Here is a 72,089-nt window from a genome sequence, read left to right as displayed (position 1 = left end):
CAAAGCTCTTTCCTTTCTATATGGTGTATGAAATGAATAAATGTTATTTTTCATTTTTGTCTCTAGATGTCAGCAACATTCCAAGCAAACTATTGTGATTTCATTGAAAAACTAACATGCAAAGGTAATTTTTTCTCCATAGTACATATAGATTTAACAGGAATCAGAGGGGTCAATTGGATTGGGGTTATAACAATACAACTTTTAGAAAGAGACTAATCCTTTTACTCCACCATGGTGAAGAGATATTTTCCAAAGAGCTAAATGTAAGTGACCTTTGTACTCTTAAATAGATATATTGCAAAATTCATGAAGAAAACTATGAACATCCACTCTTAATTATAAAAGCACTATGCAATCTTGTCAGTCATGATCATTCAAGCATGTCAGAATATTCGGAGAGTTTTTTCATATAATTTCAAAGCTTTTAAAAGGGCATTCTTATATGCAAACATTCCTAAAAGCTTTATTTTTTTTTACTAAACATTGTTAGAATGTATTTATTTAATCAATTTATAACCAAATGCACCTTAGGCAAAGACCATCACATATAATAAGTCCTTACAGTTTGAGAGTAATTTTCAGAGGCGCACACAGGGGTAAAGTTTGCATGTCGAAAGTAGACACAGACTTTAGTCCAAATTTTCAAAGCAGACATGTATACATATGTCCATTTTGAAAATGAGTGAGTATGTACAGAATCTAGCCCAGCATATGCATACACATATATACTTGCTTGTATTGAAAACTGAAAGTGTGCCTATAAATGGTTTTCCTACCCCAACTCCACCCCCCCCCCCAGGACACTTCTCTTATGTGCATAACAGTGCATGCAAAATCACTTCTGCCTGTACTTTTAGGCACACAACCCCCCAGGCAATTTTCAAAAGACCATTGTATGCATGTAAATCATTTTGAAAATTCATGCCTTTAAATATAAAAATCATATATACTGTAATATTAAAAGCTGCAATTTGTATGAGGAAGACACAGGCTATAATATTAAGTAGTCTGTGTATCGGACACAAAAGGATTGAATTAGTACAAGTCTGAAACTTGTAGCCATAGCACCAGTTGTCAATGCTTCAAACCTGGCTATTATCCATTCACACATTTTCACATTTATTTATGAATACATATTTTATCTAAAGTGGAGAGTCTCACATTTACTTAACTCGACCTGAACTTGAAATGGATGAACAGTATTTAGGCTAATTCTTAAATCATTGCCTCAGAAAATGTAAATATATGAATAGAATAAGAGTTTGTAGATGACATATTTACCCAGGAAAGGTAGGGAGAAGGGGTTCTGGGGGGAAGAGCATATATATATTTTTTTTTAAGTAGCTGGGATGAAATCTTGGAGAATGGAGGTAAAAATCACAAAAAAAATATCCTCTTACTATAGAAAATTTCAAATCTTGTTTCATTCTTTTTAGGATTTGCAGGTAGGATATGAATGTTGACATCTGTTTTAAATATACATTAATACGAGCATTAGCTATAGCTAAAGCCCATGTACAAAACATATTGAGATATGCTACTTGCATGTGCAGTACCATTGCTGCTGGTTCTCCAAATGTAATATTAATGCATATGAAAATGTGACCCTTATCTGTATAAAAGACAGGTAGTATGCCAGTGGACCAATGTGTTGTAGACTGGGTGAGAAACTGATTGAGAAGCAGGGTACAGAGGGTAGTGGCTAATGGAGTCAATAAAGGAAAAGAGGTCAATACTGAGCAAATCAGGGAGCAGAAAAGTTACCTGGGTAAGTGTACCAATGTAACTTTTGCCTGATATTCAGGCCGATACAGTACAGTGCGCTCCGGTGGAGCGCACTGTACTGTATCGGCCTGTATGCGGGTTGTGCGCATACGCATTTGGACGTGTGTTTTCGACGCACTAGCTTTACCCCTTATTCAGTAAGGGGTAATAGCGCATCAAAAACGTGCGTCCAACCCCCCTGAAACTAATAGCGCCCGCAACATGCAAATGCATGGCTCTATTAGTCATTCCTGCGTGATACAGAAAGCAAAATGTGCAGCAAAGCCGCACATTTTCCTTTCAGAAATTAGCACCTACCCAAAGGTAGGCATTAATTTCTGCTGGCACCGAGAAAGTGCACAGATAAGCAGTAAAAACTGCTTTTCTGTGCACCCTCCAACTTAATATCATGGCAATATTAAGTGGGAGGTCCCAAAAGTTAAAAATAATTAAAAAAAAAAATTTAAAATCGGTCCGCGGCTTGCGGGTTGAAAACGGACGGCATGGAAGTCAGCGGGTTTGAGAACCGACGCCAGCAAAATTGAGCATCGGCTGTCAAACTCGCTGACAGCCGCCGCTCCGGTCAAAAAAGAGGCGCTAGGGATGCGCTAGTGTCCCTAACGCCTCTTTTTACCGCGGGTCCTAATTTGAATAATTCTTTTTTTTTTTAATCGCGCGCACAGGAGAGTGGCCTGTGCGCGTGCCAGGAGAGCGGGCGCTCGCCCGCTCTCCCACGGTTTTTACTGTAGCGGCCTGAATAAGAGGAACTAAGGAAATTGTTCCACTGAAGATTCCCAACTAAACTTACACAGATATATTTAGAAGAGTAATTTACTCTACTAGATTTAACTAGGTAAATTAATCCTGATAATGCTGAATTTCAGCACCAGCTGAATAACATCCATGCCCTTGGAATATGCCCCCTCCCCTCCCCCCAACCTGCCTATGTTTATGTAGCTAAAATTATAGCCAAGTAATGAATTACCTGGCTAAAATGTTGTGCCTCAGAGGGGTAGTAAATTTAAAACTTAGGATTGGTCTGGGTAACTCAAAAGTTAGCTAAACAAACCTTTTGAATAACAATCTCAAAGCTATCAGTTTCCCCAGGGCTCAGTAATGGGACCATTTCTTCCTATTATCTTTATTAATGATAAAGATATTGGATACAATTTCTCATGATACATCCAAGGCTATTAAGGGAATTAGAGAAGATCTGGCATCTTTGCTGACTGACCTTTGCAATGTGTCTGTAGGGTCAGAAGTAGTTCCAGAGGGCTGGAGAGTGGAGACAGGCGCATATGGTTCCTCCTTCACAAAAGGAGGCTGGGAGCTACAGCCCAATTAATCAGATCTCTGTGGTGAAGAAAGTCATGGAATCGCTGCTAGAATAGAAGATAATGCAATTTCTGAAATTCAATGGATTTAAAAATCCAAGGCAGCATTGTTTAACCAGAGTTAGGTCTTGTCAGATGAATCTATTCACTTCCTTTGACTGGGTGACCAGTCAAAGGAAGTGAATAGATTCACTTCCTTTGACTGGTCTCTTCCAAATTTTAAAACAAAGGGAGAAAGGGGCAGAGGCACAGATGAACATGTCACAATGGACCAGCTCCATTATATGCAAGTGCAGGAGAATGAGAAAGTCAGTGTGGTGAAGGCAGCCAACTTAGGTAGTTACCTTCACAGCCAAACGGGCCTGCCAGAGCTCCTTTACTCCTGCTACTCCCAAACTCCAGTGTTAAGGATACACTGTCTCCATCTTACTGAGCCTGGGGATAAGACATGCTGTAAGGAATCGAAGAAAGAGGCTCAGGAACAAGAAGATGAGGAAATGCTGTGTGAAGTGTGTGTGTTGGACAAAGTGAGGCCCAACAATCCATGCCCTGCCTGCTTCCAATTAATTACTATACTCCAGGGCTGATGCTGTAGCTAGGAAGAGGAAGCATAATTACACGTTCTCAAAACAAGTTTAAAAGCCCCCATTTGTGTCTCTTTTTGCTGCGAGATGCTGAAAGCAGAACCCAAGTACTGGTCTGGATCTGAACATTAGGCCCCCTTCATCAGAGGACAGTATTTTGGTGTACAGCAACTGCCATACAACAAAAAGGCAATCTATACTGAAGAGGGAGGCACCTGAGTTAATTAACTCTGGTGCATCTCAAGCGGAAACCATCATTTTAAAGATAGGTCAATGCTACGAGCTCTGGGCCCTGGGATTGGACCTGGTTCCAGGCCTTAGCATAGGCTAAGGCCCAGGCATCAGTATCTGCCCTCTGAACCAGGTCCTAGCATTGTGTCTGGACTTGGGCCTTGGTCTAGGCAGATGTCTAAGCATCAGGACTAGGCCTTCAGGCCAGGCACCAGAATAGGGCCTGGGTCTGTGCTGAAGCCCTAGTATCAGATACAGGCCTCCAGACTGGGCCCCAACTTCAGGCCTCGGTCTGGCACGTGGCCTACGCTGAGGTCCTGGTGTTGCAACCTGGCCTCTAGACTGTGCTCAGACATTGTGTCTGCACCTAGGTGAATACTTTGTGGAATTTTGTTCACTGCATCTCAAAAAAGCATACCTGGCTATCTTAAAGTTAGCCAGATAAGTATATACAAAACAATAAAAATAAACAAACCCAGAAGTGAAATATAACAAATACTAATACAACAAAAATTTCACTTGAAAATCTATGGAAACATATTCAATATTTTAAAAGTCAAATCATAACAAAAAATCGTCAGATATTTTTTAAATCATCAAAAATCTTCAGAGTCGCGATACAATAGAAATTCCCCCGATTTATCGTGAAAAATCGTAAATCGGGGGAGGGGGGAGAGCGTGAAAACCGGCACACCAAAACAACCCCTAAACCCACCCTGACCCTTTAAAACAAATCCCCCACCCTCCTGAACCCCCCCAAAATGTTTTAAATTACCTGGTGGTCCAGTGGGGGGGGGGTCCCGGCGCGATCTCCCGCTCTCGGGCCATCAGCGCCATTTTGGCTGCCACTAATATAAATGGCGCCGATGGCCCAATAAAAACAAAAAACCCACCCGACCCTTTAAAATGACCCCCTTGACCCCCCCTGGTGGTCCAGTGGGTGCGCGCTCCCGGCCCCTATGACATAGTGAGGGCAAAGGTAGCGCCGGCGCCATTTTGAATACTGGCAATACGGCCCGAGTGCAGGAGGTTACTCCCGGACCCCCGCTGGACTTTTGGCAAGTCTTGCGGGGGTCAGGAGGCCCCCCCGAGCTGGCCAAAAGTCCCTGGGGGTCCAGCGGGGGTCCGGGAGCAATCTCCTGCACTCAGGCTGTATTGCCAATATTCAAAATGGTGCTGGCGCTACATTTGACCTGTCACAGGGTAAGGGCAAAGGGCCATCGGCGCCATTTTTATTAATGCAGCTGATGGCCTGAGAGTGGGAGATCGTTCCCCGTACTCCCGCTGGACCACCAGGTAATTTTAAAACCTTTTTAGGGGATTCAGGAGGGTGTTTTGATTATTGGATCGGGAGCAGCCGATAATCAGAACTCAAATCGGGCTGGGCGATAAAAATGTTAAGATTTGGATCGGAACCGGAACCGATCAGATTCCGGTTCCGATTCACATCTCTAAAAGTGAGTACTGTAGTAAAACAGTTGTGCACTACTAAACGCAGTAAAAAAAATAAATTAATCCACAAAGTATCTGGCTGTATCTGTGGTGTTCAGGGTGCACGGGACACATTCAATCCTGGGGCTATGTCCCAGTTCTTGGGCACCAATTCTTTCAACCCCGGGGCATGGATTCTCTCAATGGAGGGAGGTTTAATTTCCTGGGCTGAATGGTAAAGTCCCAAAACTTCACAAGCTTGTAAGAAAACTGTGTCGCTCAAAAAAATGTCTTTTCTCCAGGCAGATACAGAAGCCACCCCACTTTATCTGGGCATAAGCAAGCAACGCATGCAGACTCTGTTTCCCTTGAGCAGGGAGGGTTCCCTCATGAAACTGGGATCAAGTCCAAAAACAGAATCAAGAAAAGTTTCTTTTTCCAAAAACTTAACCTCCTTTTTCTCTTCTTCTCTAGGCTGGGGGTGGGGTGGGGGGCTAGCAAGGGACCAATTCCAACAAACTTCTTCCAATTCTCTGCAAGTCCTTAGTGCTGGTATAAAAAGGGAAAACACATTGGTAAGACATCAGAGTATCCCTTACAAGTATATTTGTGTTTTAGGCCCAGGTAGAATATTTGCAGTGTTGCCTTTTCTTGCAGGGATGCTACTATTTGAGTTCTGGGAGTTAAGGCTGTATTGCTATGGCAGGCTCGCTTGACTTTTTGCAGAGTTTTGTATTACTTCACAAAGTGCCTGATTTTGTGTCACTGCAACTAAAGTAACAACATAAGGAGAAGCAGCGTGGGCTTGTCCCGCACTGCTGAATATAACAAGGAACAAGCAGAGGGAGCTGTGAGGTCAGAGGTGGGGGCGGGGGAGGTAATCCATGGCGACGGCAGCAGTTTGAATTACCGCCTCAGCATCGGTTACCTAGGGTTAACGTTTTTAGCCGCCTTTTTTGTGGTGCCTCAGTCAGCTACAAGCAGCGAGGCCAAGGGCAGAGCTTGCTTTTTTGCGCCGTTGCTGTTGCTGATTCAGGCCCAGAATTAATAGACTCAATGTTCTTTTCTGGGTTTAGGGACTGAACATAGCATGATGCAGCGGGGAAAGGAGAGAGTGGCGCATCAGACAGCGGAGGCGGTGATGGGCGGTGCTTACCCGGCATATAATGAGGCGTACTGAAGGAGGGACCCTGCTTTCCTGGGTAGGTCGGCTTTGCCCTTACCCGCGGGTCAGAGGGGATCTTTTGCCCATGCCCAGTCACTGGCTCCACCTCCAGCCCTCAGTCCGTCCTCCCCGCGGGTTTCCTTTTCAGCAACTCGGGCCCTGAGGGAGCATCCGACTCAGGCAGAGCGGCGTGGAGTTGGAGGATATGCGAGCGGGCATGTCACCGGACCGACCCATTGATTCCCCGTGCAGCATGACTAACCCTTGTCCCGTGGCGGAAATTTTATTAAATGCATCCAGGGGCAACTTTTTGGGTGAGGCTCTCCCGGGTCTGGGTTGGAGCATGTGAGGGGTGATTTTTTGGCATTCTTTTCCCCAGAGGTTTTTCCTTCAATCCCTGAACCAGGAGGTATGACTGAGGGTGGCCTACCCCCGGTGGGACAGCGCAGTACTTGCGAAGAGAGGGGAAGAGGCAGGCAGAGGGGAGATCAAGGGAAGGGGAAAGCGCTTGGGGGGAAGGGAAAAGCTGTGCTGCAGAAGGCGGAGGACATCAAGAAGGGGAGGGGGCAGGATGGCCCACCCCTTCCCATTGCAAACTCAGCAGGGTTTCCTAAGAGGAACAGGAAAGGGGGAGGGGATAGAGGGATTAAGCGCATAGGTAATAGACCAGGGCAGGGCAGCAGTAGGGGGCAGGGAGAGTATACATGGGGCAGCAGCGGAAATAGGGAAGGCAGCAGGATGGTTATGGTAGAGGACACAGGATTGAGGGGTGGTTTGTCACAGGCGGAGCTGGTAGCAGATATTTGGGTGCAGTACGTCAGGGCCAGATTTGGTATGGGTGGTATAGAAGGGGAAAGTGAATTTCCTGAGGGTGGGGATGGGTTAGGGGGTTGGTCGTAGGAGGCAGGAATAGCGAGAGGAGGTAAAGTTTTTCCGACAGGTCCGGGGCAGTACAGAGGTGATTTGGGACAGGGTAGATGCCAGAAGGAAGCATCACTGGGCCCAAAGGGTGGCGATAAAGCGGAAGGGGCAGGTAGTCGGGGGTTGTGGGGGGAGGGGATAGGGATGTTTTCTCTTTTCCAGATCCCACTGAAGAGATATTCCCAGGTACTTCGAGGCAGGAGGCGTGGAGGGAGGCAGCTTTCCCGCATGGACCTGAAGGGCATGGCGACAGCAGACAGGAGAAGGCTGGGCAGCAAGCTGGGGCACCGGAGGGCAGTGCAGCAGGATTGGGGCCAGGTAATCAAGGGGGAGAGGGGACTCAAGGGAGTAGGTCCAGGAAATGGAAGCACAGGAGCCCCAGTTCTAGCTCTTCATCTAGCTCTTCATCATCATCTAGCTCTAGGACGTCGGGTCCTATCAGAACAGTTTTGGACAAAGGGCCTAGGAAGGACATGGGGCACCCTGCGTTAGCGTCGTTAATGGAGTTGTGGGAAGAGGTACCTAAGCGATTAGTGAGGAGGATACGTAGAAGAAAGTACGTACATATTTTCAAGTTATTAGAAGGGAGACGAGGTGGACGGAAGGACAGAAAGAAGGCAAAAAGGAAGGGAAAAAGAGGGAGGACGGGTCCAAAAATATCCAAAAATGTGGTTAATTGGATGAGGGGATTTTTGAGATTGGCCAGTGTAGTGGGGCATTTTGATTCCAATCAGTATGGCCTGCTGATGTCTTATGCGAACAGCATACTTGGGGCATTCAAGGATTATGAAGTTTGGGCTTGGCTCAACTATAATGAAACATTCTGGGACAAGATGGCAGGTAATAGATGTATGTCTTGGGGGTCACAGGACATACATCTGTGGATAACCCAGATGATGCAGAAAGAAGTTAACCAGGGGAGAAGTGTAGGAGCAGTGAGCATTAATAGCAGTATCGCTATGGGAGCTGGGTTGAGTAGTGGCAAAGGGAGTTCCTTTCATGAGCAAGGGGACAGTAAGAAGTTGGAGGAAGGGAGTATGGTTTCACCTGAGGGATCAGATGTTTGCTGGCGCTATAACAAACTTATCTGTCTTTTTCCTGAGTGTAAATTCAGGCATGCATGCTCGACTTTCAATTTTCTACAGTTTTGAAATTGATGGTCAGGAGTTTGGGGTGGGATGGTGAATGTTTCACATTGCATTCCTTCCGGATTGGCACGGCAATTACAGCTGCGGAGTTAGGGCTTACAAGTGGGCAAATTCAATCAATAGGGCATTGGAGGTCGAAAGCATTTCGATATTATGTACGGAGTTGAGGGGAGGGGAGTGTGGGGCTGGAGGATCGGGTGGCAGGAATTTTGGAATGTGCTTGGGTCGTGGGCCATTCCTTCTTTCGATGGGCATATCGTAGGGCGGAGAAGCGTCCTTATGAAACGAATTTGGAATTGGATGACATGAAGTGGAGAGTTCAATGGTTTTTCAAAGGGGGAATGAAATGGGGGAAGTTGAAAGCCTTCCTGCAGAGGATTGTTAGGAGTAAAGGGTATACACAGGTGTTGATTATTCATTTAGGTGTAACGATATTGGGGACTGTTCATGTCAGGAGTTAGTGGCAATAATGAGGAAGGACTTGGCGTGCATTATGAATGCAATGCCGCGTACTAAGGTGGGTTGGTCTGACATTATCGTGCGGATCAGAGATAATAATACACCTTTGTGGAAAAAGGGGGTGAAGAAATTAAATAGACAGATTGGCAAATGGGTGCACCAAGATTGGTCTTGGGAGATTTTAGCAGATTTGTTTCACAAGGACAGAGTTCACTAATCCGATGTGGGTATTGATTTATTTAACAATGCCATGCAGCAGGGTTTAGAACAGTAAATTGGAGGGATTTAAGCGGCCGCATTGGGGGAACAAAGACAACTAAGTTGGCTTTGTTGGTGGCGGAAACCCAAGCCCTAAGTTATATGTATTGGATTATAAAGGACATTGGAGGGGGGAGAATCTCATGTAGTTTGGGACTGCTACAGGGGATGGCCGATGAGCAGGGGGGGTGATGCTCTGGCCACAAACTTATCCTCGCCAGAGCCGTGGCAGGGTAAGTGAGAGGGGCGACGACGTGTCTTACCATTGGGATGAGATGGTTAGCGAAGTATAAAGATGGAAGGGGGAAGAGGAAAAGGGGCTGGGAGTTTTACCTTATTGTATTAACAAGTTAAGGGCTTGGGTTAAGTTATTGTAATAAACTGCAGACCAATATTTTAAGCCATACCTGAGTTTGTCTTTTGGTCAGGGGGTGGGGGAGATGTCACGGAGCGATAAGTCTTGCCTACCTATGTTATTTAAATGTTTTTCCTATGATAAGTAGTAAAGGGAAACATTTCCAGTTCAGCCCAGTCAGCCATTGGAGAGATTACCTTCAATCAATGTAATATGAATTTCTTTTAATTGATAAATGTAGGTATTTCTTTCTTGTGATTTTTTTTTTTTTTGCAGTCTATTTCCAAAAATCACAGAATATAAATTTATCAGACTGTAACGACTTCTGAAACATATTTTGCAAAACAAAGTTTAATATTTAAAAATATGGGAGGGAGAAGTCCATATTCAGCTGCTGTGCGACTGCGCTAGTTAATCGATTATACATAACCGATTAACTAGCGGTATATTCAGCGGCGTCGTTGCTCCACTGAATATATCCGACTATCTTAAAGCTAGCCAGTTATGTATAACTGTCTAACTTTAGGACAGACCTATGGCCCGACCGGAATTAGCAGCGTAAGGTAACTGGCTAACTCCGAACATCCTCTCTTCCCCAGAACACCTCCTGCCCACCCCCAGAACACCTCCAGATAAGGGCTGAATAAAGCCGGGTAAGCCATTCAGACAGAAAATTATTACATTATCCATCTAAATGGCTTTTAATGTGTACTTCCTCGTGTCCAGTTATCTGGAAGGGTTGTGGTGGGGACTTAATGATAATTGAGTTTAAATTATAAAGACTCAGGGGGTGCCTATGAGCCCGAAAAATATTTGAGGAGGGTGCGCAAGGGTGAAGGACCTAGGGAAGTGGTTTCCAAATCTGTTCTAGGGACCCTCAGCCACTCTTGTTTTCAGAATACTGCTATGAATAAACTCATGCAGGAGAAGGGTAGGGGCTAACTCACGGATCACTACCCCGTGATGATTTTAAGTTTCTATAGTAATTACTACTGCCACTGCAGAAAGAGCTACAGCATTGCAGGCCGAGGAACATAGGAAGGAGAAGAGACAGAAAAAGGGAGAGAGGAGGGGGCTGCCACTTGGCAGTGGTAAAGAGGGGAGTCAAAAAAGGCACAGATGCTGTGCACTATCGGGGACAGAAAGAGAGGGGTGCTTCTGCTGCTGGGCAGAGTGGAGAGGAAAAGGAACTCCCACTGCTGGGCATGGGGTGGGTGAGGGTGAAAGAGGGATGCAAGACAAGTAGGTGGTGGGGAGGGGAGGGGGAGAGGAAGACCTAGGGCAAGTGGTAGGGGGTAATGCAGGACAAGGAGTGGGAAGAGAAAAAGGGGGACTCAGGGAACAGAGTGGAGTTGGGGAGGGGGGATATAGGGGAAAGAGAGGAGGATGCTGGGTAGGAGGGGTGAGAGAAAAAAAAGAGTTGCTTTTATAAGGACAGCTGAGCCTTTGCTGCTAAAAGAGAAATTGCTGTGTCAGAGCAAACACTGGTAAGTGAAATGGTGGTGGGGAACCTAGTTTTGTATATCTGTCCAGGGAGCAGAAAAAGCTGGTTATGACTCTGACTTTTTCCTATTATATATATATACTACTAGTGCCCAGGAGTGCTGCCAGAGCCACGCTGTCTTTAAAGCAGTCATGGTTAGGCTGCTGCATTCTGCATATCATTAGTTTTGTACATTGAACTTTGAAACCCAATATACCACCATCATTAAAACTGGCAGGTAACTCATGTTGTCGTGCTGGTTTCAATATTGGTTATTATACAGACCCCCTAAATTACCAGAGGCTCTATCTTGATCCTTTAAATAGTTGAAGACAGACAGAATTTTCAGCTTCACTTGTTTATATTGAATAAGGATATCCAACAGCTATAACATATAGTGAATAATTCAGATTTCAAGGCTGACAGATTTTTCATGGCTGGAATATTCCAGAATATCTTAAAAACAATAAGGTCAGGAGGAGGAGATTGTTTACAGCAGACTTCCATAGCCCTGGATAAAAGAAAGTAAAATAAGACCCTTTTACCCTGTAATGAAAGATTCCCATCTGGGTAGAGAGTTCATCCATAATTGTGAGAACCTTATTGGTAAATTAGAACTGTAATGTCTAATAGGCTTTCAAATACTTTTCCCAAAAAGGATTCATAAATGAGAAGGTCCAAAAGAATTAGTAAAAGTGCTGTTAGTTTGGTGAACATTATAGCATAAACCATCTGATAGATTTGGCCTGATTTTTCCATTTCTATACTGATGTTTAATTAGCCTGAAATAAAATCTTGCAGTGTATGTCCAGGTGAGAAGTGGAATGGTAAGATTTAGTTGCAGAATTCTATGTAAACACTTTTAAAAAACTATTTTTGGACCCAGCAATTTCCTCCTGCATTGTTTTCCTTCCATTATTAATCTCCTTTTCATCTAGCCCAAACTTTGCAGTGACAATCTTTTGACCAGGGGCCACAGACCACACTTCCACACATTTCTTTTCCCTGCACTATTTGATCCTAACCATTAGGCCATATTCTTTAGTAGAAATCCCAAGCTGCTCAGATAGGCAGGCTCTTTACTTGACAGTGGAACTAGGGTTGATGCCAGGGAGGGGAGGGGAGGGGATAGGGAAGGGGGGAAAGTACTGTGGTCATCCTTGAGGGAGTGAAGGCTAGGTAGGGGGGCAGGAGAGAAATGTAGGGGGAGTGTAAAAAAATATAACAGGTGGATTTTTAAAAGCATTGCTCGCACAAAAACAGACCCATACACACATATGTGAGCAAAGCAAATTTTAAGAAGCCACAAAGTTTTAGGGATTTTCAAGACTGCGGAACTACAGAGAGAAAGAGTGAGCACTGTAAGAGGAGCACTTTCAGCTCAGGGTGGGTTTGAATCATAAGAACCTTACCTAAACGTTTTTTCAACCCAGTTATACTAACTGCAATAACCACATCCTCTGGCAATGAATTCCAGAGCTTAATTATGCGTTGAGTGAAAAAGTATTTTCTCCAATTTGATTTAAATGATCTATTAGCTAACTTCATGGAGTGCCCCCTTCTATTGTCTGAGAGAGTAAATACCCTTCATGCCCTCCTCCATGGCCAGGATGCAAGGATCTGTAGAGCACCAATGTAACACCAACCCGAAGTTGAAACTGCCCCTCTTACAGTGTTAGATATATATAGGGCTACATTTTGAAACACAACGTACTTTTGTTCGCGCATCAGGCGTGAACAAAAGTATGCTGGATTTTATAAGATACGCGCGTAGCCACGCGTAGCCGCGCGTATCTTATAAAATCCGGGGTCGGCGTGTGCAAGGGGGTACACATTTGTGCAACTTGCGTGTGCCGAGCCCTGCACACACTGCCTGTTCCCTCCACCCCCCTGCACCTTCCCCTCCCTTCCCCTACCTAACCCACCCCCTTGGCCCTATCGACACCCCCCACCTTTGTCTGAAAAGTTACTACTACCTCCGGGCAGTAGTAACTTACGCGTGCCGGCGCGGCAGGCCCCGCCCCCGGACTGCCCACACGCCCCCGAACACGCCCCTGATCCAAAATCGCGCCCCCTGGCCACGCCCCCGACCGCCCCTTTTCGCAAGCCCCGGGACTTGCGCGCGCCGCCGAGCCTATGCAGGGAGGTTTTAAAAGGGTTCCCTGCGTACCTTATGCGCGTAACCCTTTTAAAATCCGGCCCATAGTATTTTAGTGTTGCTCCTTCTCAGGACATGAAAAAATTGGTTTTCCCCTTGTGTGAGCAAATATGCAGTTCAATAAGGAGAAATTGGGAAATCTTGAAAATCAGTCCTTCCTTTAAAGAGAAGGGATAACGTACTGCCTTCACTAGAGGGAAGAATTTTAAAGAAGAATTCAGTCCTGCATATTTAAAGCCAAATTCAAATGCAGTGACAAAGAAAATTGGACATGCTTGTAGTGTCTGATATCATTACAAGAATTTACACAAACCAGTTAACAACTATATCTATAGACTATAGCATTTTTCTGATTGTTCTTATTTATATGTCAACTATATGGATCTTTGCCCTTTCAACAAAATGTATGCTGGTAAGACAGTGAGAGCACTTTAAGAATTTCAGAGCATTGCAGTTGTTTTAAACATAAAGGAACACAGGCATCTTTGGCAGAACATTGCTTATTACAGTCATCTGAGTTTAAACAATGATCAAAATAAACTGCTGCTCCAAAGAGAACGAAGATGGATTTTCAAAATAGAAAGTCTGGAACCAAATGGATTAAATGCAACCATCGAGTGGGGACATTTTTTATAGCAGTTTATTTTACATTAAAAGCGGATCAATCTTTCCAACCAATTGATATAGTCCATGTGGTGTTTTATGATTGGACTTTTTCAGTATTTCCTTATGAACTAAACACGGCTCGTAGCCATCAGCCGTTTTTCAAACAGAAGTTGTTAGGCGATCCGAGTCACACATGAAAGTAAAGTAGTAATGCATCTGTTGTGAGTATTTTTGTCTGCCTTTTTATAATTGAAAATGACTAAACTCACATGTTTTTATGTTTTATGTTAGATAACTTAAATCTGCGGTGAAGATTATTCCCTGAGGGAGCCTATTTGAGCAAAATGCTTGGCGTCCTTGACATCAGAACGTTAGTTTCTCCAGGACCGCTTAGACAAACTTTCAGTTAAGTGCACACTTGACGGAATGTTATACAATTTGTGAGCAATATAGCAGTAATTCATGTTGAGAACACAAAATGGAATGTTAGTTCTCTCAGGATTGCTTGGATGAACTTTCAGTTGCATATTAGCAATCCATGAAAAATAACAGTGCTCAATGTGAGGCAAGCACAGAGTAGTATCTGATACAAGGCAAGTAAATAGCAGTTCCTGGGATATTTGATCATTATTCTTGTTAAGAAAATCGCAAGCATGAAAGACAGAAAAATATAAAAATGTAGCAAAAAAATTATGAAATTTGATTGAGCATTGAAACAATGCCATTGAATTATAGAGGTTTTTTTTATGACTAATGATTTTGCCATCATCACTAATCCCTAAGGTAGCTGCTTTAGGATTGGCTTCTGAAGTCTTTTTCCTCCATTTTTCCAAAATTTAAAAACCATAATAAATCTAAGATTTTTTTTTTTACTAGCCTGGACACTGCAGTTACTTATCCTAGAAGAAAATTCAGAGGCGCAATTTTGGAAGAAACATTTTTGAATAAAAACATTTCTGGATATTTTTTATAGCACTGGACATTTACTCAAGCCACCTCTTAAGATCACATGCAGTGGGGTATTTCAAATGATACATGTGTATGTGTGTGAACAATATAAAATTGCAGCATATCTCTGCTCATGTGCAGATACGTGTGTTAATGGGCATCCGTGTATTCTTTTTAAAATTAGCCAGTAAGAGAGCAAGTTGACATATTTTACATATAGTCTTCTGCTTCAGTGATATTGATGGTCGGGTGGGGGGGGGGGGGTGTTTCTCGGCAGGACCCAGGAATTACTCCTGTGTCCTGGACAGAACATCATCTTTTGTCACTGCATTTTATTTCAGCTATACTTTTATTGCTATGTGCCAAACAACAACACAGTCTTTTTAGAGACAAAATATAATATAGACTATAAATAATAAAAATAAGAGAAAAACATATTAAGGATAAAAAATGTAATCTACAATAATACTATAAAAATTAGACTACAAAAGCACAGAGGGATAGAGAGAAAATGGGAAGAATAAGAAAAAAGAAAAAATAATGGATTAAAGGCTTAGCATGAGACAGGTCGATACATATTGAAGGATCAAATTAAAATCCAGCTTCCCCACTTGGAACAGTTCCACAGGGCTTCTATCCACTGAAGGAATTTCTCAACTGCTCTAGCTCAAAGAAAACATATTCAAAATGGTCAAAATGTATCTAATATTTATACTGATATATAGGGAAAAAACTGGCTCCAATCGTTTGCGTTTCTTGGTGCATCACCAATTGCGATGGTCTTGCATGTGTAAACCACACCCTTTGTGGGGGGAACTACATCATTGCCGAGCGTAAGGATGTCATTTATAGTCATAGTAATAGCTTCTGTGATGGAGGGTCCTACAATGGTGCCCCATGGGATACTCAGTTCAATGCCTTCCTCCCAACCAGGTCTCCCACAGGGGAAAGGGGTACCCATCCCGCCCAATACTGTCTCCCAGGGACTAGAGGGGAGGTAAAAATGGATTAAAGGAAAACACTCTCATTTTGAGTTTTCAACTGGGTTGAAAACAATTACTAGCCCTAATTTTCTCTTTTATTTTTAGCAATTACAATTTAAAGAACCTGTTCTCATAAATACACAATTAGATTCAGATAAATAGAGCTTAAACTCTTTAACCTATTTGTAGTACTCAAGCAGTCAAGGACTTGGACATAGCCAGAGGAATCACACTCAGACTCTGCTGTAACTTCAGTGCATGTACTTACAGTGCCACACTTAAAACAGTCAGGATTGGCAAACACAGTTGCAAACACATAGACTATTATCTAGTCTCAACTAACAAGGCATTTCCCAGAAGTCTGCTTGTTCGCCACTTTCAGTAAGTTAAACATTAGGCAAGTCCCAGAAGTCTGCCTACCTTCACAGATCTTTAGGCACATCCCAAAGGTCTGCCTACTCTCTTCCAGAGAGAGATCTGGAGCTCCCACTACTCAGACAGGATCTGGAACTCCCAATCCCAGATCCATGGGGCCTATCCTCTTCCCGCTGGCTCAGCAACTTTTCCTCCACTGTACTGGGCATGCCCTCCAAGCACCCCTGCCTGGCAGGGTCCCACCCATAGCCTTTCTCTCTCTAGGGGATTTAAAGGAGACCAGGATACCAGTCTGGTCTGCACATACTCACAAGGGGACTCTAGGGGCTATGCCTCACACTATTAACTCTCTCTCTAGGAGTTTCTTTCTTTTAAAACTGATTCTTTGTGTTGCTTTTTTTTTCAGAGAGGACTCTATAAGTGAAATGAGAATACAATATAAGAATATAAAAACATAAGATATGATGTACTGGGTCCAACGAAGGGTCCATCAAGCCTAGTATCCTGTTTCCAAAAGAGGCCATCCAAGTCACAAGTACCTGACAAGTACCCAAACATTATGTAGATCTCATGCTACTATTGCCAGCAACAAGCAGTGACTATTCCATATTGATTAATAGCAGTTTATGGACTTCTCCAAGAACTTCTCCAAACCTTTCTTAAACACAGATATACTAACTGCCTTAACCAAATCTTCGGGTAATGAATTCTAGGGCTTAATTTTGTGTTGAGTGAAAATTAACTTTCTCCTCTTTGTTTTAAATGTGCTACTTGCTATCTTCATGGGGTACCCTCTAGTCCTTGTATTATCCAAAAGTCCAGCGGAGGTCCAGCGGAGGTCCAGCGGAGGTCCGGGAGTGACCTCCTACACTCGGGCCGTATTGCCAATATTCAAAATGGCGCTGGCGCTAGCCTTTGCCCTCACTATGTCACCGACAGTCCCCTGTGACATAGTGAGGGCAAAGGTAGCGCCGGCGCCATTTTGAATATTGGCAATACGGCCCGAGTGCAGGAGGTCGCTCCCGGACCCCCGCTGGACTTTTGGAAAGTTTTGTGGGGGTCAGGAGGCCCCCCCAAGCTGGCCAAAAGTCCTTGGAGGTCCAGCGGGGGTCTGGGAGCGATCTCCTGCACTCGTGCCGTCGGGTGCCAGGAACCAAAATGGCGCCGATAGCCTTGCCCTTATTATGTCACAGGGGCTACAGGTGCCATTGGTCAGCCCCTGTCACATGGCAGGAGCACAAGATGGTGCCGATGGCCATGTGACAAGGGCTGACCAATGGCACCGGTAGCCCCTGTGACATAGCGGGGCAAAGGCTATCGGTGCCATTTTGAACTGGTACCGAGGATGTGAGAGTGCTCCCGGACCCCCGCTGGACCACCAGGGAGTTTTGGTAAGTCTTGGGGTGGTCAGGAGGGTGGGGGGATGTAGTAAATTTAATTTTAGCCGGGTAACGAATAGGATTCGACAGGAAAGTAGGGATGTGCAGAGGGACGCCATAGGTTGCATTCGGGATACATATTCGTCGGGGGGCAGATACGTAGCATACGTCCGTATGGCGTCCCGATACGGTTATACGTCGAATCCTATTCGTTACAGAGGCTGACCAATGGCACCGGTAGCCACTGTGACATAGAAAGGGCAAGGCTATCGGCGCCATTTTGGTTCCTGGCACCCGACGGCATGAGTGCAGGAGATCGCTCCCGGACCCCCACTGGACTTTTGGAAAGTCTTGTGGGGGTCAGGAGGCCCCCCCAAGCTGGCCAAAAGTCCTTGGGGTCCAGTGGGGGTCCGGGAGCAATCTCCTGCACTCAGGCCGTATTGCCAATATTCAAAATGGCGCCGGCGCTACCTTTGCCCTGTCACATGGTAAGGGCAAAGGGCCATCGGTGCCATTTTTATTAATGCAGCCAATGGCCTGAGAGCGGGAGATCGCTCCCCGCACTCCCGCTGGACCACCAGGTAAGTTTAAAACCTTTTTGGGGGGTTCAGGAGGGTGGGGGAGGGTTTTTTGATTATCGGATCGGGCGCAGCCGATAATCAGAACTCAAATCGGGCTGGGCGATAAAAATTTTAAGATTTGGATCGGAACCGGAACCGATCAGATTCTGGTTCCGATTCACATCTCTAATGACTGCTGACCTAACCCTTCTGTCCTGGCAGTAGCACTGGGAGACATATCCTCAGTGAGAGAGGACAATGCATCACCTGGAGAGCATGTCCTTGCTACAGGATCATTTCCTGCTGCACCAGCTTGATGCTGTCTGACCAGGAGACCTTTCTATTCCAAGGAAGCACCAGGGCTTCCATGCAGGAGTTGTGACTTGGCTACTATGTCCCTGAAGGTTTCATCTACATACCTCTCTATCTGTATCAGCTCCTCCAGGTCCGCTACTGTAGCCTCCAGAGATTGGATTCATTCTCTGAGAGACAGAAGCTCTTTGCACCAGGTGAACACATACAACCTCTTACCGGTGGATAAAAAATCATACATGTGATACTAGATGCAAAAGACTGGAAGGCCCCCCTCTTGTTCCTGGACTGCTGCCTTCATCTTAATTTTGTTCAGTTCCTTGTTAAGTTTAGGTTGCTATGGGAGTAGGGATGCGTACAATTTGAGGCCTTTAAGTTTATTAGTGTATTCATTATTTATCTGGTAGTGATCTTCAAGGAGATGATTAAACTCTTGAAAAGGCTTGGGGCAATCCTGTGCTTAAGTTAAAAGTCTGATTAATATATATATATATATATATATATATTTTTTTTTTTTTATTTATGTGAAGGTGTCTCCTACCTAAAAATCAAAGGATAAGCACGGGGTGGGTGGGAGGGAGAGAAATCAAAACTCCCAAACTCCTGGCTTCTGCCTGCCTTCTGACTAGCTATTTAATACAGACAGACACACAAACTTCTTACTTCTACTTTTCCTTTATAAAACTACATAGAAAAAATTTCCTAAGAGACAAAAAAGGCAATGCAAGAAATCCCTTTTTCAAAAATTAAAAATAAAAAGTTATTAATAAAAATTATCCCCCTTCAAAGTAAGGTCTGAACGGTTGAAGTCAGCCAGAATAACTTACCTGTTGTAGTTTAGCTTCTCCATTAAAGTACTTACGTGTACATTGTTACTTATGGATCTGAACTGCCCATGTCCTACTAATTTTTCAGTCTTTTGGATTTGTGCACATACTGGGAGATACATGAGTACTTGGCCACTTTATGAAATCCACGCGGTGCGCACTGGCCAGAGACAAGTGAATATCTCTCAGCTTTGGATGTGAATAGGCCTTTTAAAATCTACCAGTATGTGCTTACCTTGTATTATAGCAATGGAGTCTAGCTTGTTCTTTTTTTTTTCTCTCTCTCTGACATCCTCATTCGCCATTTTTAAAACATACTTTACCATCTTGTCTGATATTATTTTCATACAGATATGAGGCCTACCTGAGCACAAGAAATTCAGCTCAAGCATAAAGCTGCACTATAATAACTAAAAATCATTATATATTTTTTCTCTCATATGGAACTAAGGCCTGGATTTATCAAAAAGCGAAAAACATCGCAGCAATAACGCATGCGATAGGAGAATGGGCGTGTTTATGATAATTAAGGCTAGTTCCACTTCGCAACGAAAGTATTCGCAATTCGCGGTATGTATCGCAATGTGCGAAGTAATTTCGCGCATGGCGAAGAAACTTCGCCATCAGTAAATTAGCTTCGCTATTTGCGAAGTAATGTCGCACATCGCGAAAACGTCTTCGTGTTGTGCTAATCGTCATCGCGTTCTGCGAAAACGTCATCGCGTTCCGCGATAATGTTTCCAGTATAAAAGCACACTTCCTGCACCTTCCCCTTTGAGGGTGTGTTAGTAGTTGGAGGTGTAGGAGAGGGGTGCAGTGTATTGGAGAGCTTTTCATCGATTTCTGAGTGAGTTGTACTGTTTCTTTGTTGTCCCTTGTGTCCCTGAACCTTTAGTCTTCTGTCATATTTGTTTGAGTGCAAGTGGTGTTTGTTAGGTCTGTCTATTTGTGTGGAGGAGTGGTGGAGGAGTAGTAGCATGGTGGAGGAGTGGTGGAGTGTTGGAGGAGTGGTGGGAGAGCAGAGCGGAGGAGGCGTGGAAGAGGATGGAGCGTGAGAGAAGTGGAAAGAGAAGTGAGAAGAGGACTGAGGATAGTAGAGGGAGGAGGAGTGAGAGGGAGTGGGAGGAGGAGGAGAGGGGTGGAAGGGGAATGAGAAGTAGGAGTCGAAGTAGGGCCCGGGCTAGCAGCAGGGGCAGGCAGGAGGGAATGGATAGGCGGGTGGGGGAGGGGGAAGGGGTTAGTCAGGTAAGAGAGGTGGGAGGAGGGGAAGAAGTCAGAGACACAGGAAAGGGGAAGGGATAGGCCAGGGTAGGATGAATTTGGGGGGGGGGGATGAAGGGAGGGGAGATGAGAGTGGGACAGAGAGTGAGGGCAGGGAAGACACCCCTCCAGGACTGGAAGTGGAACCCCCTTCACGCAGCCAGCCAGCACCACGCCAGAGACTGTGGGCCATTCGCTTCAGCAGCCAGGAGAACGAGCTGCTGATAGCCGGTGTGCTGGAGCACTTTGCCTACCTGTTTGGAAACAGAGCAGCGAAGACCAGCAAGGCAGCCAAGGTCAAGCTCTGGAAAGCTATAGGTGACACCATCACCCAGCACAGTGGCATACCATGCACATGGGAGCAGGTATCACACAGACACCGCGATGTAAAGGCCCAGCTGAAAGGGAAATTAGCCACACGCAGGAGGTACCAGCAGCAGACAGGTGGAGGGACACCTTGTCCAACTGTAATAACAGAAATGGAGCAGAGGTTGCTGGATTGGCTGGGCCCGGACGTCTTTGAAGGTTTGGAGCCACGGCTGGACACCTCACAAGTCGCGGCAGGTAACTTCCCATGGTCCATAAAGACCCACCCAGCAACTCAACACACCTACTGTGTCAAAGACTATGTGTTTTAGCCATTCACATGGAATGACCCAAACACAGTAGTGAATGCCACTCAGAAATGCCATTAGATGATCACTCAGTAATCTCACAAATGACAAACAGCTTGACAGCTTCTTATGCCATATATACTTATGATGTTTTTATTTTCTCTTCTGTTTCTACAGCTCGCCTTCAGGAACGCCCGGGTCCCAGCCAGGAATTGCCAGGACCCAGCTGGCAAGGGCCATCTGTCAGCCAGCCCACCCCTCTCATGCAGCTTCCCTTATAACTCGATGCCGAGACACAGGTGGAGCAGGAGGAGCTGATACCCCCACAGGAGTCCCCACCATTCACCGGCCTGAATGTCTCCCTGGACATCGACACCTTCATGCAGGACACAGCTGCCTGGAGAGGACGAACCAGCAGTCCTACCCACTCCTCAGGCAGTGAGGAGATGCCAGTGCTGAGGCCCCATGGAATATCAACCCCATCTAGCCAGCCCACACCAACATATTCCCCCCCCTGCAGCCCCTCCTGCAGCACCACTGGCACCACCACTTGCAGCCCCCCCTGCAGCACCACCGGCAGCAGCCCCTACAGCACCACCGGAAGCTCCACCGGCAGCAGGACTCAATCGGACCATGACAGCCTCACAGGGCCAGCGCTTGGGAGCAGAAATCCGATACCTGCGTCGGGTAATGCAGAGACAGAACAGGATCCTGCAGCATGGGATAGCTTCCAGTTCCTAGGATGTGAGCACCATAGCCGCTGCGGTCACCACCATGACCAACGTACTTAGCCACATCCTGGAGCGCATGCCCTACCAGCCATCGGAATCCTCATCACAGGCGTCAACCCCCCACAGCAGTCCCGGACGTGGATGAGGGCGCAGGGGGTCGTCCCTCAAAAACAATGCCATCTCCAAGAGGCAAGGGCCCACATGGCAAAGGGCCATAAATTGGATCCCATGGTCAAAGAACCCCTTCCCTCCAGTTACTCCGTGTGGGCCCTTCACAGAGTTCCTGTGCTGTCTAGATGGAAGGAAATGGATGAATGTTGGCCCTTCACAGAGTTCCTGTGCCGTCGAGATGGAAGGAAACGAATCATTGTGCGCTAACCTCTTCTCTCCTGCTCCAAGATGTGGCTGCCTGCTGTGGGGTGTCTCCTCTTCTCATCTGCTCCAAGATGTGGCTGCCTGCTGTGGGGTGTCTCTTCCTGGGTCTCTTGCTCCCATGCTGCTGTGTGTCCACCGGTTCCATCACTGCTGCAGCTGGATCTTGTGCTTGTTCTCCTGCTGGCTGGTTGCTGGAACTCTGCTTCTCTGGCTCTCTGGCTGTCCTCTTTCAGTGCACTCTTTCAACATGGACAGTTTGGGCCCTTTGCCTTTAATCACATTGTACAGCATCATAACCTTATCTGTTAACATCACTTCTTTAGCAGGGGTGCCACTTCCAGTTTCTACATGTCCTGTGTGTAACCATGAATCTGCTATATGTCTATACTGCTATGCCTGTATATGTCATTCTGCTGTACAGGTTCATAATGACAGTGCTGTTCAGTGCTATTCAGTGAACAGGCATTATTGTAAGATGTGGCATCACATGTCCTTGCCAATTTGTATAACCAAAGACATTGCCGTGTATGTCAGCAGATGAATATTACAATCTGATAATAAAATGCACACAGCTTTACAAATGTTTCATCATGTGTCTATACTCTGCTTGTGGTTCATGATTCTTAAGGGTTGCACATGCTGAACCTAATGATTATGGTGCCTTCAAGCTCCAGTGTCACATAGCTGTGTACGTAACATGCCAACTCTTCATATAGTGTGCAGTCACCTGCTGGGTGTTCAAGGCAATTATAAAGGACTGTCAAGAAGGGTACTCTATACAATGTGTAAGGTTGTAAATGTAAAATACAAGGGTATGTCACAACATACACGTCATGTTGTTGTGAACCAAAGTACTGTAGGTAACAGTGAGTGCTAGTAAAAAGCCATGCTGTGTGTGATACTGCATTGCAAGCTTTGTACACTGGCAGACACAGTGTGACAAAGAAGGTGCATAGAGAAATATATACCTTGCTAGTGGTAGTACATGGCAGGTTCAATGAGTCCAAACATCTATTTAATAGCAAGCCAATGTTCCCGTACATACCGTTTGCACATGGGAGTGTGCCATCTCAATGTTCGTATGACAGTGGAAGTTACAGCACATGAACTGTCTGTTAACGACCCAGTACACAAAGAACCTGACGGCTATGCTGATCCACATGGGTGTACAATATGCCCTTACACTGCATGTAGTACCGGTATCTGTATCTTTCCAATACATAGCTTTTTACTGACAACCTGCTATGCTATTAGCCTTTAACCTGAAATAAAGGTCACATCGTATTCATGTTGACCTTACGTTTAGCACTGCTTAAATCCCTTTCACAGGATATTTTGCACATTCACACCACAATTCATAGCAGTTGTCAGGTTACTGCATTACGTTCCATATTATCCATCATGGTACTGGCCATCTGCATACAACCTTTCTTCGGGAGTCTGTACAGTATGTATAAGGGAAGCCTTATTAACAAAATACGTAACACACCCACAAGGCAGGACAGCACAGGCATGGGAGTCTGAGTGTACAGGTGTTCCTGATACACAGACCAACACCACTGTGCTACTTGCCACCTCAGCAGATGCTCATCCACACAGTACTGATGTAGGCCTGGTCTCCATGTGTGGGAAGGCAGTTTATACAGTGTAAGACCACTCACTTCAACCACAGCTAACTTGAACACAATGGTGGTATAAGGTATGATATACCATACACAGGTTTTGTAAACAGGACATACAGGCGTCCTCAACAACATTACCTAGGGTACCTGTACCATGACACTGTAAAGGCTCCCTATATCATATGCCCCATACAGAGCTGGTATAGGTGGATTATGTGAGGGCGTCAAATAGGAGTGTTCCTGTGGTGTATGCTATGGGCATACCCTCACCCATACATATGCAGAGCGACAGCTGTAGGCCAATCCCGGTGTGTGGGGTGTCATTGCATGGCCATTCATACACACAGAAAGCGAAGCAGCCATCTTTCTATCTATATGCATGCTGGGAAGATGGCTATTACAAATATTTTGAGTGAATGCTGAAACTAATCATTATGTACTGACACTCTCCAGCCTGGCCCACATGCAGATAGGCATGTGCCACCCAGTTCATTATCGAAACTGGCAGCATGAATAGCTACGGTATGTGAATGATGGAGTGGGCAAGGTGCACATAAACCGTAAATGATTTGACTACGTACGAAGAGTTGCGGAGCAACCCTTGCTGTGGTGGTTGGTGCAAGCTCAGGCCATATACCGGATGGTGAGTAACAAATCATTAAATAACACTGGTCACGGCCCCATCTGTGCACCTGCATGAACAGCACATTCACCGAGTGCTGTCATAAGTTGTAGAAATGGAAGGGTAATATATGAAACCATAGTGACCCTAGTACATAGTGGTACAGTGTCTGAGGGCCCTGCCCTACACACACCGTCTACCATCTAAAAGCACACTAAACTGTAGGTTAGAAAAAACCTGCCACCCGATTACCTGCTATACCCTTATGTAGACTACACATACAGGCGGACGTGCGTAAAGCAGCAGGGACCGCACACTACAAGTGTCCGAGTGAGCATGGTCCACTGAGAACTGTGTAACATACGTATCACACACATGTATGTTATGCCAACCCATTACAGAATGCTGTCCATTCACAGACAATTGGTACAACAGTACTCTGTGAATGGCACGCCTGAACCTATGGATGTAGGGGCTCATAGAAAACTAACTGTACCTGCTTCTCACCCATATAACCTCCCGCCTCCACAAACAGTAAGTATAGCTGCATTCCGAAAGCAGTACACCAACAGCTAAAATTCACATCACGTTCATGGCTCATTCGATTACGTGCCACAGACTGCTATAACATACTGTACAGTGCAGCTTGCCACAATGCCAACATGTAAATGACATAATCTACCATCAGATACACTTAACATCTGTGCTTGCAGTTCACCATCCAAATGAGTATACAGTGCATCTGAGAATGCCTGAGGAAACTTTCATGTTCAGTTCACCAAAGGTAGACTGCTGAAACAGCCATGGACGCCACCCTTCATGGATGGGATACGACCAAAGGCAGTCTAACATCCTACAAATGGTGAAAGGTAACAGCACAAGCACTGCTCACCTTTGCTGCTGTTCACAGATGTCCACACACATGTGGAGGAGCTGACTGTACACCTGATGTACGCCTGCAAGGCTTGTGCATTAGGTGGTTTGCAGTACAATATGGTTTGTGTGCGAGACTATGTGCTGTGCAGGGCATCACACATTCCACATTAGGTGCTACTACCCAACAAAGAGAGCTAGGCATCATAGTGGATAACACATTTAAATTGTCGGTTCAGTGTGCTGTGGCAGTCAAAAAAGCAAACAGAATGTTGGGAATTATTAGAAAGGGAATGGTGAATAAAACGGAATATGTCATAATGACTCTGTATTGTTCCATGGTGAGACCACACCTTGAATACTATGTAGAATTCTGGTTGCCGCATCTCAAAAAAGATATAATTGCGATGGAGAAAGTACAGAGAAGGGCTACCAAAATGATAAGGGGAATGGAACAGCTCCCCTATGAGGAAAGACTAAAGAGGTTAGGACTTTTCAGCTTGGAGAAGAGATGACTGAGGGGGGATATGATAGAGGTGTTTAAAATCATGAGAGGTCTAGAATGGGTAGATGTGAATTGGTTATTTACTCTTTCAGATAGTAGAAAGACTAGGGGACACTCCATGAAGTTAGCATGGGGCACATTTAAAACTAATCGGAGAAATTTCTTTTTTACTCAATGCACAATTAAACTCTGGAATTTGTTGCCAGAGGATGTGGTTAGTGCAGTTAGTATAGCTGTGTTTAAAAAAAGGATTGGATAAGTTCTTGAAGGAGAAGTCAATTACCTGCTATTAAGTTCACCTAGAGAATAGCCACTGCCTTTAGCAATGGTAACATGGAATAGACTTAGTTTTTGGGTACCTGCCAGGTTCTTATGGCCTGGATTGGCCACTGTTGGAAACAGGATGCCGGGCTTGATGGACCCTTGGTCTGACCCAGTATGGCATTTTCTTATGTTCTTATGGTTATTTACACTTTCGAATAATAGAAAGACTAGGGGGCACTCCATGAAGTTAGCATGTGGCACATTTAAAACAAATCAGAGAAAGTTCTTTTTCACTCAATGCACAATTAAACTCTGAAATTTGTTGCAAGAGTATGTGATTAGTGCAGTTAGTATAGCTGTGTTCAAAAAAGGATTGGATAAGTTCTTGGAGGAGAAGTCCATAACCTGCTATTAATTAAGTTGACTTAGAAATTAGCCACTGCTATTACTAGCAATGGTAACATGGAATAGACTTAGTTTTTGGGTACTTGCCAGGTTCTTATGGCCTGAATTGGCCACTGTTGGAAACAGGATGCTGGGCTTGATGGACCCTTGGTATGACCCAGTATGGCATGTTCTTATGTTCTTAAGTCACTTTACCCTCCATTGCCTCAGGTACAAACTTAGGGGGTCATTTTTCAAAATGCGGTAAGGCGTTTTCGCATGCGTTAAGGGCTTATCGCATGCGAAAAGCCCCGTTAACGCATGCGATAAGGCGTTAACACATGCGATAAGGGCTTAACGCATGCGATAAGGGCTTAATGCATGCAAAAACATGTTAACGCATGCGAAAAGGGCTGTACCGCACATCGCGATGCAAATTTTCAAAAGGGGAGGAATAGGGGAGGAGTTGGGGGAGGTCCAATGTAAAGTAGGTCCTTCTATCGCATTTTGAGATAGATTTAGGGCATTCTCGCAGTCCATTAACGCTGAAAATAACTACATCTTTTTTATTTGCGGTAAGGGCACATCGCATGCGATATCGCGTTTCGCGATATTTACCGAGGAGAATACCGCATGCGATAAAACCTGTAAACAGCTCCCCAGCTTATCTGGACCAATAAAATCGCTTGTTTTTAGTAGGTGAGCTGTCATGAGACCATATGCTCAGTGCCAGGTGTATATATACACGGCTACCACATGCCTCGCCAGTCCCGTCACAGACCACAGCATGTGGAAGCAGGACACCATGAAGAACAGGCCAGGCCACATCGAAGAGAGCACAGAGAGTTACCAGCAGTGCAGGCAGAGCCTGCACTCCCGCAGGATCACAGGCCTGGTCGGGGCAGGCCACATGCCAGGGCCCAGGCGAGGACAATTAGGGACCGTATATTCCCTCCACGTACGTCCTTGGACGGCATGCCTGAGGACACAGTGGTGAGAAGGTATCATCTCAGCACTCAGGCTATACATGAGTTATATGAGGACATGCACGTTGATCTGGATCCTGTGACCACAAGGTCCCATGCCATCCCTGGCATGTAACTATGGCTTGGGTTATTTTTCCCTATATGCATCACCTTGCGCTTATCCACATTAAATTTCATCTGCCATTTCAATGCCCAGTTTTCCAGTCTCACCAGGGCTTCCTACAATTTATCACAATCTGTTTGTTAATACAAACAAGAAACATACTTTGAAATGTCTGTATACAAATGCTAGAAGTCTAAAAAATAAGATGGGAGAGTTAGAGTGTATAGCACTGGATGAAGAGGACCTGGTGGAAGGAGGATAACCAATGTGACACTGTGATGCCAGGGTACAAATTATATCGAAATGATAGGATGGATCAAATTGGTGGAGGGGTGGCATATATATTAAAGAGAGATTTGAGTCAAACAGGATATAAGTTCTGCAAGAAACAAAATGCAATATTAAATCTTTATGGAGAGAAATTCCAGGTGAAAATGGGGGTAAAATAGTAATGGGGTGTATTACCATCCACATGGCCAGAATAAACTAATAGACAATGAAATGCTAAAAGAAATTATGGAAACTAACAAAATCAGCAGCACGGTAGTAATGGGTGATTTAAATTATCCCAGAATTGACTGGGTGAATGTTATATCAGGACATTCTAGAGAAGTAAAGTTCCTAGAAGAAATATTTGACTGCTTCTTGGAGTAGCTGTACTAGAATGAACAAGAGGGGAAACAATTTTGGACCCAGTCCTTAGTGGAACACAGGGTTTGGTGTGAAAAGAAACAGTGTTGGAGCCACTAGGCAATAGTGAGCACAACATTATCAAATTTTACTTAATAACTGGAGGGAACACAAAAAAAATCTACTATGACAGCATTTAACTTTCAAAAAGGTGACTGATAAAATGAAGAAAATGGTAAGGAAAAAAATGAAAGGAGCAACTGCAAAGGTTAAGAGTTTAGCTCAGGTATGGACGTTGTTTAAAAATGCCATTGTGGAAGCCCAGAACAGATGAATTCCACGCGTTAGAAAAAGTGGAAAAAGGTTAAACAACTATCAGCATGGTTGAAAGGTGAGGTGAGAGAGGCTATAATATCTAAAAGAACATCTTTCAAGAAATGGAAAAGGGATCAGAATGAAGAAAACAGGAAAAAGCATAAGCACTGGTAAGTCAGGTGCAAAGCATTGATGGGGAAGGCAAAGAGAGAATTTGTAAAGAAGATTGCTGTGGAAGCAAAAACTCATAATAAAAACTTTTTCAGGTACATTCGAGGTAAAGAGCCTGTAAGGGAGTCAGTTGGACCATTAGATGATCAAGAGGTAAAAGGAGCAATTAAGGATGACAAAGCTATAGCAGAGAGACTAAATACATTATTTGCTTCAATATTCACTGAGGAAGATGTAAGATACAGACATATGCCAGAAAAGATATTCAAAGGTGATGATTCAGAGGAACTGAAACAAATCTCAGTGAACCTGGAAGATGTACTAAGGCAAGTTGACAAACTAAAGAGTAGCAAATCACCTAGACCAGAGTGCTGAAAGAACTGAGAAATGAAATTGTGGACCTGCTATTGGAAATTTGTAAACTCTCAATAACATCATCTATGGTACCTGAAGACTAGAAGGTTGCCAATGTAATGCCAATTTTTAAAAAGAGATCAAGGGGAGATCTAGAACATTTCAGACCAGTGAGTCAGATGCCTATGCCAAGCATAATGAGCAAAATTGCTGAACTTATAGATAAGCATAATTTAATGGGACAAAGCATAATTTAATGGGACAAAGCCAACATGGATTTAGCCAAGGTAAGACTTGCCTCACAAATTTTCTACTCTTTGAAGATGTAAATAAACATGTAGATAAAGGTGAGCCAGCTGATATAGTGTATCTGGATTTCCAGAAAGCATTTCACAAAGTACCTCATGAAAGACTTCTTAGGAAATTAGAAAGTCATGGGATAGGTGGCAGTGTCCTGTTGTGGATTGCCAGCTGGTTACAAGATAGAAAACAGAGAGTAGGGCTAAATGGTTAATTTCCCCAATGGAAAAAGGTGAATAGTGAAGTGCCCCATGGATCTGTTCTGGGACCACAGCTTTTTAATATATTTATAAATGACTTGAAAATGGGAACAACAAGGAAAGTTATCAAATTTGCAAATGACACAAAATTATTCAAAATTTTCAAATCACACAAGGATTGTGAGAAATTGCAAGACGACATTGCAAAACTGGGAGATTGGGCCTGCAAATAGCAAATGAAATTTAATGAAGACAAGTTCAAATTGATGCACTTAGGGAAGAGAAACCCAAATTAAAATCACAAAATGCAAGGTTCCATATTAGGAGTCACCAGATAGGAAAAGGATCTAGGTGTCTTCATTGAAAATATTTTTAAATACTATGTTTAGTGTGCAGCAGCAGCAGTAGCCAGGAAAGCAAATAGAATGGTAGGGATTCTTAGGAAAGAAATGGAGAATAAAACAGAAAATATCGTAACAACTCTGTATCACTCCATGGTGAGACCTCATCTTGAGTATTGTTTTCAGTTCTGGTCACCACATGTCAAAATAGATATAGCAGAATTAGAAAAGGTATAGAGAAAGGTGACCAAGATGATAAAGGGGATAGAACAATTCCCCTATGAAGAAAGGCTAAAGAGATTAGGACTCTTCAGCTTGGAGAAGAGATGGCTTTGAGGAGATATGATAGAGGTCTTTATAATAATGAGTGGAAAGAAGCAAGTAAACATTAATGAGTTGTTTACTCTTTTGAAAATTGCAAAGACCAGGGGACACACAATGAAGTTATTGGGTAATTCATTTAAACCTAATAAGAGAACATATTTCTTTACTCAATGCATAATTAAGTCTGGAATTCTTTGCCAGATGATGTGGTGAAAGCTATTAGTATAGCTGCATTTAAAAAAGGTTTGGACAAGTTTCTGGAGTAAAAGTACATTAAACATTAGTAAGGTAGTGTTGCAGAAACTTACTTTTTATCCCTGGGATAAGCAGTTTGGGATCTACCTACCCCTTGGGATCCTGTCAGGTAATTGTGATTGGCTTGGCCACTGTTGGAAACAGGATACTGGGCCTGATGGACCCTTGGTCTGACCCAGTATACAAAGGCTTTTGTTCTTATGCCTTTTTTTTTATAGTGGTGAATATAATGGAGTGTCCCAGTTTTCCCCCTTGTGGCATATGCAGGAACAGGCTAGATGCCTGGTCTACCTTTAATTCCACAGAGGGAAATAACACTGTGGGTGGGACCCTGCAGGGCCGGGAGAGGACTGAGGGCGGGATCAACTAAAGAGCATAAGAGTGCAAGCCCAGCTGGATTTTAGAGGCCCCCCTTCCCAGGAGAAGCATGCCCTGTAAATCTATCCTAACCAAACCAGAGGGAGTGAGTATACAGTGTTCAGAGGGAAGACAGTCTACAGCCCTATGTGTGTAAGTGTATATTGCTGAGGTAAGGCAATCTTCATTCTGTTAAAGTGCTGTGTATAAATGAAAGTGAAAATTGCAACTGAAAAAGCTGGAATTCATGTGGCTTTGTGCCTTTAGCCTGAGAAACACCACGCGGTTTCCCACAGTAAAATTGAAGTATAGTCATATATATATATATTGAAATATATGCAAGTTTTGTTATAAAGTATTCTACTGGAAAATATAAGCACTTCTAATAGGGATGTGCATTTGTTTACAATGAATGTCACATCCACAATGAAAAGGTCCCTATTCATTTCATTTGTGGGACTGCGAAACAAATGATGATCCCCCACAAATGAAACATATCATAATAGTTTCATTTGTTTGGTTCACAGTGCTTTCTTAGCAGCCTTTTGCAATAGGAGAAGGCCATGTGGGAGTATCCATAGCAACCAGCCCTTTCCTGTGAGTCATGTGACCTCACAGCCCTGTCATAAAGTGGGTCAGACAGGTTGGCAAGGAGACCAGAATGCCAACATATCAGAGCAAAGCATTTTTTTAATTCAGCCAATCGCTGCTCATCCTGGTGTTTTTCTACCTTCAGCAAGTGTAACACAGTGCACTTTCTTCTTGGGTTCTATCTGAGAAGGTTGTTTGCTGATTGAGCTCTCTCAGAGTGTCTCAATTATCTATTGAATTGCCGAAAATCAGAGCTATTGCTATTGCTGAAAAATATTTTTGCCCTTTTGTGCTGCTGTGACAGGCAGCCAGGCTTTTTTTTTTTTTACTGCACTCAGACTTTTTTCCTCTGTCTCATCTACTGAGACAAGCTGCCAGCAGTGGCATTTTGCTGCTGATCTTACCCCCCTGGGGTAGGTTGCAGGCAGGGTTTGGGTGGTGTGGGTAGGAGATAGTGTGAGAATTGCAGTGGCTGTCTGGCAGTGGGTATTTTTCAACTACAAGCAACATCACAGTGAGTACTGTAGGAATTGGGCTTGTGGACTCACAGCAGGAGTAGTCAGGCTGAGGCTTCCAGTGTTTTATCTGTAGTTTCAGTACTGTTTTTGTGCACATAGAGCAGTCTCAGTTGTAGTGTACAGCAAGACACTGCACTGTGTGTCTGTGTGTGTAGTTTTCCACACTCACATATATTGGTACAGTGGTGTTCAGTACAACTGTTAGAAATCAGGTTGCAAAGAGACATCAAAACATTCAGAAAAAGTTTAAAAACATGGCTATTTAAGCAAGCGTATCACAACGAACATAGAGAGTAGAATCCAGGGAAGTGTAGTATGCGGTCAGGAGGACACCCACACACATCACCTTGCTCAATATGTGTGTATTTTATTTTAGATTCTTGTTTTAACTCCAAAGATAAGATTTAACAATTAATTCATTTTATAGCTGATAAAGATAGAAACGGGCATGTTTTATCACACCCAACAATTAGTATTTTTTATGAAACTATGTTACCGCACCCTGATGGCACCTGTTTAAATTGATATAATTTAAAAACATTTAGCAACATTAATTTTTGTGCCTTATTGTGAACCGTTGTGATGGCACCTGCTTATCGATGGTATAGAAAAGACTTTAAATAAAAATAAAGAAATAAATAATCCTTTTAATCCAAATCCCCAGTAGGCAGTGACATTAAAATCCATGATGTCAGGGAAAGGTACAGGTTGAGTAATTGGCCCTGGCAGAGGAGGCACTGGCAGAGGATGCACTTCAAGAGGCAGTCCCCCATTAAAGTTAAAAAGGGACCTGTTCCAATCCAAAATCTCTGGAGTGGCAGGCAGTTCCAGGCAGAAAAAAACTTAAATTTAAAGATAATTCACCACCACCACCTGTTTCTGACCTTGTTTTGGAGATGAGGGGAGACTGAGCCATTCAAGGCAGTTGGGGTAGTGGAGAAAGCAAAAGAGTGAGACCCAAAAGCAGCAGTGCAACAGCATACTCTAGTTAGCGCTGACAATGTAGCGCAGTCAGTTTGCTTCTGATTCAGATGAATCATCTTCTATGGGATTCCCTTCATCAGAAATGGAAGACATAATAGCTGAAGAAGGTTTAGGAGGATTAGTTAACTCCGTCTTAGCCTCCATTTCAGTGTTGGAGGAGAGAGAGGAAACTGGTGATGATGATGATGAGGAAGAGCAGTCAGTGCAGGCTGAGAGTTTGACTGATGCCCCTGGCATTGCTTCTCACTTCACTACTTCAATTCCAGTGCCAGCATCCACTCCGAAGGCTTCAGAGAAAGGATCTCAAAAGAATCTGTGATCTGGAGCCACTTTAAAGTGAGGGAGGATCTGCGTTATGTTCAGTGTAATTACTGTGCAAGGGATATTAGCAGAGGCAAGCAAGTGGGCCATCTAGCTAATTCTGAAATGATGCATCATACGCAGAAGCAACATCCATCAGTACTGACATCTGGGGATGGTGGCAGTACCAGTCAGGGTACCCCTTTTTCCAGGCAGCGTAAAGTGGTTGAAAAGGAGCAGAGTCATCCCATGCCCTCAGCCCCTTCCAGCAGTCAGGTGGCAGGCCAGCAGCCCCCTGCCATGTGTTAGAAGCGACAACCCACCATAGAAGAAATTGGGTGGTGTTCAGAAGCACTAACCTGGGGAAGGAGGCAGGCAGCCTCAAAAGTTGTAACCAGGAGCATTGGGGAAATGATTGCCCTTCATGACCAGCCCCTGCTGGTAGTTGAGAATGTGGGTTTCAAGCATTTGCAGCAGGTCTTAGCTCCAAATTAAAAAGTCCCCTCCAGAACCACATTTAGCAGAAAGGTCATCCCCAGCCTGTACAACCAGTGTCACAGTCGAATCCAGGCGCTGCTAGCTAAGGCAGAGGGGAGTGTGCATTTTACCTGTGATATCTGGACCACCATGAACGCTTCACACTTTTACCTCTCCCTGACAGCACACTGGTGTGACCTGGCTGAGGCAGGGGCAGGCAGCAGCTCTAGTATTTATTTATTTATTTAGAACTTTTATATACCGAGGTTCAATTAACAGAATTAATTATCACTTCGGTTTACATTACAAACAGCAAACGACAACAATGACATAGTCTTGTCTTACATTGAACAAGGTGGAGAAACCTGGATAAACATAACTTGGGATAAAACAGTGAAAGTGTTTTGAATTACATTGAACAGAGTGGAGATAAAACTTGTAAAAACAACATATGGGAGAAGTTGAAGTGAGAGCGTGGTGAGATATTAGTGACCAAGTATCAGGGCTCAGGTGGGCTTTACTGTACACCCACCTGACAGACGAGGCCCATACCTTGGCCAATATTCTATCATGCATCAGAGACATGCTGGAGGGGTAGCAGCTACACCAGAGAGCCAGGAATCCAGGCAGGGTTCTTTGTCACAGACAATGGTACAAACATGGTAAAGGCAAATCTAACAGGAGTGCAAGGAGATTTTTGGTCCAAAAATTTTTAATCATCAAAACGAAGTAAAGTTTATTAAGACTTCAATATGGCAACTCCATTGCTCTAAGACAATAAAGGCAAATAACTCTTTCAGGGTCCCCCGACACAGACCCCATGTTTCGCCCGAAGGCTGCTTCAGGAGGGACGAAATTAATTTGCAGAGACTTTAAACTTGCTGAGGGATTCATACAGCTAATACGGCAAAGAGAGCCGTATTAGCTGTATGCTATTCTCGCTCCTCCTTTTGTGTATTTGCAAACATGGTAAAGGCAATATCCGACGGGGGCTTTCAGAACATCCAATGTTTTGCACACACTCTGTATCTGGTAGTGAAGTCAGCTCTGGGGTTGGAGTCCGAGCACCAAGACAATGAATACCTGCATACGTTAATACAGAAGTGCAGGAACATAGCAGGGTTCTTCCACAGAAGTGTGAAGATGGGTCAGGTCTCCGACAAAAGCAGACTGATTTGGGGATGCCTCACAAGCGTCTCATTCAAGACATTGCCACCCGGTGGAATTCCACCTATATGATGCTGCAGAGGTTAGTGGACCAGCAGACACCCATTCATGACCTTTCTCTGGAAATGGAGAAAGGTGTGCATAGTCACCTAGGGCATCATGATTGGATATTCATGAGTCAGCTGGTAAAAATCCTGAAGCCCTTCAAGGATGCCATGGAGGAGCTGAGTTCCAGAAGTGCCACCTTGGGTGATATCATCCCTATAGTTAATATTCAGGAGGAAATTTGGAGGGCTTTAAACAGGAAGAGGGAATGACAGCAGAGGTACTGTGTTGTCTGGCTTTTTGCAGAAGCAGGTGCAAGAGAGATTAGGACCTTTAACAAAAGACAACAAATACATGCTCGCCACAGTCTGTGATCCCCATGTGAAAGGGAAACTCGCCCTACAGTTCGATTGTCTCACATTTGTGAAGAACCTGCTGTTAGAAAAGGTCTGTGAACAGGAGCGCCATAGGCAGAGACATATTAGGCATGAAGCAGAGGAAGAAACAGCGGGGACTTCAGAGAGAAGTGCAAGCCCAAGCAGAAGCAGCACTCTGTCAGTGACAGCTAGTACTTCCTCCTCTACTTCAGTATGCCAAAGCCATGTTGCCCCTAAAAAAACATCTCTTCTGGCACAGGCTAGAGTGAAAGCAGCTGGCAAGAAGGACTCTCAGCCCACCCAAGCAAAGGACACACCAGCACAAATGTCAGTGACACGGTATCTCACAGAGCTCACTGAGGACATGGAGACAGATCCATTGGCATATTGGGCACACAAGTCCACTGTCTGGCCACACCTAGTCAAAGTGGCTCAGTGATATCTGTCCTTCCACCAACCAGTGTGCCCAGTGAGCGTGTCTTTTCAATGACAGGCGATATCATGAGCCCTCATCTCTCAAGGCTGGCACCAGAGAAATATAGCCACACAGTGATGGTTCTGGCTCCTTTACCACCTCCCCACCCTCCAAATAGCAGAGGTAAAAGATAGCTCCCCGGGAGCAATATGACGGTGTGAACTACACGTGCTCAACCGCTCTTTGTTTCCTCCGCTGAATTACCTCTAAGATGCCTCCTAAATGAAAAGGGAAGGTCCAAGTCTTCTCCCCGGATTCTCCTCTTCCCCATTGACAGCGATTGATGACTGCCTTCGGATCAGCTACACTTGAGGGAGTGTCTGACCCAACTGTGAAATCCGATGAGGGAGCACTGGGGAAGTTTCCTTGAACCCCCCAGATCTGCGGCTCCCGCTGGCGCCTGGGTTTACTCCTGCTTCAACTCTGACCACGGCGCAGGGCAGGTACGCATCCTGTGCGACCACGGGGGGGGGGGGGGGGGGGGGGGGGGAGAGAGAGTGGAGTTCAGGTGCTGGAAGCTCTGCAATCCCTGTTAATGCCAGCAATGTTGGATACCATTCAGGAGGTGATGTTTTTTTCTGCCACCTCCTCTCCGACTGAGACTGAAGGAGAGCCCAGAGGGGCTTATGCAGTGCCGGTAAGAAGTGACCCAGAGATGGCTTTCCCTGGAACTCTGGGTGAGACTATTTCTCTTCCTCCTAAGCCAGCAGTAGTCATTCAGGAAGCCCTTTGGGACCTTGTGACTAGGTTTGGCTGCTATCTACAGGATTGCCAGCTGAAGATTAAGAACCTTACTATGAAGATGGGCACTTCTGAGGTGAAGTAGGATGAGACATTTAGGGAAATACAGTCACAGATGAAGACTTTGGAGGTTGTGACCACTGAGACACAATCTTGTAATGTAAAACTGATTAAAGATTTCAGCAATTGCTCTAGAAGGTTGGAATATTTAGAAAATTATTCTCAGCATTTAAATCTCCAAATATTGAATTTTCCAAAGGTTATAGTGAAAATTCCTATCAAACCCTTAAGAAATATTTTCTGGAAATATTGCAATTTGAGAAGGGGAAAATGCCTTCTATAAATAAGTCTTATTTCCTACCAGCTATGGATAAAGGGAAAACTTCTCAAGAGTGTCGTCCTGATGCCGCTGTTGACTTAACTCAATTTCTGGAGGATTCCACCGCAGACGTTTACGAACGTTTAACTCTTCTTGTTTCCCTCATTTCTGAATATGATGTGAGTGGACTAATGAAGAGATACTTTAAGAATATTTCTGTACCTTTTTATGGACAGATAATTTGTATCTTTCCGGACTTTACTCGTGCTATCCAAGAACATAGATGTAATTTCCTTATTCCTTCCCCAGGTTATCTCATTGGGGTTTTCCTTTATTTCAAGGTATCCCTGTAAATATATTATTCTGTCTTTGAATGAATGTTTTGTATTTTTTTTACAGAACAGCTTAAATCCTTTATTAATTCCAGGAGTATATTAACATCTTCTCCTAGGGAATTGGTCATCCTAGATCCATGATATATATATTGCCTATCGCACGTTAAGTCATTTTCTTTGAATGTTAGATGCTTATAATTCTCCCAATATTATGCGCCCCCGCATATAGAGTTTCCTACTGGGTAAATGACTTATTGTATATAAGATTTAATTCTTGTGAAATTCTCCTTTTTTTTTCTATTTCTGGATAATGTTATTTTCTTTTTTCAAAGTAAGGTATTGTCCTGCTTGCAATGATGAAATTAATAAATATAAAATAAAAAAAAAGATAGCTCCCCACCCCTTCCCTCCAAATGGTAGGAAAAATAGTGAGGAAGATTCCCACCCCCAACTTTTTTTTCTGGCTCTTTAAGGTGATGGCATCCCTGGAGGTTTGGGCCACCATTGTGTTAAAGAGCGGCGATGTTCTTTTGCCCCACGATGTTTGGCCATGGTGTTTGGCATTCTGTGCTATAGAACTGCAATCTTTTTAATGAGGAAAAGCCCCACTATTTCAGCAATAACCCCCCCCCCCCAATAGTGGGACTCCTTCCATGAAAATAAATTGCAGCTTGATGCATCTAGGCTTTGGCTGGCAAAGTCAGGTCAGGTCTAAGACCTGTCCTAAAGTTAGCCAGCTAAAGTTAGCTGGCTAATTTTTTTTTTTTAATTTTTTATTTATTGCTTTTTAAATACATACAAGTATACACTTGTTAAAGAAATAATTTGTGTACAATTAAGGTAATTTAAAAATGAAAACATATTCCATTATCCATTAACAATATAGCTAACATTGTACTCAATTAATAAAATAAATATGGGAGAGCTGGAAATAAGGAGCATTATACACTGAAATAATAACATAAACTATTGTAGACCCTGATAGCCTCCACCTTATGCATTCACATACACCCAAACAGTAAGCTTAAGTGGGGTTGGTTCGAGAGTCGAGAAAGGACCTTAAGTGAGAAGGTTCTAAGAAAATATATCTCTGTTCCCCACTCTTAACATGAACAACGAAATTGGGACCAGCTAGTCTCTAATATATCAAATGGAAAAATTAACTAGCTGTATATAATGACAAGTGGTACGGACAAATTCTATTAAAAAACAATCTTTATTCTACTATGGTCAAAATTTAAACAATATTTTTTATATAGAGACAGAAACCTCAGAACTGGTAAACCTTGTTATTTTTTACAATGGTTTTTTAAGAACCAGTGAGTTCGATCATAGGTTTCTTATTGTCTCTTTTTTTGTTTTTTCTTTAAAAAGATTTTTAACTTGTATGTATCTTATTTAACATGATTTTCTAAGTATTCGGTAAGGCTTGACATATTGTGTTGGAATGAACTTCCCTTGCGGTTTTATGTTACCGTTAATAGCACAGCCGTTGTTTTCTTGCTTGTAAATTTCAAGCAGATTCAGCTAGTGTGCCATGAATTAACCTCGATGTATATTTAATTCAAGTTTCTTCACTGGGAAAGTTCTTATGCTTTTTCACATTACAAAATGTCCTTTGAAAGCAATGTCCGTATCAACTTAAGAGTACAGCCCGGATTAGATCAGGCAGAATAGCTTTTATAAAACCATCACTAACCCCCCAGGACGACCCATAATTTCCTCAAACGATTCTCTACTAGAACCATTTTCAAGATTCATAGACTGTTTTCTCAAAGATTTTGTTCCACATATTCCATCATATATCAAAGAAAGATACGGGTCATTTTTTAAGCATCTTAGAAGAAGTTAAAGATGAGATCTCAGATAAATGGTTGGTCACACTGGACATAAAATCTCTTTATACCTCTATACCACAAATTGAGGCATTGAAAATAGTCAAGAAATATCTGGACAAAAGAAAACAACCTCACAGGATACCCAGTGAATTTCTGCTGACATTAGCAACCATTGCTTTAACCAAAAATTTCTTCATATTTCAACAGAAATACTATCAGCAGATTTCTGGGACGGCGATGGGAGCAACAATGGCTCCATCGTTAGCAAATTTGTTCATGGCAGAATTCGAAAAAGAATTCGAAAAAGAATGGATTCAACAATCTCCATTCATCTCAAGGATATATCTATACAAGAGGTATATTGACAATATTTTCATACTCTGGAATGGGAGTGAATTAGAACTAAATTCATTCTTCAAATGGTTAAACACCTGTGATGAAAATATCCAGTTCACACTAACATACCATTTTAAAAAGATTTCTTTTTTGGATGTCACAGTCAAAAAAGACGAAAATGGAGGTCTGCAGACATATGTATACAAAAAAAGCACAGATAGAAACACCATGCTGCACTATAGTAGTGCACACCCAGTACCTTTGAAAACTAGTTTGCCGTTTTCCCAGTTTCTGAGGTATAAAAGAAACTGTTCAGAAACTCATATTTTCAGGGCTCAGGCAACACATCTTTCGAAAGATTTGAAAAACAGAGGATACCCCAAGAAGGCAATTACCAGTGGGTTCAAGAGAGCTCTATATTACGACAGAGATGCTTTACTGACGTCAACTCCAAAAGAAGAGGACGCAAAAATGATGACATGTGTAATCAAATATTCTCCAATGTCCAAACGAATTGTTCAAAACATGCGTAGACATTGGCATCTCATCCAATTAATTCCGGGATTAGAAGAACTCGAATTTAGAACTGCCTTTTCGAGAGGAAGAAATCTCAAGGAGATCTTATGCCCTTCAACATTAAAGGAGAAAATCGCAAAACCCACAACGCTGGATGGTAATACACTTCGAGGCCATTACAAATGCGGCCACTGTAAAATCTGCAGTCAAACCATTGAATTAAAAGAATATAAATGTGTCAAAACTGGATACATCTACAAACTATATCAATTTACTACCTGTCAAACCACTCATGTCATTTATGTCATCTCATGTCCCTGCAACATGATATACGTGGGCCAAACCAGCAGAAATTTAAGTTCTCGCATCAGTGAACACAAGAGTTGTTTGAAAAACAAGAGACTAACTGCACAGATTGTAGAGCATTGTCTATTAAATAATCATCAAGTCCACGAACTCCGCTGGTTCGTCATCGACCACATAACAGCTGATGCCAGAGGTGGCAATAGAGAAAAGACACTATATAGTAGAGAACAAGAATGGATTTTTAAGCTAGGCGCGGAGGAACCCTCGGGATTAAACAGTAAAATTGAATGGAACAGTTTAATTAGATAATAAGATATTCTGGTGGAAGAAAATCACATATCATTTTCGTTGAAAAACACTTTTACTGGCATTGCAGTACTAGTGTACGTTGACATTCACAGTTGTATAAAAAATGCACACATCATGACGACGCCATTTTCCCATTCAATTTCGATAGGGATTTAAAGATGTCCATTGTCTTAAGAAAAATCGTGCAATAAAGCTAGCTGCTACGTGCAGCACGTTCATCTGGAATGATTCGATTGGTCACCTCTCAAAACGTAGGAGTACTATAAAAAGTTTAGCCGAGATAGTCGGCAGTTAGAAGCCCGCTTGTTACTAGCCACAGACAGTTTCGTGAGTACAAATATTTTTCAAAATGACTAAAATTGTTATTGCTTTAAAGACATTAATGTTCTTCTGTTATCCTGCTGTCTTTTAGAATCTGCCCTGAAGAAACTACATGTGAAACGTTGGCGTTGGCGATTCTAGGCACACACTTGTTTCAAGCGGTGAAAGATATCGCAACAAGTTCGAAAGATAAGTGCAACACTGTGGCGGGGATTATAAGCACAGACTTGTTTAGAAACACTTTACATTGTAACAAGTCTATAAATTCAGTGCTACATTGTAGAAGGCAAATTAATAAGTCTTCAAATTCATGTTATTTTGTTCAAGGCATAGAGTCATAAAAGCTATTCTGCCTGATCTAATCCGGGCTGTACTCTTAAGTTGATACAGACATTGCTTTCAAAGGACATTTTGTAATGTGAAAAAGCATAAGAACTTTCCCAGTGAAGAAACTTGAATTAAATATACATTGAGGTTAATTCATGGCACACTAGCCGAATCTGCTTGAAATTTACAAGCAAGAAAACAACGGCTGTGCTATTAACGGTAACATAAAACCGCAAGGGAAGTTCATTCCAACACAATATGTCAAGCCTTACCGAATACTAGGGATGTGAATCGTTTTTTGACGATTTAAAATATCGTCCGATATATTTTAAATCGTCAAAAAATCGTTAGGGCCAGGATACAATACCAATTCCCCCGATTTATCGTTAAAAAATCGTAAATCGAGGGAAGGGGAGGGCAGGAAAACCGGCACACTAAAACCCCCTAAAACCCACCCCGGTTCTGGACCGCCGCTGAACGACCTCCTGCAGTCGATCTCCTGCCGGCGCCATTTTCCGTACAAAAACGATTCGCGGCAAGAAATCGCTCCCGGAACCCCGCTGGACTCCCAGGAAACTTTTGGCCAGCTTGGGGGGGCCTCCTGACCCCCACAAGACTTGCCAAAAGTCCAGCGGGGGTCCGGAACGACCTCCTGCGTCGAATCGTTTTTGTCTATGGCCGCCGCCATTTTGCGGCGGCCATTTTGAAAAATGGCGCCGGCTGAAGACAACACGATTCTATTGAGGGGGCCGTTCCGGACCGCCGCCGTTCTGGACCACCGCCGGATCCCCAGGTAATTTAAAGCATTGGGGGGGGGGTTCGGGAGGGTGGGGGATTTAATTTAAAGGGTCGGGGTGGGTTTTAGGGGGGTTTAGTGTGCCGGCTCACGATTTTAACGATTTTTCACGATAGTTTACACACCCAAACGGCAACAATACGATTCCCTCCCCCTCCCAGCCGAAATCGATCGTTAAGACGATCGAGGACACGATTCACATCTCTACCGAATACTTAGAAAATCATGTTAAATAAGATACATACAAGTTAAAAATCTTTTTAAAGAAAAAACAAAAAAAGAGACAATAAGAAACCTATGATCGAACTCACTGGTTCTTAAAAAACCATTGTAAAAAATAACAAGGTTTACCAGTTCTGAGGTTTCTGTCTCTATATAAAAAATATTGTTTAAATTTTGACCATAGTAGAATAAAGATTGGTTTTTAATAGAATTTGTCCGTACCACTTGTCATTATATACAGCTAGTTAATTTCCCCACTCTTAACATGACACTTGCAAGGAAATTGTAACTTGAAAGTTCCTCCCATCTGGTGGACTTCCAATCTCATATTAAGAAATAGTTTTCTTCGCTGTTGTGTCTGTTTAATTAGATCTGGATAGCACCAAATCCTTTGCCCAAAGAATAACGCATGATTGTTACGAAAGAAATGTTTAAAGACATTATTCTTATCCATTAAAAATGCAAAAGAAACAAGTAATGGTCTCCTTTGAGAGGCCACCATCTCTTGTGAGGATTCCAAAAGAGCTGTTATATCTGGTAAAGACATTTCCTCCACATTACCCTGATTAGAATCAGCAGGAAATAAGTAATAGGCTTTAGTAATTACAGGCTTGATTTCATCTGGAATTTTCAATACCTGAGAAACATACAATTTAAACAGGTCTATAGGAGAAATATTTCTAAATACAGGAAAGTTGATGAACCTCAAATTATGGGCTCTTAAGTTATTTTCTATTCTTTCCAGTCTTTTATTAGCTTCTATTTCTGACTGTATTAAATTAGTCTGTATTTTTTTCCACATTTTCCAACCGTTCTTCTATTTTTCCCACTTTTTCTTTTTGGATAACCAGTTCATTAGCGTTTTGTTTAGTTTGTTCTTTAATACTTTGAACCTCTCTTGTCAAACCTCCTATAGCAGTCTCTAAGGACTTAAGTGCTGTCCAAATCATAGAGAGGGTAATTTCGCCTGGGGGAGTCATCAGTACTGACCCTTTTGCTTCTTGAGCCTCGGCTACCCTTCCCCCACTTACTGCTTCATCGGCGCCATTGTTCTCTCTCAGCGGGACGTTTCCTGCAGCCTGCACAGAATCCGATCGTCCTCCTGCCTCTCCTCTCGGATCCACACATCCTTGCTCCAAGCCGGCAAGTCCCAATGTTGTTTCTTTGCATGCTGACATCTCTACCCCTCCACTACTTTCTTCGGAGGGGGAGAAAGCATGCGGCTGCTTTAGGTCTTCTCCACGTCCCGGAGGCAGCGGTCTCTTTGGTGAGCCGGGGCTCAAAGATGTCTCAGTCAATAGGGAGAGTTCACGCTCCTCGTCTCTCCCTATAGCGACGAGATCTCCCGGCGTTGGTGGAGGAAGTGTGGTAAAGAAGTTTCCTATCCGCGTCTGGGAGGCTTCGGTCGGTGTGGAGGTATTTTCCCCTCCAGGAACCCTAGCCTTCCGCTTTGTATGTGGCATAGTGGAAAACAATTTCAGGGGAAATTTCAGGAGCTCCTTTAGCCACGTCTGGTCAGGGCGCCATCTTGAAAGCTCTTCCTAGCTGGCTAATTTTAAGGTAGCTCGCTATATTCAATTTTGAATCTGCACTACTGAATATACCTCCAAAATTTGCGTGGATAAGTTTATCCAGCTAACTTTTAGGGTCATTCATTAAAATGTGTTATGGTATTAATGCACGCAATAACAGATTACTGCATGCGTTAACACCATAATGCATGTGATAATAGCAGTCGCACACACGCAAATGCAAATTTTGGGAATGGTTGGGATTAGGAAGGAATTTGGGTGGGATTTATGAAAATGAGGGGCAATATTGCACCATGCAATAGCATAATGCATGCTATCACAGGGTTTTAACGCTGGAAATAACTACACCTTTTTTCCTAGCGTTAAGCTGAGCGATATGCCAAAAACGGATTTTATGCAATTCATGATAAATTTTGTGAATTGTATTTTGGCCATTTCTGGGCTTGGGAGGGGATGAGAGTTGAGTAGAGCGATAAGAGACAGAGCCTCTGGGGAGGCCTTCATAGTATGCAACTATTTATATGCCTATATGAGGGGCAGCTAATAGCTCAAGGTGAGGTGTTGGTGGGGGTTTAGGGTTAGGGGCCAGTTATTCATGCATAGGGAGTTGAACAAACAGCACAGTGCACCTCGGTGAAGAATTGAGATCATTTGGAGTGAAAAAAGTCTCACAAAGATGAAATGTTATACTATGCTTTCTCGCCCTAGCTTGATGGTATCCTGTTATAGAGTCCATCAAGCTAGGGCTAGAGAATATAGTAGAAATTAGGGGTGTGCATTTGTTTGCAACATATTGGCAATCCGCAATGTATAGGGCCATATTCGTTGTATTCATGGGGAAGCGAAACATATCGCAATTCCCACAAATACAACGGATCTTCACCGAATTATTCGGACATATAAAGGAGCGAATTTAAACAAAGCCCCCACCCTTCTGACCCCCCCAAGATTTGGCAAAAGTCCATGGTGGTCCAGCAGGGGTTTGGGAGTGATCTCCTGCACTCAGGCCGTCGGCTGCCGGTAATCAAAATGGAGACGATAGCCTTTGCCCTTACTATGTCACAGGGGTTATCGGCGCCATTTTGAATACCAGCAGCCAATGGCCCGAGTGCAGGAGATCGCTCCCAGACCCCCGCTGGACCACCAGGGACTTTTGGCAAGTCTTGTGGGGGTCAGGAGGGTCCCCTAATACTTTCCAAAAGTCCCTGGTGGTCCAGCGGGGGTCCGGGAGTGACCTCCTGCACTCGGGCCGTCGGCTGCCAGTATTCAAAATGGCGCCGATAGCCTTTGCCCTTACTATGTCATAGGGGCTACCGGTGCCATTGGTTGGCCCCGTCACATGGTAGGAGCACAAGATGGCGCCGGCCATCCATTGCTCCTATCATGTGACAGGGGCCGACCAATGGCACCAGTAGCCCCTGTGACATAGTTAGGTCAAAGGCTATCGGCGCCATTTTGAATACCGGCAGCCAATGGTGTGAGTGCAGAAGATGGCTCCCGGACCCCCGCTGGACCATCACAGAGCTTTGGCAAGTCTTGTGGGGGGTCAGGACGGTGGGGGTTGTAGTTAATTAAATTGTAGCCGGGAAACAAATAAGAATGGAACGCATGAATGGATCGGGGCCCCCCCTTGCCGAATGCAATGTATCTACCCCCCCACAAATACAAATACCGAATGTAATGTATGCGGTCCCTCTGCACATCCCTAGTAGAAATGTCATCTTTGTGAGATTTCCCTCACTCCAAATGACATCAAATCTGCACTGAGGTGAACGATGCTGTTCGTACATCTCCCTATGCATGAAAAGCTGGCCCCTAAACTCTAAACCACCGCCAGCACCTCACCTCAAGTTTATTAGCTGCCCCTCCTATAGAGATATAAAACTTGACTACTATGAGCGCCTTATAGATAGTTTCTCTCTCTCTCATTTAAAGAAGCAAAATAGCACACATTGTGGTATCTAAAAATTCTCCTAATCACACCTCTTTTTTTATCACAGGCATTATTCAAGTGAAATTTATATCAAAATGATGAATCTAGGTCTAAAATGGCAACTTATAAACTGATGTGCATGTGCACATTTGCGTGCATAGGTCAACCCGTGCCCAGCGATGTGGCCATATAATAACATAGGGTGTATATGCATGCTTGTTATAAAATAGCCTGGCTGTACGCTCATGTATGCCAAATTGTAAATGGGTGCGTGCATGAGCACACAAAACTCGCTTCTACCACATAAATCAGGGGATTTAAAAGGGACGCATGCCAACACTATTTCCAGTTTTACCAGTTCATCCCCAGTTTGCCTAGTTAAAAGATAGGTCTTCCAAATTACCCTGGTTTAATAGCCTTCACTTCCTCCAGTTATCCCTGACTCTTAAAACACTGCAGATCTGCCTAGCTTTCTTTAATTTTTAACTAATACACACAGGGGCGGATTCCGGGCAAAGATCGGCCTGGGGATTTTCCGCGCAGGCTGGCCCAGGAGATACCCCGTGGTCTGCCGAGCACGGCTCTGTCGCGGCCGAGCTCAGAGACCATGTGACCAGAGCAATCGGCCCACCGGGGGATGCCCGATCCCCCGATAGGCCGATCCGCCCCTGCTAACATATTATCCATAGTAGAAGAAAAGTTATACGGCAGGGGACTTTTACACACACCAGACTGCGTAAGTATTCACATGCACATCTCAGGTTCACGTCCCAAACTGGCCCTGATCCACCCACCCCATGCCCATGATCTGCCCCTTTTTGAAAACTTTTGATATGTACGTTCTGTGAGAGATATGTGAGTATCTAGGCCACTTTTAAAATCCGCTCAATGCGCACAAGCCCAGCGTATTCATGCATCCCCTAATTAATGTGTGTGCTGGGCTTTAAAATTCACCTCAAAGAGTCTTAATGTGCACTAGTAATGCCACAAAAGTTACTTTTACCCCAGGAAATACTGATCAGAATGTTATTGGTGACTTTTTTGATTTTGCCACCATAATTGACAGGATTGGAACCTGCTCCATTCTGTCAGGAAACATTTTGAAGATTGTGGGATTAGTTTGGTCTGGGAGTCAAGGGTGGATATGTGGATATTCGTGACATAGAGGCTATCCATCAAAAGAGGGAGTGGGATGCAAGATGGACCTTGAAACCCTTATCTGGATAGGGATATGGGGTCTTTGGGCCACGGAGGCTCTCCTGTAGTTGGGGGTAGGGTTGAGGGTTCAGTGTATTTTGGATAGCAGAGGCCTGACTGTGTTTTTGAAGGAATGGTGTGGATGTTAGAAGGCCTGAGGATGCCCATATTTTTAATCTGAAGGGGAGATGGGAGTGATTCCTCTGCAAACTGGCCGTTTCACTTTTGGCTGGTTAGTATGGGAAAGCTGACCTATCAAATGAAACAAGCATTAGCTTGGCCACATTGACTTTTGTGATACTAAGGCACTCCTGCCACCTTTTGCATATCATTAGTTTCATATAGTAGGCATTTAATTCCAATATACTAAGCAGCATAAAAACTGGCTAGTAATGCATATTGCCATGCTGGTCTTAATGCTGTTTAGTATGCACAATTAAGTTAGTTAAATATCATTGATTTCTTACTTACACTATCTTTGTCACAAAATGTGTTCATGTGTATGTATATGTATATTTCTAAGTATGTATATGTGTCTATAATTCTTATAAAAGATTCATTCAAATATTAAATTATTTGTAAAGCTCCTTTCCCTTATGAATATTAAACTGAAAATCACTTAAGGACAAATAATTTATTTATTATGTGGTTTTAAGACCCATTTCCTATGAGTTTCTGTTAAAATATGTTGAAAATATAAACCACAAACCACAATTTTTTTAAGCTAGGTATGATACACACAACTTAATGTTCCCATCCCCTCTTTAAACAGTACATTAAACACATAAAGCAAAATAGATAATTTAACAGAATTTTATTGTGTGGCAGTGATAACAATGTGGTTTTAGACACCTTGTGAAATGTCAGTACAGTTAGGAAGGACTGTGACACATATGCCACATATCATATATTTTATTCTTTGAATATTCTATAATGTAAAGAACAAGATCCTGTTTTTTCCTATCAGTGAATAAAACATTTCCTGAGTTATTTAACATCCTTGAAAATTCAAACCATTTCTTATTGTTTCTGTCTGTTTTTCTCTCAACAGTCAATTTCAACATGATTTAAGGGAAATTATTTATATTCATGATTGCTTTTATTAAAAAATGGTTAAGTACAAAAAAAGTGCAATGAGAAGCTGTGAGTGTCTGTGAGTTTGTTTTCATTCAGGATTGATTTGGGAAAACTAAATATTCATACATTTAAAAAATGAGAGAACAGCATCAGTAAGTTAAAGAAGGTTACATTGGATAACTAAATGATCCTTGTCAAAATCATGCTATCATAGATTCTATATATGAATTAAACATGAATTAAAAACATAATGAAATAGAGAAAACACTTAAATAATGCTTCAAAAGGAAACAGATGAATTTTCTATTATATTGTATTCTTATTTCCATCTAAACTCTGGCAAATCAATCATACTACAGAGATCACAAAATGGAAAGGAAATAAGACTGTACCTTCAAAAGAATGTAAATGGAATAGAGTCAGTCCAAAGGACAGTTCCTAAAATGGTCAACGATCTTCATCATAAAGCATATAGGAAAGATTTAAAGATCTAAATATTTGTACCATGGAGGAAAATAAGGAAAGGAGAGATACATTAGTTACATTTTAATACCTCCAATCTATAATTGCACAGGAGGCGGGCCTCTGTCAGCAGAAAGGAAGTTATGGAATGAGTTGTCATGGGATGAAGGTAAAAGAAGATAGACTCAGGAACAATCTAAGGAATTCTTTCTTTACAGGAATGATGGTGGACACATTTAACAGCCTCCCTGTGAAGCTGGTGGAGACAGAGAATACCTGAGGGCCAGGAAGAGACTATAAAGCTGAGCAGGGCAGACTGGATGTTAGATGGTCTTTATCTGCTGCTGTCATATTCTATTTCTATAAGCGGGACTCCTGTAAGTATTTATAAACTGAAAATTTGAAATAAAACTAATCACTTTTTATTAGGCAAAATTCAAGCTGTAAAAGTACTCTTTAATTTTAAAAATAATGTTGGTACCATCAAAGTTGTCCTTGGGGAGAATAATTATATAGCAGCCTGCTTTGAGGTGAGATCTGCATGTACATTGTGCACACAGGCTTCACTGACTATTTTCAAAGCAAACCTATGCACATACATTTGCTTTGAACATACGGAGGTAATTAGGCGTAAATGAAGGCATAACTTGTACATGTAAGCTGCAACTGCACTCCAACTCTACCTTCTGGAATGCCTCAGTGTGCTTAAAAGTGTGAAAGAAACTGGGTAACACACATACAGACAAATTTTAAAAGGAAAACCGGAGTGAAGGCAGAACGCTATACTTCGGTATATAAAAAAATCCAAATAAAGAAATAAATAAATACTATCATAGCAATTTTTTTAAAAACATTTACTTGAGTAAAGTGCACTTATGTGAATAAATCCTATGGACAATTCAATGGCATATACTGTAGCAATTTTCAAAACCTAACTTACTCAAGTAAAGTGCATTCACACATGTAAAACCCACATTAGGGATGGTAAATTTCAAAGGGGAGCACAGGTGCACACTGACGATTATGCGTTGACATGCGCCCAAGGACACCGCAGTTTTATAACATATGCACATATTCGGGCATAGATTATAAAATAGCCTGGGTGCATGTATGTGTGTGCCCCCTATTTTGCAACTGGGCGCACATAGCCATGCACATCCGAGCATGAGCCAGGCAAGTGGGGGAATTTTATAACCACCGGCACGCAGCCACGCCATGACCAGTTTTACCAGTTCACTCAGTATAGAGCAAGGTCCTCCAATCCCCTCTGGTTTAATAACCTGTAGTCCCCCCAGTTACCCCAGAAGGTTTTTGGTTTTTTTTTAAACTTACATCACCTCCATAGCAGAAGTAAAGTTACACAGCACTGGACCTAGGCACGCGCCCAGGTGTGTAAGAGTTTGCACATATATATCTCGGCCCCACCCCGGATCGCTTTCTCTCCATTTTGAACTGGAGTGAGATATCCGCGCATCAGGAGATGCGTGTGCATGTAGGCGGCTTTTTTAATCTGCTGGGTGCACGCATGTCCTGCATGCACACGCATCTCCCGGTTTTGGTGCATGCCAGGCTTTTAAAAATTCACCTCTATGCATGTAAATGCTTTTTAAAATCAGACCCATACTTTTATAACTTTTATAAATACTGATCCTGGGACAGTTTTGGAACAATGGATTTTATGTATGTGAATGGCTTAGAAAATTACCCCCAAAATATGTAGCTAGTGCTACATAAATATTGATCCCGATCCCTCTTCCTTGCTATTCATGGTTTCATTATTACACTCTTATTAACAATAAAAGAGCAAATTTACTATTTAATGCTCATATGCTTCCAAATTTGTCCCTTCATCCTGCCATCACTATCCTAAGAAAACCTCATACTAATGACCCTTATGACAACTCTGATTCTCCTCCCATACCCTCATCTTGGATAAGGATATTGCTGACTCCGCGAAGCCGCCACGGACGACGAACAGGTAAGGCCCTTTTTGCGTCCTATTTCGCTCCCAATAGCTACACCTCCTAGGCTGGTGCTATTGGCTGCGAAACCGGCAGTGATCGCACTGCGAATGTGCGATCGCTACCGGCTAGCGCAGGCCCGCCCCCCATTTCCTAAAGTATCGCAGGCCTGCGATACTTTAGAAAATGAGGCCCTATGATTGGAAACCACTGATCTATAGAAACACAGAAACATAGAACATGATGCCAGATAAAGACCATGCAGCCCAGGACCCTTATCTTTGAATGAACCACCACTGAAGGTGTTCCTGGGGTGAAGCTAGGTCAGAACAGAAAACTATGCACATAGTTTTGGATTTTCAATAAAATAGAGGTAATTAACATTTAAGTGCATAAAACCTTTTTTTTTCCATGCATAAATAAACTTTTTGAAGATTACCCCAGGGATATATGCACAAAAGTATGCATGGAAACAATTTCAACCATACTTTAATGCATATTGTAAAAGGTCATTCCGAAAGTGGTATTCAGCAGGAGAAACGTTTACGTACAAACTTTTGATTTTTGAAAGCATGCATGCAAATGTTGGTTTACACATGTGGCACTACTGGCAACAAGATGGTGTATTGGTAGTAGGGATGTGCATTCATGGTGAATAAATGCGCAATCTGCAACGCATAGGTCCCTATTCGCTGCATTTGTGGGGTTCCGAAAAGTATGGCGAACCCCCACGAATGCATCGTATCATTAATGAATGAAACCACCCTCCTGACCCCCCAAAAGACTTTCCAAAAGTCTCTGGTGGTCCAGCGGGGTCCTGGAGCATTCTCTTGCACTCGGGCCCGCTGGACCACCAGGGACTTTTGGCAAGTCTTGGGGGGGGGGGGGGTCAGGAGGGTGGAGGGTTGTAGTTAATTAAATTTAAAGGGTTGGGATGGGTTTTTTTTTAAACTTTAATGGGAAACGAATAACATACGTAACTAATGGACGAATTGGAGAAGAAGCAGGTGCTACCTAGTGTGGTACCCACAATTTTTGAGAGTGGGTACATAGTAAGGAGAACCTGGGGTGCTACTAAAGGCTGTTAGGGAAAGATCCAGACTGGGGAAGAATTCTGGGATAGAATGACTGATAGCTAAAGAAAGAAACTAAAGAGACCAAGGCCATGGAAGATTGGAGAAAAAGTGAGAAGTTGCATTGGAGTTCTACAAGAACCAAGGGAGAGTGGTGACTGTGTGAAGTTTCAGTGTATGTAGCTAAGGAGCTGCATCTGCCTGCTGAATTGTCTGAGTTATTTGGGAGTTCATTCGTGTGTTGTGTGAGAATTTGGATTGAGAGAAGAAAAGCTTTTGAAGAGACTCTGGTGTAGAAAAAAGGGGTAAAGGATATTCAAAGAAGTTTTGAGAAAGACTGTGTATATTTAGTCTAGTCTGGGCCTGTAGATGGCCTGGGAGAAAAAAGAAGAAGAGTAGCAGTGATGACACTAGTGGATTGGAAGAGACTAGACTGTGATTTTTGAGATTTGACGAGTTTTTTCCAATCTAACTATTGAAAATGAAATGACATGGATTTTTTTTTTTTGTTGTTTTTTTTGTTGAACTGCTTATTGTTTGACGTAAACTCTCTGCATTGTGCGGCACAGTTATGGTCTAAATATTGTTTTATCAAGAGAGCGTCCTCAGCCCAGTTTGGGCCTTGCAGGTGGCCCTGACCCTCAGCCCATGGTAACTGGAGAGATTGAATGTTCCCCTCCCTGACAGAGCTAGACCAATGTTCACCAGTCCTGGGAAGGAGACCCCCAAGGAAGATGGGTTTATACACATCTAATCCTGCTCCCTATCAGGTATTAATAAGGATGTCTGTGTCATACAAAGGTATGTGCAATCCTACTAATTTTCAAAGCAGCTTTATGCACGAAAGCCTGCTTTGAAAATTTGTACTGAAGTCGCTATGTAGTTTATGTGCATAAATAATTTTGAAAATCACCCCTAGAAGATGTAAATATGTGTTCCTGTGCTTCACTAAGGTACGTGCAGTCCTGCAAATTTTCACTATGGACGTATACATGTTATAAAATTACCTACAGAGAGGATAACTTTAAAGTGTGTGCACTCACCCATATATGAGTATATATGGGCATGGGCAAAACTGTTCCATTTAATAATCTGCATGTATACAATGTAAACAGATTATAAAATATGTGTAAATGTATGCCTGAATATTCACACACAGGTAAAATTGCACAAATATATTTTTGCACTTATCCAGATACATTTCAATTTATCCAGCTAAGGCCTGGATTTATCAAAATGCACTAAATATCGCATGCGATAGGAAAAGGGATGTGTTTTATTGTAATAGGCAGTTTATCATAATTTGCGCTAATACCTATGTGAAGCGCTATCTTAACGCAAATTGCAATAACTTTTTCGCACTTTGCGATAAGGGCCAGAATTGTTGAATTTCCTACATCAACCACTGTGGGGGGACGGGGGGGACGGGGGGGACCATGTGTAGTAGTTTTAAGCTCCTGGAGAACCAGCCTAGATATCAGGGCCCTCCTACCACCACTGGGGGGGAGGGAGGGAGAGAGAGAAAGGTGTAGTTAAAATTCACATTAAAGCCATGTAATACAGCTTTGCAAAACTGTGAGCCCAGCCCACTTGGCCAAAAATCCCGCCCCAATAGCCCCTCCTTTTTCTCATTTTGCATCGCACCATGCGTTATGGTGCTTTCACATGCATTAATGGCATTTTCGCATGCTTTAAAAACATTTTTTGCATGTGAAAATGCCTTAACGCATGCAAAAATGACATATAGCACTTTGATAAATTATCCCCTAAGTGACTGCAAAGCCGTTACTCAGTTGGACAAGTTGTAAATGCTACTTTTCTGGCTATGTCAGATAACTGGATAAGTCTCACTTTTTAGACTTAACGGCTATCTGACTCAGCCAGATAATCAGCATTTTAAGCCTTATCCGGCTCTGCTGCCACTTAGCAGGGTAAATCGGAACCTATCCAGATCAATATTGCTACTAAGTCAGATAATTTTGAATTTATTCAGATAAATGCTGATATCCAGATAACTCGGAACTTATTCAGATAAGTACAGCAAATTTAGCTATTTAGCTGGATAGCTCAGAATTTAGCAAGATAAATATGTGCAACAGATATACCTGTGTATTTTTACTTCTAATTTTAAAATTATATGCAAGTATATTTACCATGTAATTTAGATGCATTTACTCCTCTGTAAGTTGGCTTTTACATTGCCTAAGTCAGAAGATTTTCTAAATGCATGTCGCAATGAAATTATCAATTTTACAAATTAGTCTACCAGTTCACCCAGTCCATCTGCAGGTTATCAATCATCTTCAGACTGATGTCTCCCCCACCAATAAATATTTCACTGAGCAGGAGTACTGAGCAGGAGTAAATATACACAAGTAAGTTGCCAAATTTACATGTGTAAGTTGCTTATAAAATTGCAACTTACTCTTGTAAATGTTGGCCCCACCCCGGAACACTCCTGGCCGTCCCTTTTATACATGCGAAAATGTACTCTCAGACCTTGATTTGCATGTGTATGTTGAGGTTTCTAAAATATCATATACAGGGGCCGATGCAATACAGTGCGCTACCGGTGCCATTGGTTGGCCCCTGTGACATATTAAGGGCAAAGGCTATCGGCGTCATTTTGAATACTGGCAGCTGACGGCCCGAGTGGGAGACTTGCCAAAAGTCCCTGGTGGTCCAGAGGGGCTCCTGGAGTTATCTCCTTCACTCGTGCTGTCGGCTGCCAGTATTCAAAATGGCACCGATAGCCTTTGCCCTTACTATGTCACAGGAGCTACTGGTGCCATTGGTTGGCCCCTGTGACATAGTAAGGGCAAGGCTATCGGTGCCATTTTGAATACTGGCAGCCAACGGCCCGAGTGAAGGAGATCGCTCCAGAACCCCTGCTGGACCACCAAGGACTTTTGGCAAGTCTTAGGGGGTTCAGGAGGGTGGGGGTTTATTTGTTAGTGATACATTGTATTTGTGGGGGTTCGCCATACATTTCATGATCCCCACGAATACAACGAATATAGCATATACGTTACGGATTGCCAATATGTTGCAAATGAATGCACACCCCTTGAAACCAACACCGATAAACTAGGCGTCAATTTTCCTGGCAGACCGCCGATGCCGATTGGGTTCTTATTAGCAAGGAGGTGCTAGGGGCACGCAAGCAACCCTAGCGCCTCCTTACTAACGCGACCCCATAATTTAAATATTGCATGGTGCCCCCCTTGGGGGCGCCTGGGACACATTAAGAAAGTGGGCGCTGATTGTTCGACGCCCACTTTCTGCGCATATTTATTGCATCAGCCCCACTAATTGTAAGGGCTCACCAGGTGGAGTTCCGCTGCTGGAGCTTCTTCCGCTAGTTCTTCACTGCAGTGTCCCTTCGTTTCCCTGAGACCTGGCTCCAGATTCATGCCCAGGTGAATCCACACCCATACGAGTTGTAAACAAAACTGGTTAGTCAGGCTCTGGACTCCACAAGTACAGTTCAGCAGAGTTATGCCTGCCCCATATCCCTGCCCAAGGCAGAACGAGGTTCAAACATAGTCCTGTCAGTCCGGCTTAGTCCTGGCACTACTATGCCACTGAATTCATACTCCCCAGGCTGTGCCTGACCCAGCATAATGGCCCATAGCAGAAATTTTTTTTAAAGTTTGTCCTGAATGCTTAGCTTGATCCTGGCACACCAGATTCTTTAACCCAGTTCAGTCCTTGTTGTGCCCCTCCCCACTTTTCTGCTTATACCCAAAAACCTTTAAAGGCAGTCCTGCACAGCTGCTCCTGCTTTCAGGGTTCCCTCTCACCACAATCTGTAAGATTCCCTTTGCCCCAGATCGGGTGACTCTCTGGAGCTGGGGCAAATTACCACCACCCCGTCAGTAGGAAAACCAACACTGAAAAAGTCACATTCAAACAAGCACATGTACCTCAGCATTTTCCTACTCAGCCCCATGGCAATTCCCCAAGGGTCTTTTGTGCAGCAAGTATCAGCTGCTTCCACCTTTGCTGTCCTCTTCCTCCTGCCACCAGTCTCATGTGTCTGTCTCCTCTGCTTTAATCCACTCTATACCTGGTTCCATACCATGCTCAACTTCCTCTCCCTTCAGGTACTCAACTTCCTCTCCCTCAGCCCTTTGGGAGTTGTAGTCCTCCCCTCCCCTGACTGAACTTTTGGTTAATTCACCCTGGTTTGCATTCCCTTCCTGTTCAGCTGTCGTAAGGGAACGTATCTCCCATTGCATAATGTATGCTAATGTATATGCTATTTTACACATATAAGTATTAATTTTTACATGCGCAACTTTTGATAATTCACCTTTATATGTGTAGTTTAGTCAGATAATGTATGTATAGAAAATTCTGGTGCATATCTCTGTGGGTGCTTCTTATTTGGACAATTTCCAGACTAAAAGTACATGCATGCAAAGGCAGGAGAAAAAAATTACCAGCAGACTTTGCAGCTATGTGGGCAGTTCAAAAATTGTCCACTATTTGTAACTTCCACTCTAGAGTACATATATTTTCAGACTGATAGTGCAGATCTATTAACTTTAAATAATAATCTTTTCAAATTGTGTCTCAAGATCTAGTAGACTATAGAAATACTATCTTGGATTCCAATGAAAGGAAATCTCAGGAGTTAATCAGGGTAATGAAGAACAATGGGTGTTGCAGAAAACTGGCACTATGTGGTTGAGCCATAAACCATAGACCTGTCTATTCTGTTGTCATAAAAGATTGCTTACACTTTTCATAGGCACAAGTTTAATAATCAGTGTGTCATAGTTATAGATGTGCCTGACATAATTGCCAGAGCCCACCCTTCCCTTCTCCCCCGGTCTCACCCCTTCCCTTCTCCCCCGGACATAATTGCCAGAGCCCACCCTTCCCTTCTCCCCCGGTCGCCGTCCATCGCGGGGGGGGGGGGGGGCCCCCCCCCGCGATGGACGGCGACCGGGGAGAAGGGAAGGGGTGAGAGAGGCAGCATCGGAAGAAGGGGAGTGCCGGTGCACACTCCTTGTGGGTCACAGGCGCCCCCCCTCCCTTCCCCCTTCTCCCCGCAAACGGGAAAAGAGATGCGGTTGCGTCATAGCCCCACCCAGGGCTACGACATGGAGGGGGAGCGACACCGGCGCGTGCAAATTACATCGCAAGCCTTTAAAAGGCCACAACGGATGGGAGGCGATCCCTTTTTTGATCCCTCCAAAGAAAAGAAGGAAGAATCGCGCCCAGGAGAGCAGGAACGGGGAGAGAAGGCATCGCAACTTCGGTCCCAGGTGGCACACCAGCGGCGTTCTCACGGCTCCTCCCCGCCGAGATCCTCTAGCTCGCCTTTACTTCCACGTGGCCAGGGGACACCAACAACGGCACCCGGACAAGCTCCATGCGGCGAAGGCGAGCACCATTGGAGGGAAGCCCCGGGAGATCAGGCAGGGACCCGACCCAGCAGCGCACGCAAGGCCCCGATCCCGATGAGACCCTGCAGCCCGGACTGCCAACCCCCACACGGGACTCCAGCAGTGATAGCGGGGCTTCTGATGGAGCAGACCACGCGGCAGCTCAGCAAACGTTCCCAGGCATACAAAACAGCAAGTACTAATTAAAAAAAAAAAAAAAAAAGTATATTTCATTTTAACCTTCTCTTTACCTTAGAAGGGCAGCAGGGAGCCCTGTTCTAATAATTGTCATACCCTTACCCCGGCCTACTAGGGCAGTAGAGAGCCCATCCACCTAGCCAGCCATGGGCCTAGCCTCCCACCCCTCGGAAGTTTAGGGGGATACCCATCCACCTAGCCAGCCGGAGCCAGGTTCAGGTGGTTATACGCTTCGGCCACCAGCATAGCCATCCATCCACCCCGAGCCCTCAGGCCCCACATCACCCCCCCCCCACCACCACCACCTCTGGTGGTATAGCCCCCCTTGCAGGCTGCCTATATATATATATATATATATATATATATATATATATATATATATATAAAAAGCCCCAGGCCAGGAGTTCCTAGCCTGCGGCAACAGCAGCAGGATCACGAGCCAGGGAAGCCAGAGTAAAAGCCCCACCAGATAGTTATGTTAAATATGGAAGATCCCCAAATTGAGACTCCACCCCGGAAAAGAGGTAAAAGTCATTCATTGTTAAGTCCCTGTTTTAGTCTGCCAGTATTTGTGGTAGGGGATTTTTCCCACTCATAAACAAGGCACCAAATGTAAGGGTTCTTCAGGAGGGGATTATTAAAAAAAAAAAAAAAAATGGAGCACAGGCCCACAACAAGGGACACTGGAAATGCTGTCTCTTTCCAACTAGGCGTTGGGGCAAGCCACGTACCTTAAGAAAAGCAGTGGACAGCCCATATAGCTATGGCTGTAAGGCCTGTATCCAGGTCTCGGGCCTAGGTTATACCCCAAAGGACCCACCAATGGCCCAGGAATAAGGGGGAATGAACTATTAAGCCAAGTTCCAGGGCCCACATTCAGCCTCTGCAACAGCCAGGTGAATACAAAAAATAAAATTGTTTTGTATTAATTCCCATTTTTTTCGCAGGCTACATTTTATATTAGCAATATGTCATCGGGTCCCGATAACAGCATCTCAGCGATAGTCACAAAGGGGTCCGAACAAACTGGTCAAAACCTTCGATCAAGCCGTTCCGCAGGGGCTGGACAGAACAACGAAACAATTCAGACAGCAGGGCAGGAAAGTGTTCGTGGCCAAAACAGAACAAGAGCAGGGAGCAGGGGAAGAAAAAGAGGCGTGAAGGACAGCGACACTGTGCAGTCAGCAGGAACACGGAGACAAGAGTAGAAGAGGCCACGAGGTCAGGCCCGCAGAAGCACACCTCCGAGAGGGCGATGGCACCGTACACATCACACCAGAGCACTCTCAGAGGCCCATAACCGCAAGCCAGTGGGATGCAAAGACAAACAGGATGCAGTAACCAGATGTACCCCACTTGGAAGAACTCTGACAGCGCTAATTGGTACTCAAGAGCTCCATGGGGTCCCAGTGTGCAAGGCCCATTCCCAGCATGGAACCAACAAGGGAGGCCAGGGGATTGAGAGCCATATGGAGGAATGGGTAGCCAACACTTCTTCCAGCCGCCTTGGTGGTCCTGGCTAGCATCGCCACAAGGGCCATATACCAATCAAGAAGGAGGGCATGCTCATTGAGCAGCAGCACCGTAAGAAGGAGGGCATGCTCCGCGAGCACCAGCACCTAACAACGAAAATGGAACAAGAACACGAGAAGGAGGTGATAAAACACATGCTAGTGCTACATCAGCCGTAGAAGGAGCAGATGGCATGGGGGCCCAGAACGGCAAAGGAGGACGGCAAAGGACGACGGCAAGAGAACCAAAACACAGAGGAAAAAACAAACACCAGTCAAGTAGAACAACCACAACAGATGGGAGACAGCATTGCTGGTGAGTGCGGAGATAGGGTTGGGGGGAGCGGCGGAGGACACCCTCTGCAGGTGCGGAAACCGGCTCGGGGTCAGTGGAAAGAAGCCTAAACACAGGACAAGTTCCAGCTCGGACAGTGACACTGTTGGAAACAGGATGCTGGGCTTGATGGACCCTTGGTCTGACCCAGTATGGCATTTTCTTATGTTCTTATCTCTCAAGATTGTGTACTTCCACATCATCCTCTGACTCAGCCAGCACCAGTGAACTGCAAACAGCAACCAGGACAATGATCAAAGAGTCCAGGGGCCCACCTGAGCTTACCACATTATCAGAAATATGGAAGGGAGAACCCAAGCAAATGTGAAAGAAAATACGAAAAATAAAATATATAGACAAGTGTAGTGGGACATTGACACATGTCACAATATGGACCCATGTTAAGCTATGCAGACAACATCTTGCAAGCATACCAAGAACACAAAGGTTGAGCCTGGATAAAATGGAAGAGAACAGTTTCATGGCATGGGGAACCCAGGACATCAGCCTATTTCGTCCATCGGTCTCAGACGGTTTCGACCTTTGTGCCTCACCTTTCTTCCTTCTCTCTCCTCAAGCCTTGGGAAGTTGGCTGCCACCGTGTCTTCATGCAGCTCTCCCCGGCATCCCCGGATCAGCAACGGCGAAGGCGTTCGCCATGTTTTTCCTGAGGGCCTCCTAGGGTGCACGAGCGCACACCACCCACGTCTTTATCTACATCATGACGGGAACCTCGGGGGCGTCCCCTCCAAGTGACGTCAGCACATCCTGATATTTAGTGTGCCCTTCATTTGCTAACAAACCGAGTTAGCAAGGATTGGAATTGCTCCAGTCTAAGCTGCTCTGCCGCTTCCTAGCTCCGGCAGGAAGCTCTCTTCGCCCTGTGGGGTAATTCTACTAACTTGGGTACTCGCTCCTTGGGGGCCCTTCTACTTTCTTTCTGGTGCCTATCCTGGCCTGCTCTCCCTAACCTGGTGCCTGCCACTCTACAACTTCTGCCTGCCAGGACTCTCAAAGATACAGCTTCTGCTTCAGTGAATACTAACATACCAGTCTATCTCCTCTACAGCTTCAGCGCTCTACATCCGAGAAGTGTTCCTGTTCTCCACGCTGTTTCCACCTACTTCAGAGTGAGACAGGTCCTCTCAGCCAAGGATCCTTGGACTACCACTGCTGGAGCTATCTACCACTGCTGTCCGCTTCCCGGGCAGTGCCACCTTGCTGTACAATAAAACTATCTTCTAGCCTGATACTGCAGTTCCTCATGGGGCTCCTCCCCGTGGGAGTGGCCATCACTGCAGTACCGAAGAATCCACTCCAACACCTCACAACCATAACACAGCCTGTGGATACAGCAGATGACATGAAAATCAATGGAGCAAGGAATATGCCCAAAAAACACGAGAAGGTCATCACCCAGTAGGTTTTCAGCAAGGCAAGCCCAGTCTCAGGATAACACATGATGGTGATATAACAGAACAACATGCATGTTCCAGGACTGCAAATTTAAGCACGTGTGTTCAGCTTGCGCAGCCCCACATCCATTGACAAGATACCCTAAAAAAACGGTAACAGGGAGTAAGGCTACAGCAAACTAAAACGGGGCAGTTTGAGAAAGCATACTCACCCATCAACCAAAAAAAAAAAAATGAAACCATGGCTGGAATTATACCCAAACCAACAGAAAGCATGGAAGTTAACACAAGGTTTTCATAAAGGATTTATTATCCCAGTTCAAGGCCGGATGAAGAGTACAAAGAATGGCAATGTACAATCAGCAACATGGCATGTGGACATCGTGCAAGAGAAGTTGGAGACTGAATTGGCACTCGGAGGAATGACTGGTCCTTAACAAAAACAACCATTTAAGAACATGTGTCTTTCACCACTGGCAGTCATTCCAGAGAAAGAACAAAGAAAATACCGTCTCATTCAAAATTTGTCATACCCCCCGGGAGAGTCTGTAAATGATCAATTGCCACAAGAAGAATGCATGGTGCAATTCACATCCTTCGATTTGGCGATAGAGCTTCTCAGAACATGCAGAGCGGGGGCGTTGATGGCAAAGGCCGATATAGAATTAGCTTTCAGGCTTCTCCCAGTGCACCCAGAGATTTTTCTGTTCCAGGGGTTTGCATTCAAAAACAAATTTTTCTTTGATAAATTAATGCCAATAGGATGTTCAGTCTCATGTGCTTACTTCGAGCTGTTCAGCTTATTCCTGCATAGGGTTACAGCAAAAGAAGACAGCTTCGGACAACATTATCCACTACTGGGATGACTTCCTATTTATGGGTCCAAGTGTTGTGATGGAGGAAATCCGGATGTGGATCCTTAGGCCGACCGACCCGAGGGAACAGTCGGTAGGCAGAACTCCCACTGGGCAATTGGAGCTTCACCTGGAAACCCGTGACTCCTCCAGAGGAGCTGTGGGAGCCCGGGTCGCTAGGACTTAGGAGTCTTCGCCCTGGAAGTCCGAGGTCCCCCCAGGAGGAGCCCGTAGGGACCCGGACCGCTGGAACTTAGGCGAGGACGAGGAAACCCAGGAGTGGAATATGAACCGGAGTCTTGGCAGGCGGCGAGCAAGCAGGAGTCGGGGTCACGAACCGGAGTCGAGGCAGGCTGAAGACAAACAGGAGTCGAAGTCACGGACCGAAGTCAAGGCAGGCTGAAGACAAACAGGAGTCGAAGTCACGGACCGGAGTCAAGGCAGACTGAAGACAAACAGGAGTCGAAGTCACGGACCGGAGTCAAGGCAGGCTGAAGACAAAACAGGAGTCGAAGTCATGGACCGGAGTCAAGGCAGGCTGAAGACAAAACAGGAGTAACAGGAACGATGGCAACTAGCTCTTCGGAAGAAGGAACCTCGTTGCAAGGCAAGGAAGGCTAGGAACTGCAGGGCTTAAATAGCCCTGCAGCGTCTGACGTCAGGAAAGGGAGGAGCCGTGCTTTCCCGCGCTGGGCCCTTTAAAAACAGGGCTCTGTCGCGCGCGCGTGCCTAGGGGGCGGGGCTAGCCGCGGGAGGACGCCGGCATTGGAAAGGGAGCCGGCGCATGGCGCCTGAAGGCCTTGCAGGCCCGCGCGGGGTCGGAGCGGAAGGAGGGAGCTGCGGCCGGGGTCCCGAGTCCGCGGATCGTGGCAGGGCTCCGGGACCCGAAGAGGAGGTAAGGCCTCGGGCGCCACCGTGGCACCTGAGACCGCAACAGTACCCCCCCTCTTACGCCCCCTTCGCCGAGGGCCGGGTTTCCCGGGATTGTCCAGATGGAATTGAGTTAGCAATGATTTGTCCAAGATGTTCCGAGCTGGTTCCCATGAGTCTTCTTCGGGGCCGCACCCCTCCCATGCCAGCAGGTATTCCCAGCGACGGGCATGGAAGCGAACGTCCAAGACCTCCCGAACCTGATACGTATTCTCCTGAGATGCAGGTGACGCTAGTGCGTCTGTGGAAGGATGGTGGAATCGGGAAAGTACCACCGGTTTCAACAAAGAGACGTGGAACACGTTATGGATGCGGAGTGAAGACGGAAGGCGAAGTCTGTAGGATACTGTTCCTATACGCTCCGCAACTTGAAAAGGCCCGCAGTATCTGGGAGCCAACTTACGAGAACGGTTAGGTAGTTGGAGGTTCCGGGTGCTTAACCACACCTTGGTACCCGGCAAGAAAACCGGCGCTGGACGCCGATGACGGTTAGCAAACTGCTGGGACTTTCTCGCTGCAGTGGTCAGTTTGAGTTGAATCCCCTTCCAGAGATGATGCACTTGGCGTGCTGCGGTTAAGGCAGCTGGTGATGGAATGGAAATAGGAAGCGGTATTGGAGGCCTTGGGTGGCGACAAACACAATCTGGAAAGGTGTTTGTCCCGTGGCAGCATGGGTATGATTGTTGTAGGCGAACTCTGCCCAAGGCAGAAGAGAAACCCAGTCAGTTCCCTTTTCGGAGATGAAACTACGGAGGAAGGTTTTAAGAGTGCGGTTCGTGCGCTCCGTCTGGCCATTAGACTGGGGGTGAAACGCCGTGGACAAATTTAATTGTACCCCAAATTTCTTACAAAGGGCACGCCAAAAACGGGCCGTAAACTGTGGCCCTCTGTCTGATACGATACTCTGTGGTAGTCCATGAGCCCGGAAGAAGTGTAGGGTAAACAAGAGTGCGAGTTCAGGCGCAGAGGGCAGCTTAGGCAAGGGTACCAGGTGAATCATCTTAGAAAAGCGGTCTACGGTTACCCAAATCACCGTATTACCTTCCGAGGGTGGCAGATCCACTACAAAGTCCGTGGCTATGTGGGACCATGGTTCCGCGGGAACAGGCAGCGGCTACAGGAGCCCCCAGGGCCGACCACTAGGCGGTTTTTGCCGGGCACATACTGGGCACGAATCCACATATACTCGCACATCTTGACGAATTCGAGGCCACCAGTAATAGCGGTTAAACAGATCAAGCGTCCTCTCCCTGCCGGCGTGACCCCCCGAAAGGGAGTCGTGGGCCCAGGCTAACACCCTCCTGCGGTCTTTGCGAGAAACCACAACTCGTCCTAGAGTGGAAACTGTGGTACTGGCTACCTGGATTCTAGCGGGATCAATGATGTGTTGTGGGAGGTCTTCCTTTCCCTCCTGAATTTCATAACGAGAGAGCGCATCAGCCCGTACATTCTTCGAGGCGGGACGCTACTTCAGTATGAAATCAAAACGGTTAAAGAAAAGGGACCAACGTGCTTGTCGGGGATTAAGTCGTTGAGCCTGGTTGAGGAACTCCAGGTTTTTATGATCTGTATAAATTGTGACCGGATGAAGGGAGCCCTCCAACCACTGTCTCCACTCCTCCAGCGCAAGTTTGACAGCCAGCAACTCCTTATCCCCAATGCCGTAATTACACTCGGCTGACGAGAATTTTTTGGAAAAATAGGAGCAGGGTAGGAGATGCCCGGAGGTAGAGACCTGCGAGAGGACCGCCCCTACAGCAATGATAGAGGCATCGACCTCAACAAAGAATGGGCGTGTGGGATCCGGGTGACGTAAACAAGTATCCCGGAGAAACGCCTCCTTTAATTGTTCGAAAGCCTCACAAGCCCCCTTAGGCCAAAGACGGGTGTTTGCCCCTTTCCGAGTTAGCGCGGTTAAAGGTGCCACCAATCGAGAGTACTGGGGAATAAAGTGTCTATAGAAGTTAGCAAACCCCAAAAAACGTTGCAACGCTTTAAGCCCCTCAGGACGGGGCCACTTCCTGATGGCGGACACCTTACTGGGGTCCATCCGGAAACCAGTAGAGGACACAATATACCCTAGGAAGGGTAACGACTCTTGCTCAAAGAGACATTTTTCAAACTTTGCATACAAATGATGGTCTCGTAAGATCTGGAGTACTTGTCTCACATGTTGCCGATGGGAGGTAAGATCCGGGGAATGTATGAGAACATCGTCCAAATAGACGATCACGCAGGAGTGCAATAATCCTCGCAGAATCTCGTTCATTAAGTGCTGGAATACGGCGGGAGCATTGCACAGTCCAAGTGGCATCACTAGGTATTCATAATGGCCGTCCCGGGTGTTGAACGCCGTCTTCCATTCATCCCCGGGACGGATTCGGACCAGATTGTATGCGCCACGGAGGTCCAATTTAGTGAACACTTGGGCTCCTTGGAGCCTATCCAACAATTCCGGAATGAGGGGAAGCGGGTACCGGTTCTTCTTGGTGATAGCGTTGAGCCCACGGTAATCTATGCAAGGCCGCAAGGCTCCGTCCTTCTTTGCAACAAAAAAGAAACCTGCTCCGGCGGGAGACTTTGAAGGGCGGATGAAGCCCTTAGCCAGATTCTCGGTGATGTATTCTGACATAGCCCGGGTCTTAGGCTGAGACAACGGGTATACCCGTCCCCGAGGGGGAGTAGTACCCGGGAGCAACTCTATCGCACAGTCAAAAGGTCGGTGTTGCGGTAACAATTCCGCTTTTTCTTTGGAAAAGACATCCAGAAAATCTGCATACGGAGCCGGTAATACCGGAGAGGTGAGAGCCAGCGGAATCCGTTGGAATCTTTTAGCTTGGAGGCAGGATTGGAAACACTCAGAACTCCACTGGGTAATCTGAAAGTCCTTCCAGCGAATTACAGGAGAGTGTTTTTGGAGCCAGGGTAAACCAAGGACCACCGGATGTACAGCTCTCTCCAAAACTAACAACGAAATCTCCTCTTTGTGCAATAAGCCCGTCTGCAAAATCAACGGAAAGGTCTCTGAGGAAATGCATCCAGACAAAGGAGTACCCTGAATAGAGGTTACCCGTAAGGCAGGAGTCCTAGATCGTGTAGGAAGATTCAGCTGTTGCACCAGGTCCTTAGTAATGAAGTTGCCTCCTGCCCCGGAGTCGACTAGGGCTTGCGTGAGGAAGGAACCACCGGGATATTCCAAGGTTACCGGTATGGTACACTGAGGAGCAGCGCTAAGGCAGCCTAGGGGACAGTCCTCCCTTACACCTAGGCGCGGGAGTTTTCCGCCCGTTCCTTACACTGTGCAAGGTAGTGGCCCTTACCGCCACAGTACAGGCACAGCCTCAAGTCACGGCGTCGCTGCCTTTCTTCGGGTGACAATGACGAGTGGCCCACTTGCATGGGCTCATCAGAGGAAGTTGCTGGTGCAGGTGCAGTTCCCCGTGAGCCCGAGTTCGAGATCCTCGGAGTCACGGATGTCAAGCGTCGAAAAGGGCGCCCCTCTTTCGCCCTCTGCTGCAAACGCCGATCAATTCGGCCCGCCAAGTCAATAAGGGAACTCAGGGTCTCCGGCAGATCCCGAGCCGCTAGCTCGTCCTTAATACGACCGGCTAAGCCTTCCAGGAACACGCCCCGAAGAGCCTCATCCTGCCAGCCTACCTCGTGGGCGAGCGTGCGGAATTCCAACGCGTAGTCCGCCAAAGTCCGCGTTCCTTGCCAGAGCTGAAGTAACTCTGAGGTAGCGGAAGCCTGTCATGCTGGCTCATCAAAAGCCGCTTTGAACTCTTCCACAAAACGGTTCAAATCCCCCAGCGCTGGATCATTATTCTCCCACATGGGGGAAGCCCAGTTCAGGGCCCGTCCGTCCAAAAGGGAAAAAATGTACGCCACCTTGGTGCCATCTGTAGGAAACTGGTTAGGCAGTAGTGCAAAGCGCACATAACATTGGTTTAAGAACCCTCGACACGCCTTGGCATCCCCGGCATAGCGTGAGGGCGCTGGAAGCTGCGTAGGGGACTGGAGGGTTACCAGTGGTGCTGGAGCGGGTGCTGGTACCGGAACAGGTGCGGGCGGCTCGGCATCCATGCGAGCGGCCAGCCGCTCTACTGTTGCAGCCAGGGAGTCCAGGACCTGCTGTTGCTGAACCAACCGCTGGGCCAAACCAGGAATGGCCTGTAGCCCGGCGAGGTCTGCCGGATCCATGGCCTTGCAAACTGTTGTGATGGAGGAAATCCGGATGTGGATCCTTAGGCCGACCGACCCGAGGGAACAGTCGGTAGGCAGAACTCCCACTGGGCAATTGGAGCTTCACCTGGAAACCTGTGACTCCTCCAGAGGAGCTGTGGGAGCCCGGGTCGCTAGGACTTAGGAGTCTTCGCCCTGGAAGTCCGAGGTCCCCCCAGGAGGAGCCCATAGGGACCCGGACCGCTGGGACTTAGGCGAGGACGAGGAAACCCAGGAGTGGAATACGAACTGGAGTCTTGGCAGGCGGCGAGCAAGCAGGAGTCGGGGTCACGAACCGGAGTCGAGGCAGGCTGAAGACAAACAGGAGTCGAAGTCACGGACCGGAGTCAAGGCAGGCTGAAGACAAACAGGAGTTGAAGTCACGGACCGGAGTCAAGGCAGGCTGAAGACAAACAGGAGTCGAAGTCACGGACCGGAGTCAAGGCAGGCTGAAGACAAAACAGGAGTCGAAGTCACGGACCGGAGTCAAGGCAGGCTGAAGACAAAACAGGAGTAACAGGAACGATGGCAACTAGCTCTTCGGAAGAAGGAACCTCGTTGCAAGGCAAGGAAGGCTAGGAACTGCAGGGCTTAAATAGCCCTGCAGCGTCTGACGTCAGGAAAGGGAGGAGCCGTGCTTTCCCGCGCTGGGCCCTTTAAAAACAGGGCTCTGCCGCGCGCGCGTGCCTAGGGGGCGGGGCTAGCTGCGGGAGGATGCCGGCGGTGGAGAGGGAGCCGGCGCATGGCGCCTGAAGGCCTTGCAGGCCCGCGCGGGGTCGGAGCGGAAGGAGGGAGCTGCGGCCGGGGTCCCAAGTCCGCGGATCGCGGCAGGGCTCCGGGACCCGAAGAGGAGGTAAGGCCTCGGGCGCCACCGTGGCGCCTGAGACTGCAACACCAAGAGGCTCAAGCACATGCTACAACCTGCTAACAGAATTACAAAAAATTGCGAGGGAATTCGGACTACCATTGGCACATGAAAAAACCAAAGGTCCAACAACAATAATATCATTCCAGGGTATTGAGTTGGATTCCAACAGAATGTTAGCCAAACATCTGGAAGAAAAAGTGGAAAAACTCCACAAAAAGTAATACAACAAATGGCATCAGCAAAGAAAATATCCCTGTGGGTTGTGCAATCGATTCTGGGAACATTGAACTTTGCATATAGGGTCATTCCCATGGGAAAGGCATTCATGTGAAGATTGGCAGGGACAACAGCCGGGATATGACAACCTCACCATTTCCCTCGAGTCTCAAAGGAGATATGTGCAGATTTAAAGACATGGAAGGAGTTCCTTGACGACTTCAATGGCGTATCTGTTATGCAAGGGGCACCGCTTTTCAACCAAGATTTGAACATTCACACAGATGCATCAGGAGCTTTAGGTTTTGGGGCCATTTGCCAAGACACATGGTGTGCAGAACCATGGCCAGCGGAATGGATTTCAAATGGGCTCACAAAGAACATACACTTTTTGGAGCTCTTCCCTATATTATTTACGCTAGTACTATGGAGCAACAGGCTCAGGAATAAGCAGGTAATTTTCTGGTGCAACAACAAAGCAGTGGAACAGGTATTGTGCTAAAGGGCATTTGTTTTTTAAGCAGGTACCAGCAGCGGGGGAAGCAGGGACCAATGGAAAATTGGTCTGCAACCACTTTGGAGTTAGTACGCAGATCTATTGCTACATCTACATGGAAGTCATACTGCCGAGGCTACGATTACGTGACTAACGTCCTAAGAGGGAACAGATGGAGATAAGGCTCAGTTAGCGATGAATTGATCATCAAATACATTGCCATGTCAAAAGAAAATGGTGTATCAAGGAACGCCATAATTAAACATTTGGCAGTACTGTCATTCTTTTTTAAGGTGAGGGAGTGGGGTGACCCCACTAAGTCCTTTATTCTGAAGAAAATGATGACAAGATGGGCAAGAAAAGTTGGTCCTACCAGTGACATCAGACATTCCATTACACAATGTTATCATCAATCTGTTCATTGGAGTTGAAACAGAGCTATTTCGTCTAGCCTTCTCCCTCGCATTCTTCGGAGCATTGCGGGTGAGTGAATTGACAGCCGCCAACAAGGAGGACTCTGGCCAGAGTGGATTACTTCAGAAGAATGTGATATGGACACCTGGACACCAGAGACATTAACTATCATAATATCAAGTCAAAAATAGATCAAGACATAAGAGGAGCCATGCTGTTGTTGAAATGGGTGGCAGGGTGTGATACTTGCTCAATAAATAATGCAAGGAATTATTTGGACCAGCGGTCAGATGGGGGTACACCTGCTGATACATGCAGATGGTACACCATTAACCAGATACCAATTTGCAGCAGTTTTGAAAGCATCAATTAATAAAATGAATTCGAACACAAAAAAAATAATTCACAACGCATTCCTTCGGAATTGGGGTGGCGACAAATGCAGCGCAAGCTGGGCTTCAAACGTCCACAATAAAGAGAATTGGATGGTGGCATTCCAATGCGGTCAATACATATGTCCGTTTGGACAAAGTGACCACAGATAACCAAAAGTCTTGATTGTATCTTACAGATCAGCAAGGGGTGCAGCGCTCAGTGATCGTCAGATCGGGTTATGGACACAAGAGAGAGATGGCCAACAGATAAGACACCAGTGGGCCGATGATCCATATCCAGGCCTTTCAGACAGGACGGAGTGCACCTGTCGGATGTGGGTTATGATATATATATATATTTTTTTTTTTTATAATGCGATACAGGATGCCATGGAGGCATGGAATGAGAGACACACACGGCAAGGGCCACAGCTTATTATTTATTTGGGGGGACATGAGCAAGGGTCTTCCCTACCTCATGCCTTGGCGGTGACCCAGGCTTGTTTGGCATATGGCAAGTGGTGCCAGTAGCATCACAGGATGGCTGGATAGCCGATCAGCGCTGGGGGAATTGCAAAAAGGTGGCAGCGCGAAAGGCACCGATGGTCAGGACCTCCTTGCTAGAGGACAAGGCGAGGGGCCATGGAGTAATGCTGCCTTGCTTGGTCCCTACGGCGCACAGCGGTGGACACATATTACCGACTCGGGTACCCAGGGAAGTTTTGACATGATATGTTCAATAAAAGCTGCGGCCTTATTTTACCAACATCAGTTTCCGGGTGATCTATCTTATACAAGTGAATGATTAACTGTGATATATGGTACATCTAAGATACAAGGAGGTAGAGTCGACGGACGTGGGTCAGAGTGGCGGCTGCTAGTGTTAATAGGTGGGCCTGACACAGTTGCCAGAGCCCACCCTTAAATGCGGCACCACCACCCCCCGTGAAGGACAGCGATGGGGCAGAAGGGAAGGGGGTGAGAGAAGCGGCATCAGAAGAGGGGGAGTGCTGGCGCACACTTCTTGTGGGTCCCTGCGAACGGGAAAAGAGATGCGGTCGCGTCATAGCCTCACCCAGGGCTATGACGCGGAGGGGAGTGACGCCGGCGAGTGCAAATGACATTGCAGGCCTTTAAAAGGCTGCGACAGACTGGAGGCGATCCCTTTTTGATCCCACCAAAGAAAACCCACCCTGCAATTTGAAGTTAATTATAAAATTGAGGAGCAGTTTATGCCATTACGATAATAATATTAACTTGCATACCTTTGTTCAACAGGTTTACGTAGACAGTTGATAGTGAAATTATGTTAATAAATTACAGTTAAAAATATTATGTAATGTTTGGGGCCACTGTCACAGCTTGGAGCGAGGGGCGGTGACCCAGGTCGGTTGGGCATATGGCAAGTGGTGCCGGTAGCATCACAGGTTGGCTGGCCAGCCGATCAGTGCTGGGGGAAGCGCAAAAAGGTGGCGGCGTGGAAGGCACCGATGGTCAGGGCCCCCTTGCTGGAGGACAAGGCAGGGGGCCATGGAGTAATGCTGTCTTGCTTGGTCCCTACAGCGAGCAGCAGTGGACACATATTACCAGCTTGGGTACCTAGGGAAGTTTTGACATGATATGTTCAATAAAAGCTGCTGCCTTATTTTACCAACGTCAGCTTCCGTGTGATCTGTCTTCTACAAGTGAATGACTGACTGTGATCTAAGGTACAACTAAGGTACAAGGAGGTAGAGTCGATGGACAAGTGGGTCAGAGTGGTGGCCCCTAGCGTTAAAATTACACCACCAATTGACAATGTAATCATTTGAAATTAGGTTCAGAAAAATGCCTATCCCTTTTTTAGTCATGTAATATATGTCTCTTATTATATTTGTAAAACTCTTTGAACTAACCATTAATGCCTGTCATTAAAAGTAAACCATTAATACAGTTTGGGGGACATTCAGATCCAATAAATTGACAATGGTGCAATTCTGGGCTTCTTTAAGACCCTGACATAAATAACCAATAAATAGTTCAAAGTAACACTGGAAAAACCTGATTTGTTTTTTTTTTTAGCATTAATAGACAATTTATTTAGTTATTTTAAAAAAACACATTTCCCATGAAAATACAGTTTTATGTTTTATTAACCTAGGGAAAAAAAAGTTTCAGTCACTCAGAAAGAAAGTATCAAGTAATAAGATATACACAGCAACTTGAATTTTTTCACTGAACACAGTAGAGTCTGTTCTGAGCTGATGTGTTGTTTGGCAAATAAGTCAGATACATATACCCAACTAACATAGGCCTGGATTTATCAAAGTACACTAAATATCACATGTGATAGGAAAAGAGGCATGCTTTATGGTAACAGGCTGTTTATCACAAAGTGCACTATCTTAGCACTTCACTTAGGTATTACCACAGACTGCAATAACTTTTTTGTGTAAGTCCCACAATTGTTGCAATTCCTCCCAGAGAGAGAGAGAGAGAGAGAGAGAGAGAGAGAGACTAGCTATAAGGCCCTTATACTAGGTAGGTATTTACACCTTTATAGGAGGCCCATCTAGCTACTCGAGGTGAAGTTTAGGTATTAGTGTAGGGGGTTAGGGGGCAACTTTGACATGCAGAGTGTGATGTACTAACACAACAGTGTACTCTTGTGAAGATTTGATGATCTTCGGAGTGAGGAAACTCACCCAAACATGAGATTTGTGCAATGTTCTCTCAACCTAGCTTGATGTTACCCAGGTGGAGAGTCCATCAAGCTAGGTTGAGAGAATATTGCAGAAATCTCATCTTTGGGCCGGCAGCAAGCGAAGGTCATGGCAAGCAATGTAGAATTCTGGACACAGAGTAATCTGTAGCATAGTCAATCAAGGCAATGGTCAGGGCCTTGATTGACACACTAGGATGCATACCATCCAGTCCAGGTGATTTGCTACTTTTTAGTTTGTCAATCTGGCCTACTACATCTTCCTGGTTCACAATGATTTTGGTCAGTTTGTCTGACTCATCGCCCCTGAAAACCATCTCTGGAACTGGTATCTCCCCACCATCCTCATTAGTAAACCCGGAAGCAAAGAATTTCTGCAATGGCCTTATCTTCCCTAAGAGCCCCTTTAACACCTCAGTCAACAAATGGTCCAACCAACTCCCTCACAGGTTTCTTGCTTCGGATATATTTTTTAAAAAGTTGTTATTATGAGTTTTTGCCTCTATGGCCAGCTTCATTTCAAATTCTCTCTTCGCCTGTCTTATCAATGTTTTACACTTAACTTGACAATGCTTATGTTTTATCCTATTTTCTTCAGATGGATCCTTCTTCCAATTTTTGAAATTTTTTTTTTTGGCTAAAATAGCCTACTTCATCTCACCTTTTAACCATGACGGTAATCGTTTTGCCTTCTTTCCACCTGTCTTATTGTGTGGAATACATTGGACTGCGCCTCTAGGATTGTATTTTTAAACA

This window comes from Rhinatrema bivittatum, chromosome 5, assembly GCF_901001135.1.
Source record: "Rhinatrema bivittatum chromosome 5, aRhiBiv1.1, whole genome shotgun sequence".
In the NCBI taxonomy this organism is placed as follows: domain Eukaryota; kingdom Metazoa; phylum Chordata; class Amphibia; order Gymnophiona; family Rhinatrematidae; genus Rhinatrema; species Rhinatrema bivittatum.
This window is presented reverse-complemented; position numbering follows the sequence as displayed.